At 49.5% G+C, this 71,380-nt stretch overlaps 1 protein-coding gene across 1 annotated transcript; it reads left to right on the forward strand.

Moving 5' to 3' along the window:
- Nucleotides 1-3,138: 3,138 nt before the first annotated feature.
- On the forward strand, nt 3,139-49,718 carry MMP20 (matrix metallopeptidase 20). Its single transcript, XM_044260609.1, has 10 exons — nt 3,139-3,264; nt 8,704-8,951; nt 10,701-10,849; nt 12,497-12,622; nt 13,314-13,475; nt 15,907-16,048; nt 27,986-28,122; nt 29,075-29,231; nt 48,567-48,670; nt 49,618-49,718. The coding sequence occupies exons 1-10, from the start codon at nt 3,139-3,141 to the stop codon at nt 49,716-49,718; spliced, it is 1,452 nt and encodes a 483-aa protein (XP_044116544.1).
- Nucleotides 49,719-71,380: the final 21,662 nt, after the last annotated feature.

The raw sequence follows: 71,380 nt of genomic DNA on the forward strand, positions 1-71,380 counted from the left end.
CCCGCCCCTCCCCACCGCCCCTTCCTCTCTCCCCTCCGCTCTCCCTTATCTACTGCTGAAGTAAGATTTTTCTCTCACCCTAACAAAAATGTCTAAGCTTTAAAAAATTGTAATATAATTATAAAATATTACATGAATGACAAGTTAAATCAATTTTTAGGAATCTGGGGTTCAAAGGGGGCTGTATTTACTGGAGGCATCTGAAGAAAGGATGGAGGCTGGGAGGGGGCTGAGGCCAGCTGGGGGCCGATTGCTGGAAGCTGGCCCCCCCGTGGGCAGTCTTCCAGGCTGGGACTGAACTCCTTGGAAATCCAGAAATTTAATCCCTTGGGAAAGCTAGATTATTAGAGATTGAAATATAAAAACCAGAAAAACAATTGGATTGTTTGCAGTGAGAAAGAGCATCACCAGTCAGGTGCTGGGTCTGCTTGCTCATGTTCTGTGGGGCAAACAAGACTCCACAGGAGCCCTAGGGGGCCCAGCAGTCTGCTGGCCAGCCCCCCGAGGTCCCCTGCCAAGGGCACAGGCTTTGAGCTTCAGCAGGTCTGGGTGAAAATCCTGGAGACAACACTTCAGCTGAGAAGTGAGATACCTTGGGCGCCTGGGTGGCTCAGTCGGTAAAGCCGCTGCCTTCGACTCAGGTCATGATCCCAGGGTCCTGGGATCGAGTCCACGTTGGGCTCCCTGCTCAGTGGGGAGCCTGCTTCTTTCTCCTCCCACTGCTCCTCCTCCTGCTCCTTCTCTCTCATTCAAATAAATAAAATTGGGGGAAAAAAAGGTTTCTTTTAAATTAGCCAAAACTGGATTTCACAGCTCAAAACTCCAACAGCTAACACATCTACAAAGTGGTCGGGTCAATGTTTGATTCTAGGTCTGTGTAAATACAAAGTCTGTGCCTCTCCTTGAAGTAAGACAAGTAGGCAGTCATTCTCAGCCCATCACGGGCACCTCAGCACCGTCTCAGAAACAAAAACAAGGGACTGAATCTGCAGGGACCTGGCAAGAAGCAGCTCTGCGTGGAGCACTTAATCCTGTCATTTAAAACCTTTCTCCCTGTGTCTTATTAGCAAGTGGAAACTTCTGGATAGTCTGTAGGAGCCTCTGCTTGGAGGCTCCCCACCTCCTGTCCCGTGTGGATTATTTTTCCGCAAATACGACTCACTCTGCTGTCTTCTGTGATAGAGTCTCTCATTTCACGTCCTTCCAGTCCCGGACTGGCTTTGATAGGATCTCTGTGGGTTGGACCCATCTGGATTTAAATTTAGATTTAATATAAGAAAGACAGAGAGAAAGCAGACTTTGCTCCCTTGTAAAGAAGAGAATAGGGAAAAGGAAACACCTAGTGGGAAATTATCAGCCTGGGTTTGTCATTCTGTTTTGAAAGGTCGAGGATGTTGCCTCACACGGGCCTTGTGGCCTACTAATGTGTAAGTGACGTAGGAGTTGTCCGTTGTGGTCTCTGCAGTTTCCGCACACTGCGACTGAGGAGAGAGACAGGGAGAGACGGGGAGAGAGAGGTCACTACAGGAATAACCTCGAATCGAGTCTCAGTGAGAAGGCAAGTCATTTACGCATTTTCATGGCTTAACAAGTATTAGTAATAAATTGTTTGCAACAAACTTCACAAATGACGTTCAGACACGCAGTGTGTCACCACTCAAAACCGCGGCTCTGGATGAGGGCGGTACTGATGCTTTCTGCGTCTGGAATCTTCCCAGCACTGTTTGCACCTTGTTTTGCTCGTCCCAGCCCTCACGATGCCATTTGCTCAGCCGGCGCAGTGTTTGCTGGCTTCGCCGCACAGCAGAGTTCCCCGGAAGGCTCGCGAACAGACGCTGCGCCGCCTTCCGTAAGTCCCGGTGGGGCTGAGAATGAGCTTTCCCGACACGTCCTCAGGGGACAGTGCTGCTGCGGGTCCAGCAGCCACACTCTGGGAACCCCTGATTGAGTCAACCCTTCAACCACTCGAAGGGCATTTCCTCAGACCTGCGGGCGACTGAAGTCAGGAGCTCAGTCCAGCACTGTCCTGTAGGAGCGGGAGTCCGCTGAGCCCCGTGCTCGGGGCTCTCTTCTGACTTGATGGACTCCTTTAGGACAGTCCAACCGAGCAGGTACCTTCCCCCATTTTACAGATGAAGATACCACAGCCGAAAGAGACCAAGTAACCTGCCCCAAGTCCTGGGGACAGGTGTCAGAACGGGGATTTGAATCTATGTCCGCTGGATGCCAAGTGGTCATCAGACACCGCGCAGCACGCCCGGCTTGTCCCACAGCACTGAGGAGCTCACACGCCCGACTGCTGTCTGTCTTTGCAGATTAAAACACACGCACCTACACACAAAACCCATGTTCAGAGAGGTTACGTGACCTGCCCAAAGTCACAGAGTGAGGAAGTTCCTAAAACTGGATCTCCCTTTGGTGCCAAAGTGCTTTTCCCACTGTAAAAACCATTTCTCCGCGCTCTCTCTAGATCAAGACCTGTCCTAATCAGAGCCGGGGGAGACGGGGAGCCCAGGAAGCCAGAGTGCTCCCTTCCAGTTGACTGCGATGCATCTCGTGCGTTAGCTTGTTCTAGGCTCTTCTGATAGTTGGGAGGCTACGTCCCACCCTGAGTCCACACAGGCTAAGGCCATGTTTCCCCAATGGTTCAGGATCCTGTTCGATGCTGAGGAACGCCAGAGAGGATGCACCAGATTCCCGCGGCCCATTGAATTTTGGGGGAAGGGACCGGATTGCCAGGGAGGAATTAAAGCATATTCTAATCACGGACCTCTTCTGTCCTCAGAGTGGAAGAAAGCCCCCACGCTGAGACTCACCAATGTTCCCATCAGATTGGGTTAAAATTAATCAAGTTCACCCCAATCTGTGTAAGAAGCTGACCAACTTCATGAAGGCTCAGTGTTTTTCTGCTCTTGGTAAATCGCAAGGAATGAAGCTTCCCCCGACTCCTGTATACCCTGGTGTTACCCCGTCATCAGGGAGAGAAGCGAGCTGTATAATTACCTTTTGAGACATGAATCATCCTTGCTCCAGGGGCCCAGACCTACAGGAGGCTATAAAAGCAGCTGGAGGGCCAAGGGCAGACGCACACGGTCGGCCTCGCCCGGGCTGATCGCAACCCCGAGCTGCCCCGAGGAGATGAAGGTGCTCCCCGCTCCGGGCCTGGCTCTGCTGCTCCTCACGGCCCTTGAGCTGTCTGCTACCGCCCCCTCCCTGTCTGCAGCCACCCCCGGGACCTCACGGAACAACTACCACCTTGCACAGGTTTGTGAGTCTTTACACAATTCCTCCGCCCGGGCCGGAAAACCTACAAGGGTATAACGAGAAAACAAGGAAAAATCCATTACTGTTTTGAGACCCCTCTGAGTGGCCCGGAGCTGAGGAGAGACTGCCCCCCGGACAGCTAGGACCCGTGTCAGGTTCACGTGGGGGGGCACGAGGCAACGGAATAAACGAGCCTCCAGGTAGCAAGTTTCCTACTGAAACTGAAGCAACTTGCAAAACCCATGCAAGACAGAAACACCAAGTATGAGACGGCAAATGTCGGTGGAAATCAGGGCAGGAAAATAGCCCCCGAGGTGTGAGTTCCACCCTTGCAGGGCAGGTTGTCAGTGACACGTTAAGTGCCTGGCAGCCACCGGAGAGAGGTCCTGGGTTCATGCATTAGAGGACGGCCCCGGCTTTCAGCGCCAGCTCGATCCAGTCCAACGTGAACCGTTTGTCCTGGGCGCCTACCCGCTCTGCCCGAGAGCCATTCCTGTCTAGACATGTTCCCAAGGACCTGACTTATGGCCACTTTCTGTATGTTCCTCTCTGAAGGTCTCTCTGAGCTGGTTGGAAAGGATGTGATACAAATAATTCATGTTAGAATTTTTGCAACAATTATGTGACTCCACGTGATTCAATGTTTATTTGCTTCCAAGTGTTTGTGGCGTTTAAGGGAAGGTGACAATGTCATCTAAAGAAACCTCCACAGGGATGCCCAGCCAGCTCGGTCAGCGGAGCGTGTGACTCTTGATCTCAGGGTTGGGGGCTCAAGCCCTGTGCTGGGTGTAGGGTTACACTGAAATCTGGGGGAAAGCGTCTGACCATGAAACTCCCAGTGTTCGGGGATGTGTGCGGGGGAGACGTGTTTGGGCCAGGACCTAACGGCTGTCTGTCGACTGTGCCGCAGGCTTTCCTGCCCGCCACACTCCGCCGATGCACACGCACACGCCGACTGCTTGCACACCCGTCCACGCTTATTAGTCGGCAGCCCCCCCACCAGTCATTAAACATTTCCTATCAGCCCTGCTTATAAACGAGATAGTGGATGCCAAGAACAGAGCTCTTACCTGACCTTCTGACTACAGCCCACTGCCGGGCAAACTAAATTCGCAGTAACGGATCTCAGAATTCGGGGTCTATTTCGTGTGGCTTTAAACTGTGACTTTCGTGGGTACCCTGTAGCTCTGGGTCCCTTCTCCTGAAACGTAACTTTCCCTCACTTGGCATCATGCCGCTCTGACTCGGAGGCTAGAGTCGCTGGGACCTCCGGAAGGAGGGTGATGCGGAGGCCGTGACCCACATGAGGGCGTCGGAGACTGTGATTCCTGTCCTGGTCCAGAAAAACCAGTCACCGGGTCAAACCGGCCTCGCATTCTCGTTCACATACCACCTGCGTCTACACCGCGGAGGCGGAGGATGGCGGAACTGAAAATACTCACGAGCAGCCCCCTTCACAGCAAAAAGAACCTGAGCCCTACGCAGTCTATGCGGGAAAGAGACAGGAAGTCCCGGGAAAGATAGGCTTGCTAGCAGCGTTTGGACAGCCTGAAGTGGCGTTGGGATGCTCGGGGTCCCTGACGACTTCTGCTCCAAACTAAGTCCGCTCTCCCGGGCTCCCTTACGACCTGCTCAGAAAGACCCTGCTCCGAGGACCAGGGGAGCTCAGCAAACTGCATCTTCTCCCACAGCAACCCCAGTCGCCAGCCCCGGGCAGGAAAAAGGCATCCCCTTGAGCAAGCTAGCATGATCCGAGTGAACAGCGAGAGTGGGTCCCAGTGACGAGAAAGAATTCTCGTCCCACCCCGTGATTTATAGGAATTCAGCGGCCGCCACCGTCTGCCGTGCGTGGTTTCTCTTCTGCTCTACTTGGTTCCACTGTGGTTTTCTTTAGTTCCTGTAGGTGCAATTCTAGCTTGTCCCTTCGGGATTTTTTTACTTTTTGAAGGAGGCTTGGATGCCTATGCATTTCCCCCATAGGACCAACTTTGCCATATCCCATGGGTTTTGAACTGAAGTGTTTTTGTTCTCATTGGTTTCCATGAGTTATTTAAATTCTTCTTTGATTTCCTGGTTGATCCAAACTTTCTTTAGCAGTATGCTTTTTAACTTCCAAGCGTTTGAGTTCCTTCCAAATTTGGTCTTTCGATTGAGTTCTAGTTTCAAGGCATTGTGGTCTGATACCGTGCAGGGACTAATCTGTCTTTTGATATTGGCTGAGGCCTGATTTGGTATTTGTGACCCAGTGTGTGGTTTATTTTGGGAAAAGTTCCATGTGCACTCGAGAAGAATGACTATTCTGTTGTTTTAGGGTGGAATGTTCTGTGAGTACCTACAAAGTCCATCTGGTCCAATGTGTCCTTCAGAGCTCTTGTTTTTGTGTTGTTGTTGATCTTCTATTTAGTTGATCTGTCCAGTGCTGAGAGAGGAGTGTTAAAATCTCCTAATGTTAATGTATTCTTGTCTGATTCTTTATTTTGGTTAGCAGCTGGCTTATGTAGGTGGCTGCTCCCGTGTTGGGGCATAGATATTTATAATTGTTAGGTCTTCTTGGGGGACAGACCCTTTAAGAATAAAACAGTGTCCCTCTGGACCTGTTATTGCAGTCCTCGTTTTAAATTCCAGTTTGCCCAACTTGAGAATTGTTATCCAGCTTTCTTCTGAGGCACATTAGCATGAAAACTGGTTCTCCAGCCCTTCACTGTCAGTCTGGAGGTGTCGTAGGTTCACCAAAGGCAAGTGAAACAAAAGCGAAAATGAACTTTTAGGACTTCATCAAGATCAAAAGCTTCTGCACAGCAAAGGAAACAGTCAAGAAAACAAAGAGACAATCCGTTGAATTGGAGAAGATATTCGCAAATGACAGTACAGACAAAGGGCTGCTATCCAAGATCTATAAAGAACTCCTCAAACTCAAGACACACAAAACAGATAATCATGTCAAAAAATGGACAGAAGACATGAACAGACACTTCTCTAAAAAAGACATACAAATGGCTAACAGACACATGAAAATATGTTCAAAATCACTAGCCATCAGGGAGATTCAAATCAAAACCATAATGAAATACCACCTCAACCAGTCAGAATGGCTAAAATTAATAAGACAAGAAACAACCAGTATTGGCGAGGATGCAGAGAAAGGGGAACCCTCCTACACTGTTGGTGGGAATGCAAGCTGGTGCGGCCACTGTGGGAAACCGTGTGGAGATTCCTTAGGATGTTAAGCTAGAGCTTCCCTATGACTCTGCAATTGCACTACAGGGTATTTACCCCAGAGATACAGATGTAGTGAAAAGAAGGGCCATCTGTATGCCAATGTTCATAGCAGCAATGGCTGCAATCGCCAAACTGTGGAAAGAGCCTAAATGTCCTTCAACAGACGAATGGATAAAGAAGATGTGGTTCATATGTACAATGGAGTATGATGCCTCCATCAGAAAGGATGAATACCCACTGTTTGCATCAAGATGGATGGAACTGGAGAGGATTATGCTGAGTGAACTAAGCCAAGCAAAGAAAGATAATTATCATACGGTTCCACTCGTATGTGGATCATAAGCAATTGCAAGGAGGACCATAGGGGAAGGGAAGGAAATTCAAAGGGGGAGAAATCGGAGAGGAGCCATGAGAAATGATAGACCCCGAGAAACAATGTGGGGGTTTCAGCAGAGGAGAGACAGGAGGGTGGAGAGGGTCACGGGGTGATGGGTATTGAGGGCATGTACTGTGATGAGCCCTGGGTGTCATACGTAACTACCGAATCACTGAATGCTGCACCAAGGAGTAATTAGGAACTCTACAGTGGCTAACTGAACATAATAAAAATAAATAAGTAAAATAAAATAAATGAAAAATAAAAACTTAAAAAATAAAAAAAGATTCTTGCAAGGAACCACCACCAGGGAAGTGAGTTTCCCTGGCCAGCAGGGTGGAGGGTGAGGATAAGCTGACACCCCCCCACCCACCCCCCGGCCGGGAGCACCTTGTCCAAACAAGCCAGCGCACCTCACTCCTTTCATTGTTTCCTGAACAACTGCAGTCCATGTTCACAGCAGAAAACTTTGGGATCTAGGAAAGGGCGAAAAATAAGTCGTCACCCATAGTATGACAGCCCAGAGGTAAACAGGTCTGGTACGGACCTATTTCTTTTTCTTTCCATTACTGATGTTACTCGTGTTCATACACATTACATGCATATCTTTATTATCAGTAGATCCATTGACATCAATTTCAATGTTAATTTGCATATTAACCTTATATTAGCATACATTTGTAACAAACAAGTTTAATATGCACACATTATAGTGTTTCATTTATTTTTGGAATTATGCTTATAATCCGTATAAAGACTTTACCTCTATATTGTCATTCTACTGAGTGTGTCTTCCCATGTCATTAAATATTTTTCAAAAATGGGCTCTCAGAGGCCTAGTGTTGCTTCAAATGAATATTATTACATATTCAACAAATCTGCTATCGTTAGACAGGGAGCTGTCAGTGCTTTATGATTTCTGTATATAAATATGCACATAGAGCAGAAATCCTACACATAATTTATATAGAAAATAACTAAATATACAGTTCCTGTGATAGATGAACATTTACGCGCACTAAGTAAATGCCTCATGTATAATATATAAATATAAAATTTTACGTAAAATAAAACATACATACAGTTCTTCAGCTGTTCATGTTTCCCTGAAATACGGTGGACGGTGGAAGTCCCCTGGCCAGCAGCAGCTCTGGCTCTCACCCCACCCAGGAAGTCCTAGAAAAGTGTCTTGAATGATAAATTTAGAGGTTTGAAGCCTTAATGTGCATGTGAAAAGCTTATAATCTATGGGTAATTTTATTTGCCTTGGGGGGGACAAAGGGCAAGTCATGGAATCTGCCCTGGGAAGACAGGCTCAAGCCCACAGTCCGCTCAGTGAGCGATGGAAAGCCAGCAGGGAGCGGCACGGGCCGTCTGCCTTTGGATCAGATGAGAGGCGGCAACAGTAGGGATCCAAGCGTTGAAATCCTATCCATTCTGCATAATGTACAAGGAAAACATGGTACCGGTGACTGTCTTCTTGGGAAATACACTAGTCTTGGTTTTGCAAATTGGGTCGAGATTTCAATGACAAATGCTCTGTGGGGAAAGTGTTCACATTAATTTCCTTCCGTTATTTTTTCCCCTTAGAATAACTAGTCCTTTTAGGAAAGCTATAAAATGCAAGTGAGTAAAAAAAAGAAACCACACAATCCGCACCACCCAGACATAACCATTGTCAATAACGCGGAATGTCTCTGTCGAAGCTTTCTCGAGCCAAGTCTTTTCTTCCAATCATGGGGATATGCGGTCCCAGCTATTTTTAGGTTGTCGGGAATATTGTTCCTTTTTCTACCCCGAGCGCGGGTCTCTCGTGGTTGTGTCAGCCCGTCTCTCCGTTCCAGGCCTATCTTGACAAGTATTACACCAGGGAGGCAGGGCCCCAGGTCGGCGAGATGGGGGCGGCAGGAGGCAGAGCCCTGGTCAAGAAGATCAAGGAGCTGCAGGCCTTCTTCGGCCTCCGAGTCACCGGGAAGCTGGACCGGCCCACGATGGACGTCATCAAGAGGCCTCGCTGCGGAGTTCCCGACGTGGCAAACTATCGCCTCTTCCCAGGTGAACCCAAATGGAAAAAAAATTCTTTGACATACAGGTAATGAGATGGAGTCTTTCCAAAGTCAGAGAGAAACACCCTCTCTCCTTTTCTTTTCCTTTAGAAATACCCTCTTCAATCCGTATAGAAATCCTGGCTTACCACCACTGTAAGGAAGACTTTTTAGGGCTAAGCTTTAGATGGGGACTTTGGAAGACTCAGGGTTTTTCCAATGGTTGGCCGTTTGGGGCACAAGTAATTTTATCAATTAGAGACAACACACTTGTCTTTAAAGAAAAATAACCTAGTTTAGATTAGTAACCTGACAGTACTGACCAGTTTTCTTTAAAACAAGTTCCTCAATCAGAAGGAAACAAGAAAACTCACCTATTAACAAAGCAATTGTTTTATTAATTCCAAAAATAATTTTTTGACGACTTATTAAATGCCTACTCTAGACATTCGAGTTTGGAAATACAAAGATGAGTCAATCCCGTTCTCTGACCCTCACGGCCCCCTTCGGGAGACACACAAGCAAACAGATCCTTGCAGCTCCCTGTGACAGATGTGAGCCCACTGGTCCAAGCAGAGAACTGTTGTCTCACCCAGAGGGGCCGCAGGGGCCCACTGCTGAGCCAGCTGGCCTCCTTCCTGGGGCCCCATCCACCTGCGGGTTGGCTTGGAGGCAGGCTGCACACCGGGGCCTTGCACCTACTGGACAGATGTGGCCTCACAAACGGGCACCTGCATATTTGCTCCGGGCCTGGCTAACGGCGAGGATTCTCCCAGGGCAAGACGAGACCAGGCGTGCCGAGGGCTGGCCCAGTGGGCAGGTGCTGCCCAGTGCAGCTGAGAGCCAGGTCCGGTATGGGGCCAGAGTCTGTTCTTCAGATGAGCACATCTGGCAGAGACGGGGGCCAGGGTGAGGCGGGGCTGTTCCAGCAGTCCCCACAGGGCGGTGCTGGAGCTCACTCCTCCGGCGCCCAGAAGCCCGTCTCCACTATCTGGGGTTTTGCACCCAGTTGTCATCCGCCCCAGACCCCTGCAGGCTGGTGGCTGAACGCAGCCATTATTAAAAATTAAGCTCTGCATACCTGCAATTAAACAAATTATATTTATACACCAGTTATTACATATTACATTCTGGATGTTATGGAATTAAAAATAAACAGCCATCCAACAGTGCTTCCACCACTGTCCCACACGTACCTGGGATCTGTGTTCATGAGGCCGTTGGCACTATGCTACGGTGGGGGGCCCTGTGCTGCTGCTCAGGTCTTCCCAGCTGTCCCGGCCGGGGGGCAGTGGGTGGCTTGAAATTTTCCCCCGTGAGAGCGTTGACAGTATGGAAATTACAAAGCCCTCACTTGAGAAGTTTTGGTCACAGACCCTGTCCTTACAGGGCAGCAGCTCAGCGGGGGGGGGGGGCGGGGGGAGGGTCCCGAGTCCCCGTGGTCGGTCCAGCGAGTGTCCACAGCCCCGGAGCAGAGCACCGGGGGCTCCTCTCAGGCCTGCTCAGGCGGCGACCGGCCTGAGTCCCTAAGGCGTCGGGCTCCGAACAGGGTCATCACTCTGCGGCGCCCAGGGAGGTGAAAATCCGGGCTAATCCCATAACAAGGAGAATCAAACCGTTTCAGTGGCTGGTGATTCCCAGGAGCAAATACGAAAGCAAAACATGACCGTTGGGGAGAAAAACGCCCACATGGTAGACCCCCACTCCCCCTGCCGTGCGTTCCCACCGCCTCAGGGCCGGGACTCCTTCAGGCCCAGCACTCACTGAGAGGAAACCGTGTCCTTCTGTTTCCACAGAATATCCAAATACACGCCTTCCATGCCCTCGGCAGAGGTGGACAAAGCCGTGGAGATGGCCTTGCAGGCCTGGAGCAGCGCCGTGCCTCTGAGTTTCGTCAGGGTGAACGCGGGCGAGGCCGACATCATGATATCGTTTGAAACTGGAGGTACGGGGGCCATTCTCGGACTTTCGTCCTGACCCGCAGGAGACAAGCCCTGACGTGTTTCCTTCCACACAGAGTGATGGGTGGAAGCCAAGGTCATGGCAAAGTCATGGGTATGTCTGGCCTGGACACAGGACCTGGGGAGTTCTCAGCATGTCCCACTGTGCTGCATGGGGCCGGAGAGGGGGTTCTGCTCTCACGGTGCTGTCCCTTCAGAGACAAAGTCGTCCCATTCAGCTTCCCTGTTGGCTAGGAGGCCAGCGGACCTCATCCCCATGGCACTGCTCCCAGCCACACACCCCTTCTGTATCCACCAGGAGTCCCCACCAGAGGAAGTCCATGCCTGGCCACAGTGGCCCTGGCCACGCTTCCCCCTTGGCAACGGTCAGGAGAGCAGCACTGCTGTCTTGTCCACACCCTCTGGGGTCCCCAGGCCGCCCCCACCTCCCCTACCTCTGCACCCCATCCTCGCCCGGGTAAGGCGTGGAGGCCTAACTGGGCACAGGGCGTGGGGGCAGGCTCCGAGCCCCTTTCAGAGCCGCCTGTCCAGGGAGCTCGGCTCAGCTCTTCTCAGCTTCCAGGTAGCCGAGGTGAGCGAGCGCTCCCGCCTCCTCCCTCCACAGACGCCGTGGCCGAGGGTCCCTGTTCCCTCGGGTCTTGACCTTCAGGGAGCCTCAGGTCCTGGGACGTACATGTTGGGGGTGGGGCTGAGGGAGGGAAGGTGGTGCAGGTCCTGGGTGTGAGGGCTTCAGGGTGGCCCTGCATGTGACCTGGCCCGTGTCGGGTTCTCTACCCCCCAAGGCTTCTACAACGTGCCTCATTATGTTCTCTCTCCTCCTTTATCAAATTTCTAGTAAGCTGTTAGTTAAATATTAGCGAAACAGAAACATGGGAATCTCCACAGGTTAGGATTTTAGGGACACCTTTACTGCTTGCATGAGCTGATATAGGAAAGCATATCGAAATGCCCGAGGAAACTTCTGGAAACGTCTCCCACGTCATCTTCCCGGTAGAAACAGAGGGAACACGTTTGCCCCGTCCGTTGCTTGTCACTGTCTTAGCTGCACCAGACTCGCACACTCAGCCCGCCCACACGTGCACATCCCGGCCCATCGGGGCTGCTTCCCACTCCTGTAAGACGTCCGTAGGACATAGACATCGCAATGAAAACAGTCACGAAAGAGCATTTTTTCTATTTTTAATGCTAATGATCTTTGAAAGGCCAAATATCCCTCCTAATTTTTCTTTTTTTTTTTTTTAAAGGATTTTTATTTTTCTTTATTTGACGGAGATCACAGGCAGAGGCAGGCAGAGAGAGAGAGGGGAGGAAGCAGGCTCCCCGCTGAGCAGAGAGCCCAATGTGGGCCTCGATCCCAGGATCCTGGGATCATGACCTGAGCTGAAGGCAGAGGTTTAACCCACTGAGCTGCCCAGGCGCACCCCCCTCCTAATTTTTCAATGGACAATTACTGGTTGACATGTGAACCTCTTATAAAAAATGAGTATTGGAAAGTAAATCTTGAATGATAAGTGTCAATGCTATTTAGAAAAGAAAAGAGAAAAAAGGTGTCCCTTCCCTGTAATGTGAAGCACGCCCCCAAAATTGCCAGGAGGACTCACTGCTGTTGGCGTCTCTCCCCACCCGTTTAGATCACGGGGATTCCTATCCGTTCGATGGCCCTCGGGGGACTCTCGCTCACGCGTTTGCACCTGGGGAAGGCCTGGGAGGCGATACCCATTTCGACAATGCTGAGAAGTGGACTATGGGAATGAATGGTATATATGCACAATTCACCATAACCTGGAAAATACTGTACCTTCTTCTGGGCCTCCACCATGAAACCCTGAGGTTCAACGTCCCAAGCCACCCTTTAACTAGGGAGGCTGGCTAGGAAAACAAGTAAGCCAAAAATCCAAAAGGGAAGTTAAGGGAAAAGACCCCCCTCCCATGTGCCATGCACTTGTCTGAGCTCTGGTTCCTGCCCGCCATCTTGAGGAGGAGGGAGCCCTCCCGGGCACGGCGCTCTTTTTACTTTCCGTGACATTTACTCTCTTACTTATACTTGGAAGTGGGCTCTATTCCGAGATGACTGGGAAGATTCCGTGCTCTCCAAAGAAGTGTGACGGGAATGGGTTTTTAAGTCCCAGGATCTCATGCCCGTCTGATCCATGTCTCACGGCCCCTGGTAGCTGTAATTAAGCCCTTCTGGATCCCAGGCTGCTGACGAGGAACGAAATGGCTTGGTTGACGTTTCCAGCCTTCCCACTCCGAAGCCCCTTCTAGCCGAGGTCGGGGGAGCACCGGGGAATCCTCAGCACCAGAATAACCCACCAGCCTTTGAAGAATCTGGTTAGGAAAAAAAAACAAGTTCAATGTGATTGGGGCATCCGTTCTCCTGTGAAGACGGAAGACACTGAAAACAAAACCCCGAGTGGAGGTTGTCTTTCTCTGTCTCCTCTCCTGTAGGTTTCAACTTATTCACCGTGGCTGCCCACGAATTTGGCCACGCCCTGGGCCTGGCCCACTCCACAGACCCGTCAGCACTAATGTACCCGACGTATAAGTACCAGCATCCCTACGGGTTCCACCTGCCCAAGGACGACGTGAAAGGGATCCAGGCCTTGTACGGTATGTGCATGCCCTCCCTTGGCTGCTCACCGCGAGAGCCACAGGCACTCGGTCTCCCACTTAGAGAAAGCATCCGTTCCCAGGAGTCACCTGCACAGGTAGAGGTCAAGCTCGGGACCATAGCTGCACCTGTGCCCTTTTAGGAAGAGCTTATTTCCAGATGGGAATACAGCACATTGGTTCTTCAAGCCCCATAGAAAATGCCATCATCTGTCTGGGTTTTGGGGGCTTTTATTTTGTTTTGTTTTGTTTTGTTTTGTTTTGTTGAGCGCGGGTCCGAATTTAGGTAGTGGGGGAGGATGGGTGTGTTTCGTAGTTCCTACATATGGTTCTTACCCGTCTGCAGATCACTGACCTTATCTTCCTAAAAACGGCTAGGGCTATGCTAAGACCCAGACACCGGCCACATAGGCAGCCTGCGCCTTGCCGCACGGCGCCGTGGGAGTCACTGTCTCACCCATGTTTCCCTCCGGGATGCTGGGACAGTTGAGGCTCAGACACAGAAGCGTCCCAGATAGTCTGGATGCTCTCAGGAGTTAACATTCCTCCCGAGGTGATAAAGAAGTATTAGGAGCTCTAGAACCTGCCTTCCTCACCACAAAGACAGACCCACGAAGTCCTGAGAAGGAATCCCAGAGCCCTCTTAGACCTTGACCCTTTTGCTTTCCCGGATCAAAGGCAGACGGCTCTAGGAAGCAGACCTTCCCCTTAGCCTCAGAGGCTGGTTCCTCTGCCTTCACCTGTCGGAGGCTCTCGGCATCCTCTCAGCCCAGGAAGGGACCCGGAGAACCGGGCCGGCCCATCTTCCTGAGCTTGGCCAGCCCGCCTGGGGACGGGCACACACCTCTGCAGACAGCCCCTGAGCCGTGGGACCCGTGCCGTCCAGGGAAGTGTTCAGCCGGCTCTACCCACCTCAGAGACAGGGTTCGTGCCAGCTCTGTCCCTCCTCTGAGGGACAGAGACAAAGGCTGTGAAGGCCTCCATTGTGCAGACTTGGCTTCGGAGAACAGAATGGCCAGGTTCCAAGGTGAAGCAATCCCCGCGGGCCACTGAGAGGGACCGAGCCCCAGTGCCTGCGTGCCCCTTCCAGATCCTTCCACACGGAAGGTCACCACCGTGCTGAAGGCCGTGGTCACGGAGCCAGGGGACAGAAACATTTGTTTTGACGTGGCCATTTCTGTACAGTGACCAGAATGCATGAGCATGGTGTGACGTGGCTGGGAGCAGACATGTCACCACCCAGGGCCACCTCTGGCCCTTTAGCAGGTGGCCTGGCTCACAGGGAGTGTTCAAGACTGACAGCACATTCCTGACCTGGCCGCCTTCCAGTTTCGGATCCTTTCCCAAAGCCTCACCCCGTTGCTGACCCTGTGCCACCCCAGAGCTTACCCATCTCTCTCTCTCACGGGTCCTTCCTTGTGCCTCAGTCCCTCTGGGCACCATGGGGACTTGCTCAAGGGAGTCACCAGCGCCAGCAGCTCAGCCAGCCCTAGCTCCCCTCCTGCAGAAGACATATTGTTTCCAGGAGCACGGAGTGGGACAAAGCCCCCAGTAGCTCTCCCCAAGGCGCAGGCCCCCGCTTTATGGAAGGATCTAGCAGAAGGTGCCCTGAACCAGTACGCCGCTCCGGGGGGCCTTCCTTGCCATAAGGACAACTCAGCCTTTCCTGGGGGCCTGATAAAAGGCTTATCGTGCAGGGTGCCCAGAAGTAGAGGAAAATGATAGGAAGACACACGGGAAAGTTATCTTATTGAGAACAAAGAATTTAACTACCAAGAAATAATAATTTTTTAAAAATAGAAGTGGTAACTTTTAAAGAATAAAAAAGTTAAGGGACACCTGGGTGGCTCAGAGGGTTAAGCATCTGCCATCGGCTCAGGTCATGATCCCAGGGTCCAGGGATCGAGTTCTGCATCGGGCTCCCTGCTCAGCGGGGAGCCTGCTTCTCCCTCTGTTGCTTCCCTTGCTTGTGCTCCCTCTTTCTGTCAAATAGATAAATAAAATCTTTTTTTAAAAAAAGGAATAAAAAAAGTGGCAGCTATTAAAAACCATCTCTGGTTTGGAGAATCCGCAGCTGTCAGAGAAGTTAGGTGTGACGGAATAAAGGACATGATTGCTCTGACAGTCACTACGGGCCACTCGCTCTCCCGAGGGCTTCACAGACAGGAGTTCTCACAAAACCCGCCAAGGCAGCTCCTGTCTTCCCCCCTCCCATTTACTGAGGAAGAGATGGAGGCTCAGAGAGGCTCCCTGATGTGCCCGTTTATCCTACAACTCCGCAGCTAGTGAAGCTGGGATTCAGATGCAGGTCCACCTGCCGTAGACAGCCACGCGCCTTATCACCTGCCACACAGCCCAAGGGGGTCTCTGGAGCAGAAGGGGACGTGCTAGATTCCTGGTACCATTTTGACCAAGTCACTTTGAATCCTAGGACCCCGGAAAACATTCCTGGGAAAGCCCACCATGCCCCACGCACCCCCTCAAAGTCCATCCAACCCTGACCTCTGCGACTCCAGCTCCTCCTTCGATGCCGTGACAATGCTGGGAAAGGAGCTCCTGCTTTTCCGGGACCGGTAAGCCTCAGACACAGCACACGTCTCTCCCACCTGGATCCACGCAGCCCGCTAGGGGTCCTGCTGCCGCCACGTTTGAGGACTGTGCAGAGATGCCGTCCTGTGTAGCACCAGGATGGGAGGCACGGGTCTCCAGGGAGACACAGAACTGCCCAAACCACCATTTGTGGGGCAGCTACCATATTCTTGGCACTGGGCAGAGTGTTTTCCATATATGTGAGGTACTTCTTCAACCCTTTTCACCGTGAAGGAGAATTTACAGATGCAGAAAGAAGCTCAGAGAGAATAAGGTACTCTCCTGAGGTAGCAGTTCCCTTGAGTGGCTGAGTTACAACATCAGCCCAGATTTATCTGATGCCTATTTTGTCCATCACTGTATCCCTAGTGAGAACACACAGTATATGGTCAGTAAATACTCATCAACAGGTTAGATAGATAGATAGATGGACAGACAGGTGGGCTGACGGGTGGGTGGTCAGAGGGGTGGTTGGATGGATGGTCAGAAGGATGGATGGATGGCTGGCTCGCTGGGTGGATGGATGGAGAGATGGATGGATGGATGGAGAGATGGATGGATGGATGATGGGTGGCTGGGTGGGTGGGTAGTTGATCAGAGGGATGGATGGATGGGTGGATGGATGATCAGAGGGATGGATGGATGGGTAGGGAATTCCAAAGTTATCGCTCTGCTGAAACCCCTCTTTCTCAAGGCCCCTTGACTTTTCAGCTGTCAGCAGGCTGTCAGCCAGCCCGGACAGGGGAGGAATACCAATGGGTTTTGGTTCTTCTGTAGCTACAACTCCCGAAGAACATCCTGAGGTTTGAGGATCTAGTTCTGTTGCTTTAGGAATATTTCTTTTGAACTGATTAATAGAAGTTTTCATAGTTCTATGAGTTGTAAAGGCCAGTGAGGTGGAATTGATACTTAAATTTAATGGCATAAGAGGAATGCCTGGGTGGCGCAGGGGGCTAAGAGTCTGACTCTTGGTTTTGGCTCAGGTCATGATCTCAGGGTCCTGGGAAACCCCACATAAGGCTCCGTATTCAGCAGGAAGTCTGCTTGAGATCCTCTCTCTCCCTCTCCCTCTGCCCCTTCCCCCACACATGCTCTCTTTCTAAAAAAATTAATAATTAAATTTTAAAAATCAAAAAATATATTGAATGGCAGAGGAGATGGACTAACTCGTGATGCCAGAGAAGCTGGGATATTTAGGGACGGTGCTGGCAGAACGGCTGTGTTTATAGCTGTGTGAGCTGATCAGCAGGAGAACTGGTTGATCTTTATTTTTTTATAGTTATTTTTATTCTTTTTTTATTAGATTTTATTTATTTGACAGAGGGAGAGAGATTGCAAGTAGGCAGAATAGCAGGCAGAGAGAGAGGGAAGCAGGCTTCCTGCCGAGCAGAGAGCACGATGCGGGACTTGATCCCAGGACCCTGAGACCATGACCTAAGCCGAAGGCAGAGGCTTAACCCACTGAGCCACCCAGGTACTCCCTTGTTGATCTTTATTAGTATGTTTATGGTCATGGTCATCACTCAGGGAAATCAAATAGAAGTAAATTTAAGATTAGTGCAATAGTGTAATAATAGTGTTATAATAATTAGTGTAATAAGCCTGGGTGGCTCAGTGGGTTAAGCTGCTGCCTTCGGCTCAGGTCATGATCTCAGGGTCCTGGGATCGAGTCCCGCATCCGGCTCTCTGCTCAGCGGGGAGCCTGCTTCCTCCTCTCTCTCTGCCTGCCTCTCTGCCTACTTGTGTCTGTCAAATAAATAAATAAAATCTTTTTTAAAAAAGATTAATAAGGAAAGAGGAAATATAATTTTATTAAGCCTCTCAGGTTTGAAATTAATGGGGAAGTTTTCATGAGAGGACAGGAAATGGTGTTTGGTGACAACGTTTTCTCATTGCGGTACGTCAGCGAACAACAATGTTAGTTTCTTGTGGGCTGAGCAGCGGAGGAATGGTGAGAGGCCCTGAGTAGTCATTGGGGAAAACCCAAGCAGTGTGGAGAATTCATAACGGGGTGAAGGAGCATGAAATTCTGTGTTTTGGGCACTGGGGTCACGTTCAAGTGCTGGAATGAGAGTGGAACACGAGGACAGACCGCTCACTTCAGGTCGCACGCATCCTTGTGTGAGGATCAGTGGTCGGGGTCATGTTGTGGGAATAAAAATCCAGCAAAAAGTCTTCCGGTTACAAGACACTTCGTAGAGTGGACCGGGGGCAGTATTTGCAGTTAGAACTCGTGCCAGCTAGCAAGCTTGTCCTAGCGGTGGGAAGAGAGTGGTTTGGGACCTCAGATAGCCGCTGGGAAGCAGACTTCGCAGGGCTGGGCGCCCAGCCAGGCAGGACAGCTCTGCTCACCAGCCCTGGGGTCAGGTTCTCCCAACACCAAGCAATTCTCAGACTCCAGCTGGGGATCCTACGACTCCGCTCACTGCTGACGGCATCCACCCAGAGGTAATCATCAGCTGACCCCGTGGGTTCAGGGCTCCGTCCTACAGGACCGCCCTCCGCTTCAGATGCCAGTTCTAACCAACCAGCTGTAAATCATGTTCCCATGAACTCCTCCTTAGGTCTGACTGCTTTACGAGCACAGCAGACCGAACTCAGGAAACCAGTTTACTCATAAGATTAAAGTTCAGGAGAAAAGGATGTAACTCAGGAACGGCCAGAGGCAGAGGCGCCTGGAACAGTGTCTGGAGAAAGGGCTCGAAGCTTCCATGCCCTCCCCAGGTGCAAACCGCCCCCACATCTGCCCATCCGCTTGTGTTCAGCAACCCAGAAGATCCTCCAGAAGCCCCTTCTTTGGGGTTTTTATGGAGGCTTCGTCACAGAGGCATGATGGATTAAATCACTGGCCTTCGGCATCTGATCCAACCTCCATCCCCTCTTCCCTCCCTGAAGGGGGAGAGGTGGGTGTTGGGACCAACTCTCTAATTACCTGGTTGTGCCCTGGGGTAAACACCACCCCCCTACTAGGTACTTTCCGAAAGTGACCTTGTTAACGTAACAAAGAATACCTTGATTCTCTCATCACCGGAAATTCCCAAGATTTTAGTGGGCTCTGTGCCAGAAACTAGGAGGAAGACCAAATATGTATTTCCTGTTACAAATCCCAATATCACAGATATGTTGACAGTTTTGATAACGAAGCCAGTGGAGTAGAAGTCAGTAAGAAAAGGCCTACCTGTGAAGCTGGTCTTCCAGTAATGAGGTTGTAGGAAAGGGTCAAGCTTTAAGCCGCCTGGTTTTCGGATGTCTTGTCCATCATTTAAATGATCAATAACAGACCCGGCACATGAATAACACAGATTAAAAACACACCTGTGAGCGGAAGTGAGGGATACGGGGTGCGGTGGTTAGTATCATCAGTAATTGTTGTTAGGATCAACCAGCTCGTGGGAAAGAAGGCGACAATCTTTCCAAAGTCATTTTGGAGGAGAGTGCAGATTGCCGTAACCAGCCTGGTCCAGCAGCTAGACCGAGTGTTAATGTTGGACGAGTATTTTTTCCTGTCGCTGGGTAGAAGGGACTTAATAGAAACCTGCTACAACTATTGTATTTGAATGAAGGAAAGCAGAGACTGACCTTGGGTCTTCGGTGACAAAGGGAGGTCACGGGTGAAAGCCAAGTTGGACAGGTTTCCCAGCTGCAGTGAGACAAATGCACTTAGTGGAATGAGGTCATGGTCAAGGTCACGTGTGCAGATTTGTTAGAGACCTCATGCATTTACATTAGATCACCCCTTTTCTCTGGGCCCCCTGGCTCTCAGGGAGCAGGGGGCTGTGCCCATGGCTGATTGCTGGGATCACTTCTTTCCTTGGAGGAAAAGGCAGACCAGCACTCATCCCCGTTCCTCCCTCGGCCGGGGACAGAATTCGCTCTCACCAGAATAGACAGATGTAGGTCAAGAACAGCATGACTGAATACTTTTTACTCCTTTTTCTTCATTGGAAGAGTGGTCATGGAGCCCATATGAGGGCCCAGCCCCACGGTAGTGGTTGGAGATACAAAGGAGAGACACTCACTTTGCCTTTGCACACCTCAGTTACCTAAGGGAGTAAGACGTTCCAACACTCTGCCATCATCCTGTGTGCTCACACAGCCTCTCTGTGCACGAGGGAGGAGAGAGCAAGCTCCCGGGGCTCTCTTCTTAGAAGGATGCTCATCACACGAGACCAGAGATCCACGGCCAGGGTCTCTTCTAACCCTGGCTACACCCCACTGATCCCACCTGCGTGTCCCCCTCCCGTCCCTCCGGGGGGTAGAGCTTCAGCGTAGGAACTGGGTGAGGACACAGGCTTTCAGCACATAATAGAGTCATCACATTTTTCAACACGTATTTCCTTCCAGATTTTTCTCCTGTGTAGACAGACATAGTCTAAGTCCAGGATGGGACAAGGGATGTCCACAAAAATGGGATTTTACGATATGCGCTGATTTATAAACGCTCTTTGCTCAGCAATAGCTCATTTTTTCATGCCGGTGAGTTTTATTTGTCATTCATTATACAAATGCATATATTCTGCCATGAGTAGATACATCGTCACGTATTCAACCAGTCCCATACTTTGGAGCATCTGCTTGAACGTGAACTCAATCTTAACAGTGGTCTGGTGTCTGCTTTTCCGAAACAGACTGAGCAGAGCCCAGAACCCAGGTGTCAGCATCAGGCTCCGGAGGTTTAATTTCAGCCGCGCTTCCTACTGAGCAGGGGCCCGAGTGGACGCTGGGCCGAGCACACAGCGAGGGCTCGGTGAGCACCAGAGCTGTGTTGAGGGCTGAGAACCGAACAGTCCCAACGGCAGGTTATGGTTTAGAAACTGCTTGAAGTGTTTCTTACCATTATTTGTTTTTAAGGATTTTTATGGAGACTTACTGATTATTGTTGTCCTTTCTATTATTACCAAAACATGAAGCAGAACAGAATCGGTAGGCACTGACCGGCCGCGACGGGCAAGGCACAGAGCGGGGGGACACGATGCAAGGGGTGGGGCTGTCACCTGTCCCACGGCCCAGGCCAGCCCCGGAGCGCACCCTCCCTGAGAAGACACCAGTGCCGCTGCGCAGCACAGAGCTTAGAAGAGACCCAGAGGAGACTGGGAAGTCAAAGATGTGACGCCCCATGAACAACTATATCTGTTTTCTTTAAAAAAGGAAAAAAATGTAAAAAAAAAAAAAAAACCCTATTATCCAAGTCTGAGCAACGGCCAGCGTCATGGAGGGTGAAAACAGGAACGGAGCCACAGGGACAGGAGACGCAGACAGGAGAGGTGGGAAGGGAGGGAGGGACACGGCGACGTGAGTGTTCAGGCTGCACCTTCTCGTGTGGCCTGGCTGTAGTAACGGGCAGGAGGCAGGGAGTCAGGGGAGCCCCCCTTTGAGTCCCAGGTCCGCCATGTACTCCCCACAGGCCCACGAGCCCCACTTCCTCTTCTCTGCACTGAGGGGCTCCGATGTCCCCGGGCTTTCCTGGGAGCACGTGGTTATCACACCCTCACGAGGACTCCGTGGGGCAGGATTTCCTGCTCCCTCTGCACAAGGACACACTCCAGAGCTCTCATCTCCTACGGCGGACACTGAAAATTCCCAAAGTGCTTGTGGAGTCTGGCTGGAGAACAAAGCTTTCTTTCAAGCCACAGCGACAGAGCAACCCGCAGACGGCTGGGGGAGCTTGGGGTCCGGCCAGGAGTTCCCGGTAGCAGCCTGTGGGGGAGACATTCCCAGGTGTGGGCGTCATCTCCGCAGGGTGTTTCCACAGCAGGATGGGGTGCGGCACCTCTCCGGGTCCCCGTGAGACCACAGCTGCTGTCTGCTACCCGGAACAGCACATGGATGCGTTCCAGGCTTGTGTTTGAGGACAAACGGGCATCGCTACGCCAGGTTGAAAATGGCAGGTATCTACTGATGACAGGGACCTGGATCTGTGGGTTGAAGGCACAGACGTTCATTCTTTCCAGCAGACGGAGGATAGCACGGCCGCCCCACACTCCTCAGGCCCTTAGGGAAGATGGGAAGCACATAGCCCCTCTCAGATGCTCGTGGGTTTTACCCAATTGAATTTTACCCACAAAATCAAGAACATCACCATCAGCAGTAGACCTCCAAGGTGTAACCGTGTTTTGCACATGGAATAAGCATACACAGCCTTATGGGTCTAGAGCCGATCCCATCACTCACACAGAAGAGCTCGTCCGCCCTGGGACGCCCAAGACAAGAGGTGCATTTCGACTTGAAAGAACTCAGGCCTCTGGTAGCATTTGAGTTTGTGGGGAAAGCAAGGGACGGCAGGTCCTGTGCTCCAGACCCTCTCCTGCTGGTCAGGTGAACAGCCGCAAGGAGAAGAACGTTCTTAGAGCGTGGAGGCGTCTCGAACCTGTTGGCTAGGCTGGCCCCATTCTGTTTTCTTCTCTGAATATCTGTCAGCCGCTCCCGGCCCCGTCTTGGAGCTGCTCTGTACCTCCGATCAGCAGGCGGAGGAAAGCATCCGTCAGACTCCGTGGGTGGGAAAGGAGGACGAGGCCGGAGAGGGCCCTGGGGAGTCGCCGGCAGGACATGGAAAATTTAGTGCCGGAGACAGTGAGAGGAAGAGTCACAGCAGCAGACAAGAATGTCGAGGAGGTTTGCCGGACACAGACGGGAAATCTCAGGCTTAGACACGTGCATTCAAGCTGAGGACAATTCTAGCAGGTTCTGTGGAAGCCGCCGGTACTCAGGGGGATGCTCATGGCAGGAGGCTTCGCGGGCTATGGAACCCGGGGAAAGATTTGGAAATGGGCTCTCATAGTAATAACTGACATTTCGCAATCACCCACGGCATGCTGTGTGCTGTGCTCAGCGTTCTCCAGTGCTTCTTCCCCCGCTGCAGTTTTAACCCCCTTGACATCAGAGACAGAGTCCCCCAGTGGAGCCCCACACAAGTCAAGGAAGAGAGGATTTTCTTCCAAAGTGATCAGTAGTGCAGGGCACCGGCGTGGCTCAGTCGGTGGGCGAGCGTCTCCTCATTTCGGCTCAGGTCGTGATCTCAGCGTTCTGGGATCGAGCCCCGAGTCAGGCTCCAGGCTCCATGTGGAGAACCTTGAGGTTCTCCGTCTCCCTCTGCCCCTCCCCCTGCTCATGCTCTCTCTCTCTCTCTCTCTCTCTCTCTCAAAGAAATAGATGAATCTTCAATGTGACCCATAGGGAAAGGGACGCCAGGACCCTCAGACCGAGGCCTGAAGCAAAGGGACAGCCTGGCCAGGATGATTTCGTGTGTCCTTCCAGAGGAGTCATGAGGAGGGGGTCCAGGGCCTGGGGAGTGAAACAGCCAGAGAGCAGAAGGAGGGAGCAGGTGGAAATGGTGACGCAGACCACTGACCTGGCAGTCGTGTTAGTAACAGCAAGGTCCACAAAGACCAACCTGGCGCGGGCAGCCGTGTCTGGGAGGAGTTTCCAAGCCTGGAGACTACCCAGACCTGTTGGGAGCCGGGAGTAGGAGCTGGTGGAGAAGCAGAAATGCGGGCGGTGTGCGGCAGGAGGGACAGGATATCAGCCCCTCCTTCTCCCGGACAGGACTTTTCGGAACCTGGCGTTCTGCGGGGTCCACGGGTTTGAGCAGAGCCCGCACAACTGAGGTGGGTGTCATGCTCCTTCAGTCTTCTGGGGTCTTGTCTCTTCTGGTTGTGAGACTGCGTCGTGAAGTCAGCAAGCGGCACGGTGCTTACTTATCCTGAGTCCGGGTTATGTATAAGAACTCAGACCAAGAGGCAGGAGGCGTGTCACCATCCCTGATCTGCTGTCACCTCCTCTGGACTCCCTGACTGGGGCTGGGGCCCTTTCCAGGTCATGGCGTGCCGGCATGGGCACCCACAGGCTCCTCCCATGGGATAAACAATGTGGTACATGAGGCTCTGATGACTTTTAAGCGCCGTCTACACATGGGTCTTTGATTCTATAAGCCGTGTTCTTCCAGGGCTCAGTGAGGTGAATGGTACATGCTTGATTTCTCAGCCTCCAAAGCCTTCTGATGTCGCAGACCTGGTGAGTGGAGCCCCAGGACGAGGCCATTTCAGCCAAGGATGTGAGTGTGCTTCAGAGTTTCTAGTGATGAGAACTTCATGTCAGCGGAGCAAATTCAGAAAGAAACTTTGTTCCGCTGATAAACTCTAAGATGCATCCATCACCAATCAATACATCTGTAGAGGGAGAACGTGTGTTTCTACAGTGTCTACCAGTTCTTGTTGAGAAGACTGAGCGCTTACAAGACACCCTCAGGTACGTTGTCACAATTCACCCTTTGAAGGATTGGCACCCGTGTTAATTAGAATTCTCGCTTTTATGTGACGGAAGGAAACTGAGTCTGAAAAATTGAGTGACTCACACAAGGCCACACACCCAATGATAAAACCAGGTTTCAAGCTCTCAATGGGAGAGAAGCAGCAATTCCACTGCAAACATCAAAAGCAGAAGGAGATCCTTCCTCCCCCTGAAATGAGTCAAGGAGAGTCAAGGGTTGAAGACAACGAAGGAGGAAGGTCCCCACTCAGCTCCTGCTGAATCCCCCGACGGTCCAGCAACAAGGAGGTGACAGGCTCCTTACCCAGGTCAGGGTGAAGCTGGTCGGGTCCCACACAGGAAGAACAGAAGTTCGGCAACTGAGGGTCACGTCCCCAGGTGTGCCAGGTGCCCCGTAAGCCAGAGGACAGAAAGAAGGATCATCAGGACCCTGCCCCCGGTGAAGGCTACCAGCAAGCCCATCTCCCAAGGTGAATTAGCTGCTATTCTTTGAGTAAAGGGAATGAGAATCGCAGAGGCTGTGAATATCAGTGACTCGTGACTTCCTCTCACTCCCTGGCACCCATTCACTCAGCCAACAGTATTTATTGAGCTCTGACTGTGTACCAGGCACAGCGTTGGCTCCTGCAAGCCCGAGATAAACCACACCGCTAAACATACCATCCGTGGGCGTCTACTGTCAATGCGCACCATTGTTCCGTCCTCCTTATCAAGATCAGTGACTGACCGCTGACAAGTGCCGCCTGTTTCCGTGACCAGTTCGCCCACACCCTGCAGCTGCTCCTTCCCGACGAGCTCACAGATCAGTTCTGCTTTCATTTATGTTTCAAATCCACATGAAGAGAGTCTTGCCCTCCTCAGGGTTTGAGTCCATCGTAACCCATTTGTTTGTCATCTCCGCTCCGAGTCTGGAAACCCTCCGGCTGTGCTTCCTGTGTGCCACTACCCACTGTTGGTGCCGAAAGGTTCAGGATCACAGTTTCTTCTGGAATTTGTGCAACTTTTCCTAAGTGATGGATAGTAACTATCTCTACCTTACGTGCGCAGCTTGTGCATCTTAATATGCTGTACCGCTGTCTAAGCCCGGGCTCCTTGCCTTTGGCTCTGCGGGCACTTTGAGGCCGAGCAGTCCTTGCCAGGTGCAGGGTGCGCTACGGGCCTCCCCTGGCTGGCTTCCCGCTGGAGCCAGCAGCCCTGACCTCCCCCAGTGGTGACACACACAACTGTCAGCAAACGCGGCCCAGGCGCTCAAAATCGCCCTTGATTGAGCGTGACCAGTTCACTTCCCCTGAGTCCCCACGATTCCTGCCGTGTCAGTCAGGGCTGATCTGGAAAGAACTTTTACATTCTACCACGTGAGAGAAGTCCCCAAAGCACCCTGTGGGTCTGCAGGAGCTCCACATTCCACAACCTCTCCTGAGTCACTCGGGGCAGCCAAGCCCAAACGTCCCAGGAAAGATAGGGTTTCCATGTGCCTAGCGCCGCTGCCCATTTTTAAAGGAAAAATGAGAGCAACTGTTTCCCCGCATTAGGAGCCTGAGGAGGAAGCACCCGGGAGTCCACACACTCCTCAGAGACGTGATGCAGAGAGAGCCTCCCCTGCCCGCCACCACCTCCTTGTCCCCACCACGGCAGAACCCCGAAATGCACCTCAGTGCCTGGGGTCAGCAGCCAGCATGGAGACGTGACCAGAGTCAGCATTTCAGAACCAAGTACCGAGTTCAGTGAAAAGGCCTCATTTTACAGATTTCTCCTCAGGTTCCCAATCACTGCGTCATTATCAAGAATCAGATGACAAGCTATGGACACGATGCATTTATCTGTTGTTGTGACCCAAATCTGCGGGACTCCCCAAACCCGTGCTCACATGGTGGTGGCAGAGAGGAAGGAGAAGGGGAAGGCGGTCGCTCGCACCTTCAGGAAAGCCTAGATCTGACTGGACGGGGGTCCAGTTACGAACACAGGAAAGCAGAGATCGCAAGGCTGGGAAGGAGCCAGGAGGTCAGATGGGTGGAGAGGAATATCTGGACAGCTGCTCTGTCTGCCCCGAGCAACAGGGGACCCCTGGGCCCGCGAGTCCCCCTGAGCCCCGGTGTATCACCCGTGTTAATACCCGTGTTAGAACAGGCTGTGACCTGTAGGGTGTGGGGCGAGCCAGCGCACCTGCCACGGGGCCTGCCACCCCGTGGTGGGTTGTGTTAGCGGGTGGGTGAGGCCTAGGCAAATCATAATGTTTAGAACGGACAATGTCTAGCTCTAGGGCCCTTTATGGTTTAGGATCACTTTCCTGTGCCTTCTCTCCTTGGATCCTCAGAACAACTTCAGGAGACACGGCAAGTACTGTTTGCATCTGTGAGATGGCAAGACTAAGCTCGGAGATGCCGGTCAGAGTTAGAACTCAAGATGACATCTCCGGAAGCACAACGTGCTTGTCCTTCTGCATCTGATGCCACGTGGGAAACGAAGCCATGTATCTCTCAGTGAAGCTCTTTCAAATTCACTGTCCGCTTACACTGCCCCACCCGGGACCCCTTCACCAGAGCCCCGAATGCGGCAGACTTTCCCTCCTGTGGGGTATGCTCTGTGTCCGCCTCCTAAACTTGACTGTGTCGGACGAGTCCTAACTGTCTGATTATGATCCAAACAGCCTAATCACGTACCTGTCTGTGCTCCTGGGTGCTCCGCTCCCTGAGGCAGGACCTGGGTCTCCTTCAATGTCCCTTCTTTGATGTCTACCACCATCCCGGCTGACAGGCGCACTGTAAATATTTGTTAAATTAACTGAACTGGAAAATTCAGCGGTGGATCAGGAGTTCCTACACGAACTACCCAGAAAATTAAATGTGGAAATTTACTACAGTTTCCCTGCCCACAAATAATTTTATATATAGATTCTACTTTCTACAGAGTCAAGTAAACTCATATTTTAAAAAATGAGTTTCACCTCCACAATTCAAAAGGGACCCCATTTATAGTGAGAGTTTCAGCCCAATACCCTCGTGGTATCGCCGCAGATTGATGGGAAATAGTTTTGGATGCATGGATGGATGAGTTGCCAAAACTGGAGTTAACTGGTGGGGACCAGATTTTCTGTTAGCTAGCCTTTGATTTCAGGAAGAGAAGCACTTTCAAGAGCTAAGTATTCAGTAGATAACTTTCAATATAACTGATGATTGTGAGTGTTCTTGCTGGCTTTATTGGGAATAACTCGCACTCCCAACCACAAAGGTTTGGTTTAATTCAAAACATTTGGTAATATTTGGTAATATTCAAAACATTCACAAGGATTATATTTTATCATTATGAGATTTTAGTTTTTAAAAGAGTAGAAAGGAAAAGGACATTTATATCAAGGGATACCTGGAATGGGAAGGGGCACGGGTGAAATGTGTGAAACACCGGGTTTTCTCCGTGCTGCATCCTTCCATGCCAGGCACGTCCTTAAGTAAATGAAGGAAAGGGGATTCCAAGGAGGCTCAAAGAATGAAAAGGGAAAATAACTATTTAATAAGGTCAAAAACCTATGCTCTCCTTATGAAAACAAGTTAGGGGCATGAGGCATTGAGGAAAGGCCCTTGAACTGTGGTTTGTAGACAACGGGTCCACGTCCGGTTCAAGATCTAAATCAGCCGTTGGTCTTGTGTGTTGCCCAACAGGATCTTCTGGCGTCGGCAAGTTCACGTGAGGGCGGGGATCCGGCCCAGCACCATTACCAGCTCCTTCCCTCAGCTTATGTCCAACGTGGACGCAGCTTACGAAGTGGCCGACAGGGGCACCGCTTACTTCTTCAAAGGTACCTTATAGATCCGTGAGGGACAGGAAGGGCCGGGGATGTGGGGAGCCTCTAGTGCTGGTAGCATTTGGTCAGGGATGATGGAGATGCGCTGGTCACTCTTCCTCGGCTTAGCCGTGAAACGCCGCTCTGTTGTTCTATAGCAGTGGCAGGAGGGACAATGACTGTCACAATGTTCTCAGAGCCAATGCTCTACCTTAGAGAGACACCGTGCAAAGGGACAGTGCCCAGGGGGCTACAGACTTTGTCCCCACCCCTCAGGGTGACATGGTGTAGCCCACCGAGAGCCTCTAGTCAGCAAATCCAACATGGCACCCCAGTTAGGAGAACGATGCCCCTGCGGCCATGTCCTGCTCACAGCGGGACCCTAACCCGTGACTCTGGGAGGTAGGCCCGGTGTCGTCAGTCTCTGGCCCCAGCCCCTTACCATGAGAGCGACTCTGGGGAATTACCTAACTGCTCGAAGCCTTCGTTTCTTCCTGGACTGAGAAGGGATTATAGTAATAGCAAGCTCAGAGACATGAGAGTGGCCGGCCAGTGGGGTTACCCAGTAGGTGGCCCCTGTCAAGTTTAGCTTCTTTTTCTGGAAGCTGGGGGAGGAAGCTACAAGGCCGGTGCTGGCTGACGACCCACAGCACTTGTCTCTCTCAGGCCCCTTCTCTCCCGTGTGTCTGTACGAGTCTGAGATGAGGTTACACACATGAAAAGTATCTTGAAAACTTAATGTGTGAGATTTAAGACACAATCGTATCAAAACTACTGTTCTGCTAGGACATCACTAAGAGATGCCTCCAGAGTAGTTTGAACTCAATCCAAGCTTGTATATTGTCATATAACCATGGCAACCATCCCATAAACTATTCCCATGTGGGACCCTGTGTAGAAATCCTCAGGAGTGAAGTACATTGCCAAGTGGTACTGAGTGTTTGTGAACTTTACTTTCTGTCTTCAGGCCCCCACTACTGGATAACAAGAGGCTTCCAGATGCAGGGTCCTCCTCGAACTATTTATGATTTTGGCTTCCCGAGGTATGTGCAGCGGATAGATGCCGCCGTCTACCTCAAGGACGTGCAGAAGACCCTTTTCTTTGTGGGAGATGAATACTACAGGTATGGCTTTTCTCCTTTTGATTGTCCAGATGTATTCAATGGGAAGAAAAAGTCCTTTTGCAGAAAAGAATGCGAAGTGCCTTGACAATAGGCCCATTGACTCCTCTGGGCCCCAAGGCTGCCGTGGACACAGTCTCTAAGATAGGAAACCAGCCAAGTAAGCGAAGCATTCATTCACAAGTCCCACTGTTAGTTCTCTAGCACAAGAACAGCCTTACCCTTCACGCATCTACTAACGGGACCGCCAGTGGCGTACATGAGTAGACAGAGCATCCCCAAATACGTTGCCAGCCACAGTGAATGCCGCAGCAGGGGGTGGAAGTGACTCCCTGTTATGTCGGTACCAGTGCATCCAGAACACTCTGTGGTTCTGTGCAACATGGAGGTGGTTATGACTGTGGGGCTCTTTGAAGGAAAAGTCTTTTCCTGCTGCAAGGAAAAGCCCCTATTGCTGAGTCCTTTTATCCGACCTGGAACATGTGCTCTCTCCTCACCCAGAGTTGTCCTGCCCGTCTTGCAGATCTCAGGAAGCGGCTATCTGTCAACCAGCCGCTGTGCACAGGGCCACCCTCATGCCCCACACTGCATTTCTAGCATTAACTGACTCCTGTGAAGGGTGAGCAGCCCCCGCGTCTGCACCCCGCGTCCACGGGCTTGCTCACCTGAACCTCAGCAGGGAGAAGTAAAAGCAACACATTCTAAGCAGTTGACCATGCCAAATAGTTTAATTTTTTCCAGATTTTATGTATGTATTTATTTGTTTGAAAGAGATCACAGAGGGAGAGGGAGAAGGAGGCTCCCCACTGAGCAGGGAGCCCAATGCGGGGCTCGATCCCAGGACCCTGAGATCATGACCTGAGCCGAAGGCAGAGACTTAACCCTCTGAGCCACCCAGGCGCCCCAATTTTTAACTTCTTGAGGAATCTTCCTACTATTTTCCACAGTAGATGCACCATTTTCCATTCCCACCAACAGTGTAAGAGGGTTCCCCTTTCTCCACATCCTCTCCAACACGTGTTGTTAGTTTTAGCCATTCTGAGAGCTGTGAGTTGGTATCTCATCATGGTTTTGATTTGCATTTCCCAGATGATGAGTGATAATGAGCATCTTTTCATGTGTCTATTAGACATCTGGATGTCTTTTCTGGAAAAATGTCTATTCACGTTTTCTTCCCATTTTTTCATTGGAGTATTCGTTTTTCAGGTATTGAGTTTAATAAGTTCTTTATATATTTTGGATAGTAATCCTTAGTCAGTATTTGCAAATACCTTCTCCCATTCCATAGGTTACCTTTTAGTTTTATTGATTGTTTCCTTCTCTGTGCAGAAGCTTTTAATTTTGATGAGGTCCCAATAGTTTATTTTTGCTTTAATTTCCTTTTTCTCAGAAGACATGTCTAGTAAGAAGTTGCCACCTCTGATGTCAAAAAGGTTACTGTCTACATTCTCCACTAGGATGTTGATGGATTCCTGTCTCACATTTAGGTTTTTCATCCATTGTGAATTTATTCTTGTGTGTGGTGTAAGGAAATGGTCCAGTTTCATTCTTTTGCACGTGGCAGTCCCGTGTTCCCAGCACCATCTGTTGAAGAGACTGTCTTTTTCCCTTTGGAAATTCTTTCCTGCTTTGTCAAAGACTAGTTGATACAGAGTTGTGGGTTCGTTTCTGGGTTCTCTGTTCTATTCTACTCGTCTGTGTCTATTTTTGTGCCAATACCATACTGTCTTCATTACTAGGGCTCTGTAACACAACTTGGAGTCCTGAACTATGACGCTTCCAGCTTTCCTTTTTTCCTCCTTCTTCTTCAAGGTCACTTTAGCTATTTGAGGTCTTTTTTGCTTCCATACACACTTCAGGATTGTTCATTCTAGCTCTGTTAAAAAAAAAAAGCTGTCGGTATTTGGATAGGGATTGCATTAATGTAGATTGCTTTCAGTTGTGTAGACATTTTAACAATATTTGCTCTTCTAATCCATGAGCATGGAGTGTCTTTTCATTTCCTTGTGTCAACTTCAAGTTCTTTCATCGGTGTTTCATGGTTTTCAGAGCACAGGGCTTTCAACTTCTTGGTTAGATAGATTCCAACGTGTCTTACTGGTTTTGGTGCTATTGAAAATGAGATGGGTTCCTTAGTTTCTCTTTCTGCTGCTTCATTATTGGTGTATAGAAATGCAACAGATTTATGTACACCGATTTTGCATTCTGCGACTTTATTGAATTCATTTATTAGTTCTAGCACTTGGTGGAGTCTTCTGGGTTTTCTATATATAGTATCATGTTATCTACAAATAGTGACAGTTTGACTTCTTCCTCACAAATCTGGATGAATTTTATTTGTTGTTGTTGTTTTCGTCTAATTGCCAAGGCTAGGACTTCCAGTGCTATGTTACACACAGTGGTGAGGGGCACCTGGGTGTCTCAGTGAGTTAAACATCCAACTCTTGATTTTTGGCTTAGGTATTGATCTCAGAATCATGAGGTTGATCCCCACACTGGGCTCCCTGCTCAACAGGGGGTCTTCTCCAGATCGTCTCCCCCTCTCCATTTTCCCTCTCCTCTAAAATCAATAAATAATATCTTTAATAATAATAAAAAATAAGAGCAGTAAGAGTGAACATCCCTGTCTTGTTTCTGACTATAGGAAAAAGCTCTCTGTTTTTCCCTCTTGAGGATGCTATTAGCTGTGGGTTTTTCATATGTGGGCTTTAGGATTTTGACGTATGGTTCCTTCTATCCCTAATTTGTTGAGGATTTCCTCATAAATGGATCTTGTACTTTGTAAAATGCTTCTTCTGCGCATTTTAAGAGGATCATATAGTTCTTATCCTTTCTTTTATTTTTAAAAAGATTTTATTTATTTATTTGACAGACAGAGATCACAAGTAGGCATAGAAGCAGGCAGAGAGAGGGGGAAGCAGGCTCCCTGCTGACCAGAGAGCCCGATGCGGGGCTCAATCCCAGGACCCTGGGATCATGACCTGAGCCAAAGGTAGAGGCTTAATTCACTGAGCCCCCAGGGGCCCCCATTCTTTCTCTTATTAATAGAGTTTGCCGCACTAACTGGTTTGAGACTACCAAGCCATCTTTGCAGCCCAAGAACAAACCCCATGTGATGAATGGTTATTTTAATGTGCTGTTGGACTTGACTTGCTGGTATTTTATTGAGAATTTTGGCATCCCTGTTCACCGGGGATATTGATCATCATTTTCTTTCCTGGTGGGATCTTTACCTGATTTGGTATTGACAACACTGGCCTCATAGAATGAATTTGGAAGTTTTCCTTCCTTTTCTGCTTTTTAGAACAGTTTGAGAAGCATAGGTATTAACTCTTCTTTGAATGTTTAATAGAATGCCGCTGTGAAGCCTTCTAGTCCTGGACTTCTGACTACTGGGGGATTTTTGATGACCGATTCTGTTTCTTAGCTGGCTATCCATCTGGTCAAGTTTCCTTTCTTCCTGTTTCGGTTATGGTAATTTATGTGTTTCTCGGAGTTTATCCATTTCTTCCAGGCTATCCAGTGTGTTAGCGTGGCTTTTTTTTTTTTTCATAATACTCTCTTAGAATTGTTTGTAATTCTGTGGCACTGGATGTGATCTCTCCTTTCTCACTTGTGATTCTATTTATTTGTGTTCTTTCTCTTTTCTTTTTGGTAAGTCTGTCTAGAGATTTATTAATTTTATTCATTTTTCCAAAGAATGAGCTCCTGGTTTCATGCATCTGTTCTATTGTTTTTTTAGTGTCTCTATCATTTACTTCTGCTCTGATCTTTATTATCTCCCTCCTCCTGCTGGATTTAGACTTCTTGTTCTTCCTCCAGCTCCTTTAGGAGTAAGATTGGGTTGTTTATTTGAGATTTTCTTGCTTCAGGAGGTAGGCCTGTATTGTTACACTTTAATACTGTTTCATCTTATGCTATCTCTTAACTCTCTAATTCTCCCCTCATGGTCCAGTAGTTGTTTTTCTTTTTCTCAGCTTCTTTATTCTCCATCATTTGGTCTTCCATATCACTAATTCTCTCTTCTGCCTCATTTATCCTAGCAATAAGAGCCCCCATTTTTTATTGCACCTCATTAATAGCTTTTTTAATTTCAACTGGGTTAGATTTTAGTTATTTTTCCTGCAGGAAGGGATTCTGTAGTATCTTCTATGCTTTTTTCAAGCCCAGCTACTTTCTTTATAATCATCATTCTGAACTCTAGTTCCAACATCTTACTAATGTCCATATTGATTACATCCCTGGCAGTCAGTACTGCCTCTTGCTCTTTTTTTTTTTTTTTTGAGGTGAGTTTTCTGTTTTGTCATTTTGTCTGGAGAATAGATGAGTGAGAGAAAAAAATGCTGAAATGGTAGCAATGACCCCAGAAAATTATACACTGAACAAATCAGAAGAGACCCCCAACCAGGTGGGGGAAAGAAAGGGGAAAAAAAAGAATATGATCAGTCTGGTGAATAGAGTAGAGGTACACACTGGATTTGGGGTATATTTTGGTCTGTTAGAAGAAACTGTGTCCCAATATTTTAAAGAAAGAAAAACGTGTGTGTGTGTGTGTGTGTGTGTATAATATACAAAAAGTGTTAAATACAATGATGGGATAGAATATGACTATAAAAATGAAAATTAAAAAGATTTTTTAAGGTATTGATAAGATGCTGGTTAAAATAGGAAAGAGGAAAATTTTTAAAAGAAAGAAAATTTTAAAATTTTAACTTTGCAAGACTAAAGAGTAACGGGGAAAGCCATGAATTCTGTGTGTTGCTTTCCCCTCCTCTGGATTTCCCTGGTTCTCGTTGACCAGTGAGCTTGGTCTTGGCTGGATGTTCTTGCTGATCTTCTGGGTCAGGGGCCTGTAGCCGAGATTCTCACATGTCTTTGCTGGAGGAGCAATTGCTCCAGGCTAAGTGATCTGCGCAGGTTCAAGCTCGGGAGCTTTTGTTCCCTGATCGCTTTCCGTACCGCTGTGGAGGACGGGAATGAAGATGGCGGCCGCCCAGTCTCCCGCCACGTAGGAGCCGAGAGCTTGGGGCCCCGCTCCTCAGTGCGGCCTCACAAAAAAGCCGTCAATCCTTCCCGTCTCCCTGGTGTTCGGCCACGCTCGGAGCTAACCTGGCCTGTGACCGAGCATTTCTGTCTCTGGTGCACGGCCCTGTCTGGAGTCTCCAAACCCATCAGATTCCTGCCGCGCTGCTCCTCCCAGAGAAGGAAGGTGAGTCTCCCCGGATCTGCCACTTGTGGGGTCCCTGCTCAAAGAGCAGTTGTCTGACTGTGCCTCAGATCATGGTTTAAGGTAACCCCGAGCTGAGAGCTCCCACCTCAGCTCCGTCTCTGCAGCGGCTTCCCTGCTCTGATACCTGGCAGCTCTGCCACACTCAAGACACCCCCGGTCTTTTTGTGACCCCGCGGGTCCTGAGACCACACTGGCCCCCGAGGGCTCACCCCTGCTTGGCCTCTGCAGCGCCGTCCCTCCCTCCGTGGAGCAGACTCTAAAAGTTCCAGTTTTGTGCTCCGCTGCTCCACCGCTTGCCCGGAGCCGGCCCCTCCCCCCACAGTCTATCTTCCCGTCACTTCAGGTTCACGTCTGCGCACGTCCCACCTTCCAGAAAGTGGTCGATCTTCTGTTCCAAACATTGCTGCTCTTCTCCTCTTCCATCTCCTGTTGAGTCTGTCGGGGTTGGGAATGGGGTGATACCTATCTAGCCGAACTCCTGGGACCTGATGTCATTTCAGTCTGCTACTCCTCCGCCATCTTTCTCCCTCCCCGCACATTCATTGTTCAGTTCTGTGTTCTTTAATCTCCATGTATCTCCGGTCTTCCCATTTTTTTTCTTGTGGTTGACTTCAAGTTTCATAGTCTTGTGGTCTGATAATATGCAGGAATGATCTCGGTCTTTCATACTTGTTGAGGCTGGGTTTGTGACCCAGGATGTGATCTGTTCTGGAGAATGTTCCATGTGCACTCCAGAAGAATGTATATTCTGTGGTTTTAGGATGGAATGTTCTGAATATGTCTGTGATGTCCACCTGGTCCAGTGTGTCATTCGAAGCCATTGTTTCCTTATTTTCTGCTGGTTGTTTCTGAGCTTTTCTCTGATCCTTTCTTATCTTTGTCACTTTCATGTTTTGCTGATTTCCTTAGTGATCTATTGGGGTTTCATCCTCTTTATTCTTCATGTTTATTGGTGACTTGTGATTTGTGGTTACCATTAGGTTTGCATATAATCCCTTTGGCATAAAGCAGTCTGTATTAGGTGGATGGCCATCCAAGTTGGAACCCATTCTTTTTTCCTCGCCTCTCCAGACTTTAGGTATGTTACTGTATTTTATATCCCTTCTTTGTGAGGTCCTTGGCTGACAGTTTAAAAAATGTTTGTTTTTACTGCTTTTGTATTTTCTGCCTTGATGTTGTCACTTTTGGTCCCTCCTTTCTGCTCAAAGAGGCCCCTCTGATCTTTCTTGCTGGCTGGTTTAGTGGTCACAAACTCCTGCAGCTGTTGTCTGAGAAACTCCTCAACACTCCTTCTGTTCTGAATCGTAGCTTTACTGGCATATCACCTGTTTTCAGTCACCATTTCTATGGCATGAAAAAAATTTATAAATAAGTACATGTGACCTTCCTCCACCTGACTGATAGCTTCTCCTGTCTGAGACTGAGAAGACCAAATAACAGATCTGTCTTGTGAAGAGGAAAATGTATTTTCTAGGAATGAAGGACACATGTAGACCCTGCTGACCCCGGCCCACTGAGAGCTCTGGGAGCCTGGCTCAGAGCACCACGGGGTGTCCTGACTTATTCCTTCCAGGCCAATGATTAAGCCACTATGGCAGTTATTTTTCCTCCAGAACTTCCTTTCTGGATTCCTGATGGTAATCATACCTGATGGTAATTCATTTATTAAGCCCTAAGGTCTGCTGGGCAGATCCCTCAAGTCTTTCTTTAAGATAAGGTGCCTGACACCTGACACCTGACACGCAGGACGATAGGTACAGAGAAACCCAACTCCCATTATGGATTTTCAGAGAATGAGACTGAGATGCCCACAGAAGCATGTGTGTGGGTGTGAGGGTGTGTGTGTGTGTGGGTGCGGCATCTGGTTAGGATGAGTCAGTTCATGCCTCGAAGACTGCTCACTGCCCGAATCCCGCTGCAGGAATTATCCACTTTCCCATTGCTTCAGCTCTCCATTCCTCGTTCCTCGCTGGGTCTTTGGACTCATGTACCAGCCACCACAAAGCACATGCCTCGAGCCAGGCAGCAGTGAGGTTAGCAGCTAACAGAGGAGGCTTGACGAGAGGTTTTTAATTCTCTGTAAACGCAAGCTTGGAGAGGGACAGGGTCTCCAATTGTAACGAGGCCTGACTCCCGCCTGAGGGAATCACAATGCACCTTTCCAACTACATGTCTGTGAGTGTCTATTCAGGAAAAGTCTTAATAATCTGGATAAAACAGATTGATTAAAAAGTTGGCCTAAGGGATTAACTCCAATATCAAAGACTCATTTTGTGTTGGGGGAAGGAAACCCAGAAGGCTCTTTGAAAACTAACCTTCCAAGGCTCTTGAGAGCATTAAGTGAGTAACTCAGGCAGACGCAAGCACAGAGCCCAGGCACATAGTAGGTGCTCAAGTACAGCAACTGTTCAGACGTTACAGGAGCCCACGTGGTAACCAGAAGATACCTGCTTCAGAAGTTGAGATAATTAACAAATGGCCGTTTAAAGCTCAGGAGTTCTCTGACCACAATCCAGTCATAGAGCAGGTCAGAGGGAACTTCCTTTGGAGAGACTGAAGGCCCAACATTGCATTGAAACTCCTGCTTTTAGCAAAGCATAGACCATCCTTCCACCACGAGGGTCCTGTGTCGTACCTGCTACAGCACACAGCTTATGCACTAAAGAATAAAGCAAACAGCCTTGACCCACAGCTTCCGAGGTCAGAAGAGCTGCTGTGAGCCACTCCACAAACAAACCTTTTCCCCCAGACTCCGCACCTGCGTTGAGCAAAGCCTCCCCTGCAGGACACCTCACTGTCACCGGAAGCCTCATCTTGGTGAGAAGTCCTGTTCAGCGGCTGTCCAGAGACCTGGAAGGAACTGTGGCTGAAACACGTAAAGGACTGTTTTTCTCATCTACGTAACACGTCTGAAGTTTAACACACCTGGGGGGACACGGCGAGTCCACAGTCACCAGAGACCCGAGTTCCTTCTAACACCTTGCTCTGCTGTTCACATGGAGGTGCCCGTCTTGGGGTTGCCTAAGACTCCAGCGGCCCAGAAGTCTGGTCACTATGTCCTGTTCTAAACAGGAAGAAGGAGGAATTGGAGGAAAAGCCAAAGGGGACAGAAGTTCTGTCCATAAAGCAGGAGGCCATATTCAAAAACACACAAGGCCAGAGCCACAGACTGAGTTCAAGACCAAGAACGGGGTGGACCGCATTCTAGGATTTATTTCCGTTAGTCGCTCCTCACGACCTTCTTTGGTCCCGACACTAGGTCCGTCTGTGACACAAACGATGTGTCAAGGGAAGAGAAGTCTCCAGATAGGCTTGTTGTCAGGGAGAGCCTCCGAGAACTCCTGGGCGGAGCCGGTTTAGGGAATGATGGGCCACGAGAACACTACTGAAGAACTTCGCCCACTGAGGACGGAGAGCTGGCTTGGGGCCAAGTCGGCTCAGGCTCTGGGAGTGAGGGCTCACATGTCCGTGCAGTCGGAACTCACAGCGGCACAGCCACAGGGCACTACAAGGTGGAACCCAAAAGGGGGCGCTACCATGCCAGCGCCATCCCACGGCACTGATGTGCTGCTTAAACTTCAAGGAGAGCTCCTTGCCCACTCATCCCTTTGCTTTTACAGCTTCTTTCCCTCTTCTAGACAGGCCCAAATGACTCAGCCAGTTTTTCCTTCCTTACACGACTTCCATTACCTTTGGCTCATTACCTTCCATTACCTTTGGCTCATGTCTCCCAAGAGATATTCTTTCTTGCTTACCAGGAGCAGACCAGTGGCTACACCAGAGAGCTCCTGGGGTCTGGGGCTGCAGTCCACTCCATCGTCCTTGGAGGCAGTCAATGTTCTCTGAATTTTGTGAAAAGTGATGTGCAAATCTATGGGCCCCAGCCCCTTTCTATCCCTAAGTCAGTCTCTCTGTGCAGACAGACTGAGACATGATTGATACAAAGTAGGACCATTCTCTCCTTCCTGGATGCCCCAGGTATACTGAAAATTGAGTGGTTATTTGGGATTTTATAGTTAGTCACCATAGAGGAAAATAGGTGATAAGTAATAAAAGTGAGAAAGATGGGTAGAGTTCAAAATCTTCTTTTTTAATCATAAATTTTTTGAACTGCATTACCAAACTACCACTTTCAATCTATATATATTGGGCATGATTATACATCAGACTCTGTACTAGGACCTTAACACTCAGAGCACAGAGTTTGCCACCTGAGAGCGTGGACCCGAGTAACAGAGTGCTCACCTCAGCCCTCCCAGCCATCATGGGGCAACCTGGATTGCCTTTCTGTTTGGGTTTAATCATCTTCAAGAGGGAGGTGGAAACAGCATCTGCTTCATCCATGGGAATGGATAAGGAAACTGTGAGATGCCACCACACAATGAACGTTCACATTGAGGGCTATCCATGTTCAGGAAGGCCTACAGTTGAGAGCACATACACAGGGAAATAATGAAGAGCGGTCCAAGTGTGACAGGTGCCCTGAGAGAAGGCTGGATGGAGATCAGTGGGGCAAAACAAAGAGGAAATGGCCCATGCTAGTAAAGGCGTCCGGAAAGTACCCTCAGAGGAAGTGAGCACTGCCCTTCATCTTGAGAAGGGAGTTGGAGTTTCCCAGGGAGGAGGCAGGAGGGCAGCGTGGCTTCCAGGCAGAGACAGCAGTTGAAGCAAAGGCACTGGGGCATGAAATCACCTGTGTATATGGCAGAAACCTCAAGCAGTTCAGCATAATAGCCTTGTGGACTAGAATGAGAGATGTGGCCCAAGGAGAAGCAGGGTGTCAGTGATGCAGGGCCTATGCCTTTCCAGGGAGACCGGTGTGAATTTATAGAAACAGAGGGATATCTTTAAGTGTCCTAAATAAACGAGTAACCCAGGAAGTTTTGTATTATAAAAATACCCTTCCGGCAGCAGTGTGACTGGAGCAGAGGGGGACAAGATGGGAGTTGGTGAAACCAGGGAGGCCAGAAAGTCACAGGCAACACCTGCAAAGTGCTCCAGGGAAGAGCTCCCAACCAAGAATCCTACGTTCAGCTTCACGGTCTCCAAGATGGAGACCAAAGAAGACATTCCCAGACAGACAGAAACTGAGAGAATCTGTTGCTGGCACACCTACCTTACAAGCAATGCTGGAGAAAGAGCTAGCTTCAGGAGGAGGGGAAGTGACCCTGGACAGTAATATGAATCCACGTTCAAAAAAAAGAGAGAGAGCAAAAATTGTAACTGAAAGATAGTTTAAAGGTATATTTCCTCCCTTTCCTTCTTTTAACTGATTTTTAAAATAACTGCTTAAAACGGCATATATATATGTATGTATGTATACATATTCATTTATTTATTATTTATATATATATAACTGTATTGTTATATATATATAACTGTATATGTATATAACTGTATTCAGAAACATAACCTATTTGTCAATAACAGCACAAAGCACCAGCTGTGGGGAAAACTGTACGAAGCTGGGGAAATGATATCAAATACTAACTCAAATTCACAGGAGAAACAAAAGAAAACAGACATGTTAACTAAGGAGGCTAATATATCAAAAACTATAAATATATACTTTGCTTTCTATCAGCTTCTTAAGAAGACATTAAATTGTATAAAATAGTAATTAGAGCAATGTCCACTGGGGGTTTGTGACATAAACTAATGTAAGATGTACAAAAACAAGACCATCAAAGGAAGGGACAAGGAACAGACTTTCTGGAGTGTTGTTTGTGAGTCTGCCTGGAATTAAGCTAGTAAAAATCTGAAGCAGTGTATGGTAAGTTAAATTATTTATGATAAGCTCCCTAGCAACCACTAAGGCAATAACTTTTTAAAATGTAGTAGCAAAATCATGAAAGAAACTAAAAGAGTACATTGGAAAATTTTCACTAATGCAAAAGAAAGCATTAAGGAGGGAAAAGGGAACCAAAAAGACATGACACATGTGGAAAACAAAAACTAAAGTGAATCCAGTTATATCCAGTTATATCAATATAAATGTATATAAATCAATAATATTAAATGTGAATGGATTAAACAATATAATCAAATGACAGATATTATTAGATGGGATTAAAAAAAACAAGACCCAACTCTATGCTATCGGTAGAAGACACATTTCATATGCAAAGATACAGATAGATTGAAAGTAAAAGGATGGGAAAAAATCTCTGTCATGCGAACAGAAACCATAAGAAAGCCAGAGTGGCTGTGCTAATTAATATCAGGCAAGACAGACTTTAAAATAAAAACGGTTATTAGGGATTCAGAGGAACATTCTACAGTGATGAAAACTTCAGTCTACCAAGAAGGTAAAACAACCCAACAACAGACTCCCAAAACACATGAAGCCGCCCCCCAAAAAACCCTGACAAAAATGAAGGGAGAAGACAACAACTGAATAATACTACTTAGGGACGTCAGTACCTCACCTTCAGTAATGAATAGAACAAGTAGACAAGGGGATCTATAGGGAACGGGAGCCATCAGAAGCACGGTAAGCCAACGAGGCCTAACAGGTGTCTGTACACATCACACAAAAGCAGAACACACGCTCTTCTCCAGGGCTTACAGAGCACTGCCCAGAAGAGGTGACATGCTAGGCCAATTTAAAACAACCGAAAGCATACAAAATGCCCTTTCTGATCACAGTGAAACAAGCCACAAATCAATATCAGGGAAAACTGGAAAATTTACAAACATGTGGAAATGAACATACTCTGAAACAATCAATGTGCCAAAGAGGAAATCACTAGAGACATTAGAAAATACTTAAAGATGAATGAAAACAGAAACCGGGTATTTGAGACCATATGCAGGCAATGAAAGCAGTACTCATGGGAAATTTCTGTCTCTAAATGCTCATTAAAAAAAGGATCTCAAGTCAATAACCTAAATTTCCACCTTAGACACTGGGTAAAAAAAAAAAAATAAAAAAAAACAATGAAACCCAAAGCAAGTGGAAAGAAGGAAATAATAAAGATTATGGTGGAAATAAGTGAAATAGAGAATATTACAAGCAATTTGAGGAAATCAACAAAACTAAGTTTGGTTCTTTGAAAAGATCCACAAAATTGACAGATTTCTCACTGGGCTGGCATAGTTAAAAAGAGAAGACTCAGATTACTGAAATCAGAAATGAAAAAGGGAACATGAATACCAATCTTACAGAACTTAAACGGATGATAAAGGACCCCTATGAACAACTATATGCCAGTAAATTTGATAACTGAGCTGAAATGACAAATTATGGGAAAGATGCAAAATGAAGAAGCTGAGTCAAGAAGAAATAGCCTGAATTAACCTGTAACAATTGAAGAGATTTAATTCATAATCAAAAAATTATCCACAAGGAAAAGCCCAGGACTACATGTTTCAGTAGTGAATTCTACCAAAACATTTAAAGAGGAATCAATGCCAATTTTTCATGAACTCCTCTAAAAAATAGAAGAGGAGGGGTTGTTCCCCAGCTCACTGTACAAGGGCAGGATTACCCTGATACCAAAACCGGACGAAGGCATCACAAGGAAATAAAACTTCAGATCAGTATATTTTGTGAATATGGATACAAAAATCCTCCAAAAATAGCAAGCCAAATCCAGCAGCCTATAAAAAGAATTACACAGCATGACCAAGTGGGATTTTTTCCCCCCTGCATACAAGGTTGGTTTAACTTCTGAAAATCAATTAATGCAATACACCATATCACTAGAGTAAAAAACAAAAGCCATATGATCACCTCAAGAAAGGCAGAGAAAGCATTTGACAAAATCCAACCCTGTTGCAAAATAAAAACTACTCTGCAAAACTGGAAACAGGACAGTTTCTCAGGCTGATGAAAAGTGTCTGTGAGAGCCCACAGCTGACCAGGCTCCGTGGAGGAAGCCTGGATGCCTTCTCCCTAAAACCAGGAATGAGACAAAAGTTTTCACTCTCACCACTTCTTTTCAACATTGTACTAGAGGGTCCAGCTGGGACAATTGAGCAAGAATAAATAAGATAAAAGGCATTCAGAGTGGAAAGGAAGAAAAACTATTTCTATGTCTTGTGATCTTTTATATAGAAAATCCTTGGAAATCCTCCCAAAACACCTGTTAGAACTAAGTTCAGCAGATATGCAGGGTAGAGTTCAGCATGCAAAAATCAATGGTAGCTCCATACATTTTTTTTCATACATTTCAATGAATAATCCAGAAATGAAGAAAACAATTCCACTTACAATAGTATCAAAAGAAATGATAATTTTAATAATAATTATATATTATAAATAATAATAGAAATTAATAATATTTCAAAATAAATTTAACATAAGTAGAAAACTGGGGTGCCTGGGTGGCTCCGTGGGTTAAAGCCTCTGCCTTCAGCTCAGGTCATGATCTCAGGGTTCTGGGATCGAGCCCCGCAGAGAGCCCGCTTCCCTTCCTCTATCTCTGCCTGCCTCGCTGCCTACTTGTGATCTCTGTCTGTCAAATAAATAAACAAAATATTTTAAAAAGAAATTTAAAAAAAGAAGTAGAAAACTTATAGCACAAAAATTAAACAATCTAAAGGGAAAGATCTCTTGTCCATGGATTACAAATATTAATTTTTTTAAAATTTATTTGAGATAGAGAGCATGAGCATGGGGAACAGCAGAGGGAGAGGGAGAAGCAGACTCCCGCCAAGCAGGGAGCTCAATGCCGGGCTCAGTCCCAGGACCCTGGGATCATGACCTGAGCCAAAGGCAGACACTTAGCTGACCGAGCCACCCAGGTAACACAAGACACAATATTTTTTAAATGACAACACTCCTCAAATTGATCTGCAGGACTTAACACAATCCCTACCGGAATTATCACTGGTTTCTTTGTAGAAATTGACACACTGATCTCAAATTCATATGCAAACTCATAGGACCCAGAATAACCACAGTATCTTGAAAAAGAAGACCAATTTGGAGGAGTCAGAATTCCCAATTTCAAAACTCACTACAAAGCGAGAATAATCAAGACAGCGTGACACGAACATGAGGATAGACGTACAGACCACTAGAATAAAACTGGCAGCACAGAAATAGACCCACAGATCTATGCTCAGCTGGTTGCTGACAAGGACGCTAAGGCCACTCAATGGGAAAAGAACAAAAGAAGGGGAAGAGAAGACATAAGGAACATACAGGAGATATGTACACATGGAGTATGACAGGCTGGTGAAACACAAGAACGGAAGTGTCCAGAAGAGCCTTCTGTGTGCAGGGCTTGAACTCAGAATTCAGGCTGGTAATGCAGACGTGCACTTCCTCAAAGAATCTAGGGTTGACTGAGGCCGTGGGTATTTTTCAGCGTGGTTACATAGTCTTGATTCCAAATCCTCGCAGGCAGAGTCCCTCCCCCACAGCTGGGATGGTTCGTGGCTGCTTCTCCCTCTCCTCCCCATCCTTGACCACTCTGCTTCTCTAGTGGCGATCACAGAGTCCCCATCCTCCCCGAAAGCCTTCTCATTCCTAGCTGGACGTGGAAAATGACTTTCAAAGGGGACTCTGGGTTTCCATGTACCTAGAAAGGCCTCCTTGAAGAGACGTCCTGAAAACCTGTATTTTAGACACCTTATCCATAAATTCCCCTTTTGACCACCCTTGCTCACATTTTCCGTAAGCATCCTTCTGCTGATACAACTCCCCACTCGGAACTTCAGAGCATGGAGGGCGGGGTCAGTTTTGCCACAGATGTATGCTGGAAATTGTCAGAAATTCCTAACAAATCTAAATTCAAACTGTAAGATTACACAACATGCAGACACTTTACCAAAACTGTCCCCAAACACTCAGATGACCAAGGCAGAGAGGAGGATAATATAGCTGAAAAAATATGCCACATCTATGGGTCCGTGACATTGCCAGGGTCATGGCCAGGGGTGATTTCTTTGGTATCTATTCCCATTAATTGGCGATGGGGAAACAGCCCACAAAGGAAACAGTTACAGGTCAATCATGTTTACTTGGTATTTGGGCTTCACAAACAAGGCCTCGGCCATGAGAAAACGTGTGCAGTGACTTCCACAGGTCGCTAGTACACAGTAGGTGCACAAGGAAAATGCATGTCTTTCCTTCACCTTGCAGTCCAGCTCATCTATGTTCATGGCTTATCACGGGGTCGGATAATCACGTGCTGGGAATCTGCTCACATTCTCTCATCCTCCCTTCTGCCCAGTCGGCGGTCTTGGAGAGCAGGCATTCCCGTCTCCGTGAAACAGAAACGTTGCATCTCAGAGAGCTACGTCGTTAGCTCGGGTCCCCCAGTGACCTCAGCGGTCCTCCCACGGCTGTGTTTCACACCGGGTGTGCACCCGGAGCCCTCGCCATCCACCGCGCCGTCTTCTTCCTTCTCTTCACCTCATTTTTCCCGCCCATCAGATACCCACACTCGTGATTCTCACTGTCTTCAAACTTCCTTTTCTGTGATTCTCCGCAAAATCTGCAACAGAACCGTAGACCTTCTCAAGCCTAGTTCCTTCCTGGCTGCGTTCTCTGGACTCCGTCCATGCTGTCCAGCCCTCCTCTCCCCACCTTGTCTCAGCCTCGCCTTTACTACAGAATGGTCTGCAGAGGCGGTGCTGGAAGATTAGGTAAAGATTCAACTTCTCGATAACTGAAGAGCTCAGATCACATCACAAGCTTTACTCACACTCATGCCGGCCAGTCTGTCAATGGTTCTTGGGCCCCTGGGTGGGTCTGTGTGCCGGGCGTATGTACCGGGCGTGTGTACACATGTGTGTAAATTGTCTCTCACCCTCTTGCCACCATTTTCCACATAAGGCAACAGGAGTCGGGAGCACTTTTCCCTGATCCCAGAGCCGTCTGGTGGTGTACTCTTTCCTCTGCAACAGAAATCCTCACATATCTGTCCACAAACCAGGCTAGGTCATCGCCAAGTTCCCACCAACCCACAGCAAAATAAGAACAGAGCAATATTGTATATGGAGAGGGTGTGGTGTGGGTTCGTATAAAGACACGGTATTGGCAAGAACCATCTTTTAGGCTGAGATTATGTTCTTTCTACCTCTTTGATGTTAAAGTTTCTTTCCTTTGTGAAATGGTAATGAAAATAGGTCGTAATTTTTTTTTTGATGACTTGATAGTAATGTCCTTACTTGGTACCATGAAAAGTAGGGCACTCTATGGTAACTTTGTAGGTACCATCTACTTAACGTCTACCAGAAGGGTCCAGATGAGATATTTATTTGTTATCAGCCAAGCCCACAATGATGATTTGTGTTTCAGGCCGGTGTTTTGAAACAACTGTGTTAAGAGTAACACTCTTTAGAAAGCAGTTACTGGATAAGCAAAAGGCAGAGGGGCGAGCCCACAGGGCACGGGTCTGTTAAACACGTAAGTGGTAGGAGCAGGGGAAAGAAACAGCGATTTCACAGTATCCCCAAGCATTTTGCCTGGGTTTTTTGTAAATTTGATTGTGAACTTAAATTCCCAGCTCGATGTTGCTTCTCTAAAAATTCTCCTGAAAAAAAAGTTTTTAAAGATTTTATTTATTTTATTTTAGAGAGAGCGCATGAGTGGGGGGAGGGGCAGAGGGAGAGACTCCCCAGCAGGGCTCCCACCAGCACGGAGCCCGACTCAGGGCTTGATCTCAAGACCCTGAGGTCATGACTGCAGCCAAAATCAGAAGTCCAAGGCTTGACTGACTGGGCCACCTAGGCGCCCCTTGAAGCATTTTGTATATATAATGTTTTTACCTCTGTCATCCTCTGAAGAAGTACATATAACATTTTGGGTGTTGCCCCCTACCTTAGTGACCTATGCAGCCAGATAAAAGAGAAAGACCTTTCTTCCATATCTTCTTATTGGATTAAGAGTCACTCTTCTCTCTTTAAAACATACCCCTATATCTAAACTGTGGCTCTGTTCTCCAGAAAAAGAGATTTGCTCTGTCCTTTGATCCTTTCCAGTCTGCCCCATCTAATTCAAGGAGAAGACAGCAGACCCCCACTTGGAATAGTCTCCCTACAGGGCATCTCTAATCAGTCACTCACTCGGAACTGAGAACACATTTTGCCATCAAACAATATAAATGGTGGTTACATTCTCAGAATCCCTCCCAGATGTTTGCTTACCATGCACAAAGGCAAAGCACCGCCTGGTTTAAAAAGCTCAACTTACAGTCCTCCCTTCAGAGCGGACAGAGAATGGACTCCTGGAAGCTGGACCCCCACGCTCCCTGAGCCCGCGGTCCAACCCCGCCCTCCGCGCAGTCCTCCACGCCTGCAGGCCCACTGTCGCTCTGCCCTCTCCTCTGCGTCCCTCCCCAAAAACCAAAGCTTCAGAGTTATCGTCCTCACTCTCTCCCGCCAAAGCACCCGTTTCCTCTCCACAGTGTCTCTGGGAGGTGAGAGGAAAAAAAGCAGTCTAGCCATCAAGGGTTCATGTGTAAACAGTCCTTAATAAGGACTCCAGATTTCAGATGCTGGGAGGAGGTGAGCGGGAGAGACTCGGGCCACGGAGCACCCACTGTGCCTGGGCTGTTCCTTTTTTTTTCTGACCCATTTTCCCCCGACTCCAGTCCTGAGACCTCGTTGTCCCCGGATGACCAAGGCCCATTCACAGGCCTCACTGGCATTTCTGATGACCGTAAAACACAGGAAATGATTTCCATCTCTGTCTCTGTCACAGTGACTCTCAGAGCTTGGTTTTCCCCTCGCCGCACTAGGAGGTTCTAATGACCCTCCCGAAAAGGGCATCTGGGAAAGTCAGCATCCACTCCTCTCCGCCACACTCCCCCAAACAGCTCAACCCGCTAGTCACGCGGGCCTGAATAATTCTTGGCCAACATGCAGTCCTGCTCAGGGTCAAGAGGGATCTGCCCCCAGCCGGTGCCGTCACGGCCATGTGAGAGGAGGTGGGTGTCTGCGGCTGCAGGACAGGGCTCAGGGCTCCAGGCACCAGCAGAAACTGTCTGACCTTTCGGTGGGAAACGAGTGGAGCGTCCACCCTGGGAATGTCCCCGCTGGGGGCTCTGTGCCGAGGAAGAAGGAACCGTCTCACCCTGGAGACAAGGGCTGCCTGACTGCCTGTGCGGTCAGCCCATACCAGGCAGGCTGATTCACACAAGTCCCCGTCTTCTATTCGAGGGGCGGCGTGGTCACAAAGACGGGCATGAGACATTCTTCCGAGCAGTCATTGCGCCATGGCTGCTGATCCGGCAAGAGACGCCTAATCTAGTATTTGGTCCGTTGTGTAATGTCTCCAGGAAACAAAAGCAATTTAATGCCATCCACCTGGTTTTCAGGCAGAGGCTCAGTTATCCGAGATGTTCTTGCTCCTGAATGTCACCTGGTGACTGTCTGCCCGTGTGTTTGTTCACTCGCTGTGCGTCGTTGGTCCGGTCGCTTCTCCACAGACACGGAGCAAAGGGGCCCATGAATAAAAGCCCCCGGGAAGGGCTTTCAACTGATTCTTGGACAAGAATCCAAGCCCAGAAATTCTTACACAGAGCGGGGTGGGGGGTCGTCGCGACAGTAAATAATGCAGTAACAGTACATGCCGAGTTCCTTTGGGAAGGCAACATACCTATTTTTTAATAATGATTTTCTTTCCTTAATTCTTTTTTTTTAGATTTTATTTATTTATTTGACAGAGAGAGATCACAAGTAGGCAGAGAGGCAGGCAGAGAGATGAGGGGAAGCAGGCTCCCTGCTGAGCAGAGAGCCCGATGCGGGGCTCGATCCTAGGACCCCAGGATCATGACCTGAGCTGAAGGCAGAGGCTTAACCCACTGAGCCACCCAGGCGCCCAACATTTTTTTTTTTTATTATAGGAACATGTTGCTACAATATATGGAATAATTCTAAGACTAGTTCTAAGAATATATCTATTTACAGACTAGAGCAAACGAGCCGTCCTAGAATCTAAGGAACTTGGGACAGAAGTGATGCAGTGTGTGTCTGTGCGTGTGTGCATGTGTGCGGATGTGTGTGGCGAACAGAGGCTCAGAGAGGCACAGACACGCATCTAGAGCGAGTCCTCGGTCGGGCCTGGCTCACAACGACCGACGAGGGCCGTGTCCCCTCCCATCAGTAAAGACCACTTACTGACATGTTTTGTGGAATGACACTTCCTCCAGCTACGATGAGCGAAAACGGAAGATGGAGAAGGACTACCCAAAGAACACGGAGGAGGAATTCTCGGGGGTCAATGGCCAAATTGACGCCGCTGTGGAACTGAACGGTGAGCATCTCCGCCGAGAGCGTTCTCCGGGGAAACAGGTAGTGGGAGACGTAGGCTCTGCTCTGACATGAGGAAAAACAGGCTTCCGCATGGGAGTCCTTGGTCCTGAGTCCCTTACCAGTCTAGCTGACCAGACCAACATAGAGAAAGAGTACAGAATGTCCACCACCAAGACTCTTTGTCTGCAGATAGAAAGTTCTAGATGGATGGCTTCTGTCCGTAAGTCGGGTACACCTCCAAGCCCACCCAGTCAAAACTGCCTCTTTCCTCTTGAAAATGCACATCCTGTCGACCCTCCTAGGGCCTTTCCCCACCTCCTTACGCCATTCTGCAATTTAGAATGGAGCAGGGGAGCCGATTGGAACCGCGCAGGGTTGAGGAAACGTGGCTGAATCTCCCAGACCAATCGGCACCTTCCGAGATTGGAGCACAGGGCTGGTCTCTGGTCAGAAACCCAGAGAGAGGTCCCGATGCGTCGCCTGCTCTTGCAGTGTGGCTAACAACCCCAGGAAATGCCGCGCCACCCAGAAACCGGGCGGTCTGGGACTCGGTACTGAGCACGGACCTTGCAGCGACTGCAAGAGACGAGCGGAGAAAGGGAAGCTGAGAACCCGCATCCGCACTTGGAGTTTGCTCGACGGGACATCAGCAGAGTTTTAGGGACTGGCTAGAGGCTTGGGCAGGGAGAGGAGAGGAGGGGTTCCGTGGAGGGAAGCAGAGGCACCAACACGGCTGAGAACCACCTGCTGGGTAAGCGCCCCTGGGAGAACAGTGAGCAGGGCCGGGCAGCCCAGAAGCGCGGGTCCGAGGGCTCCCGGAGAGCCGGCGCAGGATGGCAGCTGCCCCCGGTGCGTCCCTAGCCCCCCTCTGGGGCTGCCTCCAAACCCTCCCTTTGTGGCTCTGCCAGTCATTTTCAGTAATGACATTTTCAACCTTGTCTCTTTTAGGCTACATTTACTTCTTTTCAGGACCCAAAGCATACAAGTATGATACAGAGAAGGAGGACGTGGTCAGTGTGCTGAAATCCAGCTCCTGGATCGGCTGCTAAACAGGAAGGTCTCGAGTTTTCTGGGGGAGTGAGCATGACCGCCAGCAGTAGGTCCTGAGACCACAAGGACCGAGGCAGAATGTAGGATCGGGGTCTTCCTGCAGCCTTTGATCCTGAGGGCACTTAGACTTCATCGGAAATCATTACGTTTCTCAAGTTTTTCATGGCTGCAGATTCATAACTCTAATCTCAATGGACAATTTCTCTAGGGTCAGCGTCACGTAAAATCAGAACTGAAACCATGCTGTCTTCCGCTAGACACCCACTGCCTTTTCTCTCCTTACCTAATATACGGAAGCAAATTGATAAATTTGGGTTTTGTTTCCAAGAAGAAGCGTATTTGTGGATTCCCTGACACATATTATAACTCTTTTTAACCGGAAACGTCATTGCCGTATAAATGATAATTACTCCTTACCAGCAGCAGCGTTTGTGGCCCCTGCATGCGTTGTGATAAGTAGACATTTGTCCACCTTTACCTTGAACCCGGCACAAACAAAATACCGTGTGAGCCTTATTTCTCGTCGTTGGAGGATGAGCTCCGTGCGCTCACTGGCCTTTGAAGTAGGTCGTCGAGGGCAAACCTATTCAAATGAGTTTTCACGCTAGGCAAGAGATGGACACTTGGCGAGAAGAAATCTTTTAACAAAAGCCAATAAAAATGTTGTCTAAGAACAGTTCCTCATTTCTCTTTTCAGTTAATATTTACTAGCTTCCGTCACACTTTGTTCGGCAACCCCCTTTGTACCTTGCGGAAGCTCAGAACCGAGAGCAGCCCCAGGAGAAGCGGCAGTCGCTCGCTCCTCCGCCGGCTTCCCGGCAGTACAACACCCCGTGAGCCGCCTTCACCCCATCCACGGCGTCTGTCTCTTGGCAGGGGTTTTCCATCTAGGGGATGCTCTCTCTTTAGTCTTTCTTACTTCAAGCTAAACCTTTTCTCTTTCTTACCTACTCATCAGTTCAGGGAAAACACAGCTGTGTGTCCTCCTTGTGACCTCTTTTAACCTCCCCCTCTAGAATGCAAGGATTCTGAAGACTGAGTCTAAAGTTAGGGGATGAATACATTTAGCGTTCTCCACCGGCCGTCTGGAACAGCCCAGCGCTCGACACATTCGCTGTGACTGTCCCCATCACTGACTGAACTGGTGTCTCAGGGCAACGAAGGGACGGGGCAGTTCCCGGAGGTGACTCCCAGCTCCCACTTGGTTGCTGTTACTGAAAGTGGCCATGGATAGCCGAGCAGATGTTGAATCTCTGACAGTTGAAGACAAAGTCTAGCACGTCTGCTTTGCAAGGTCAATGGCCTTATTGAGGAAGCAAAGTTGCATTTGCAAAAACAGCCAACGGAGGAGAAGAGTGCGGTGGCAAGGAGTCGCGGCCGCCTGGCCGCTCCCCAAAGGCTCAACACAGAATGAGCCACAGCGAGCGATTCCACTCCTGGGCGCACGCCCGTGAGGCCGGCAGACCCGCTCCGGTGTGGATAAGTTTGAAAGCAGTACACTAAGAAACCAGATACAAAAGGCCACCAGCTCTAGGATTCCGTTTCTACGAGACGTTGGAAAGAAGAAAATCACAGGGAAAGCAGACGCGTGCTTGCCGGGAGTTGGGGGAGGGGCGACGGAGGGTGTCCTAGGCTCAGCGTCGGGGGTTTCTTTGTGGGGTGATGAAAATGTTCTAGAAGTGTGATGGTGAAGGTTGCACAACTCTGTGAACACACAGAAAGCCATTGAATTGTACATTTTAAGTGGATACATTGGATGTGAACTGCCTTTCAATAAACCTATTGTCTTCATAATGACCATAGGCCAGGAGCTCCAGGTTACATGGTGATCTCTGCAGGGCGCCCTGGCCAGCTGGGGCAGGGACCCACGGCAGGGAAGTGTTAGCCCAAAGACATCTGGGGCAGAGCCCCACAAGCCACAGCTCCTGCCGCTGCCCGGGGCTCGCCCAGAGACACGCACCAGGCAGACCCTTCACTGAATAAACGAGTGTTGCAGGGCACAAAAAAGCATGGGCTCTGAGGTCTGACTGTCTTCAACCCAGATCTGTTATTTTTAGCCTTAATCTCAGTGTTGGTCTCTTCCTTCCTAAGACTAGAATGGAATATTCTTATGTCCTAGAGATATGTAGAGGCTTAAATACATTAAGTCAAAATACAGAAAGCCCTCAGATAGTGACAGGTGCTCTAGAGGGGCTCTGTAATTGTTGTGTGGAAGCCATTAGAAATAAATGTGCTTTGAGACATTTTGGAGAATTTGTATATATCCCTCGAGATAACTGAAGACATTATATGGCATCACGAGGTTTGGTAGCCCGTGACCTGAAATTTTCCTTTCCAAACTCCAAATGAAATCAGTCATCAAATAATGTACTGACCGTTGCTATATCCCTTCCCTCCAAGAATAATTCTTAAAATTTTCTTTTAAAAAAAAAGATTTTATTTATTTATTTGACAGGCAGAGATCACAAGTAGGCAGAGAGACAGGACCCTGAGACCATGATCTGAGCTAAAGGCAGAGGCCAAAACCACTGAGCCACCCTTGCACCCCCTTTTTCTTTTTCTTTTTTTATTTTAAAGAGAAAGAGAGCATGAGGAGAGGGAGGGTCAGAGGGAGAAGCAGGCTCCCCACCGAGCAGGGAGCCTGATGCAGGACTCGATCCTGGGACTCCAGGATCATGAACTGAGCCGAAGGCAGACGCTTAACCAACTGAGCCACCCAGGCGCACCAGTATTATTTCTTCGTTGAGTAAGAGAACTTCCGGCTCCCAGACACCGTTGTCTGTGTTCTGGAAAGGCAGGCTCCCTACGGACTGTGTTTGTGTCAGAACTCACTAGGAACATTTCTGTGCTCGCCTGAAACGAGTCTGTGTCCAGATAATTTAAGACATCTCTTCATCACCTGGCTTCAGAGTGACTGAGGGCAAACGTGTTGTTAAGTCACAGTCGGACACGGTGTAGTCCAACTGCTCTTCTTGGGGTTGCGAGTAAGCAGAACGGAGTTTTATTTCTGGTGACCTTGGTCATTGTCCTGTTAACCTCGGGGGTGACTGTTTCTGGGCAGCCCCACACGGAAGCTCTGGGAAAGCACCCGGGGGGCTGCTAAGGACGAGGGCACCCCCCAGGTGGGGGCTTCCCCGCCAGCTCTGCCCGAGTGTTGTGTGGCTGCCCCGAGCTCGCTCCCAGTTAGCCCAGTTAGCCTGCTGTGAGAGGGCAGACCCGGCTCCGGCCGGTCCTCGCTTCTCTTCCGCGTGGTCATCCGGAAACGCCTCCGACCGCCCTCCCGTGGGGCACGTGGCAAACGGAGTATGCAGGTTTTCTGCTCGATACATTTTTCAGTTATCTGAGCACCTTCAAGTGCTTTCGTTTCTGCATTATCTGATGTCATCGTCTTGTTCTTGCTTTCAGCCATTTCCTCCAATAGACGATGATGGGGGGCGGGGGCTGGTGAACATTCGCAGCTAAAATCGCCCGCGGGAGTGAGTGCCGCTTGAGAAGCGCACGGTGCCAGTCAGCAGGTTGGAATTTTAGATTCTCACACGGAGCAGAGGACAGTCCCAAAGATTTTCTGCCTGTCACGCCTATAAACCAGTAGATCACGTCCCTCTGCTGAGCCTGTCCTTGATGCCAACCCCAACCCCAAGGGGCTTGTGGGCGTGACCGGACGAAAGCCCGTCCTGCTGTCCCCGTAATGCCGCGGTCCTTGCTCCCACCACCTACACACTCGTCACTGAACTAAGAACAGACCCGGGAAGACTGCTAGTGAGTAGCTATCCCAGGAAACCAGTGACTGACCCGGCCCCGAACGAGGCTTCGTGTAGCGCGCGCGTCCTCCATCTCTCCGCCGCACGTCCCCTCCTGTAATTCAGGGCATCGCTTCAAAGGGTTGGGGAGGAAAGCAAACGTCTGCTGCGCAGCACAGTGTGTTGTCCCGGGAAGAGCGGGAGGAGGCACGAGCGGGGAGAAGGACCAGAGCAGCTCGGTGAGAAAACATTTGCGGAGCCAGTTGAGAAATGTAACCTCTAAATCCATTTTAGATCCTCTGCGGTGGGAAGGGGGAAGAAAGCACGTCTGTGGAAGTAGCCATTTGTTTGTCCTTAACATCCCCGGCCTGTAGAGCAGCGACGCACAGCGTGAGCTTCTGGGGTAGCGGGAGATGTGTGCGCAGCCTCCGAGGCCCGGGCAGCAGGAGTCCCATGCGAGCCCGTCCCGTGACCTGCTGACGGGTGGCGGCCTCGTTTCCGCCCCGTGGATGTCCCCCGTGCGAACGGCCAGTTTCTGGAAGTCGGTGGTGTGACCAGCAGCTGCTTTGGAAAGATTCCATCTCTTCCCTAAAATAGCTTTATCTCCGTGAATGATCCCTTCAGCCTTCCTGAGGGATCCGGCCACCCACCTTCTCCACCCTCCATGGTCACTCTCCGGCCGTTCAGAAACTGTGCGAAGCATGGACTCTGCTGACCACACCTCGGCGCCGCTGTGTTCCTGTGGGAGCTTTCGCCCCCGAGGAACTCCCTCTTCTGATGGAGACAGTCAGTATTCCAGAGTGTTCTAGGTGTAATGAAAGATACTGAGCTTCCTCTGAGAAAAGCAAGCAAAGCAGGGAAGAGGGTATAGTGTGGGCGGCGGGGCGCGTTTTTCTAACCCTGTCCAGGGAGACGGCTCCCTGAGCCGGGGATCTTCATGCTGCGCCCTGGAGGCCCTCGGTTGAGGCCGAAGGAGCAGGAGGTGGGAGGAAGGGGCTGGGTGAGTCTGAGGCCCCGCAGGAAGGCCCCCATTTCCTTCCGCAGACGGGGCAGAGCAGCACCAAGCCCCCGGGGAAGGTGAGTGTCCTTCCGCACACTCCCCCCACTGCCTGTGGGCTCCAGTGGGCCGCCACTTCCACTGAGCGCCTAGGATGAGCTCACGGGTGTTCTGTTTGGTCCTCGCGGCACCACGCTGTGCTGGCACCGGGTCTCTGTTCCCGGGCTAAGGAAACTTAGGGGCCGGGTCGCAGCCCATGACAGATGCTCTGAGCCAGGAAGCTGTCCCTGGAAACACTGCAGGGCCCACAGACACACCAGAACATACCCTCCCAGAACACCCAGACAGGGAGAGCTGCTCTCTGTCCCGCGGGCTGGTGGGAACTGTGGCGTCTGCGGGCTGGTGCTGGTGTGAGAAGCGGGGATTCAGGAGGGGGGAAAGGGTGGCTCAGGCGGGACAGGCAGGTGTGGGCCCAGAGGGGGTGGAGGGCTCTGGCTTGGAGACAGTTGCACCCGTGGCCACCAGCCGTCTGGGGTTCTGGGATGCTCCCCAGAATACCATGGACCCCGGGACTTTGGAGGAAACAGTGGTTCCACTGGTGCACTTTCCCGGTGGCGTGACTGCTCTGTCTTCCTGAATGCACCCTTTGTTCTCGGGCTCTGTTTGCTATGGGCTGGCCAGTCGTCTCTCGACACAGGTGCTCCCCTAACGGTGTGGGCAGTAGCTCTTGGCAGAGGGGGCCGGCAAGCAGAACGGAAGCCCGGAAGGGTGCCAGGGCCTCTGGCTGTCTGACCAGCTCTCTGCAGCCCCCAGATCATGAAGGTTCCCCTCTCACAACTCCAGGGGCCAGAGCCCGGGAGACAATTTGCCTCTTTGAGACCCACATGGGCCTGACCTTCCTCTCAGGCTAGACACCCTGAGCCAGCGGAGAGGCTGCAATTCAGCCCAAGTGTCTCCAAATTTACAACCCTGGGTTCTTATCTTTCTCAAACACCCGGACAGGAGAATGAGAGCCCCCGGTCTGCCCTGCCGCCCCCCACAGCCCAGCAGACCACAGTACCGCTCAGCCCTCTGAGGACCCCCACGCCCGGGCAGGCCACATTCTCTTCTGCCTCCTCCTCATCCCCATTATGTCTTCTCTGGCTGCTTCTGGAGCCTGGCCGTGGGCCTCTGTGGCTGGCCACCCTCCGGGCGCTCCATCCCCCTGTCCTTGGCAGGGCCACCGCGGGCCACCACCCCCGTTCCCCACACCCAGGGCGTCACCACCATGTGGGCCGTCCGAGGAGGAGGTTCATGGCAGCCTGAGGGGGGAGAGGAGACAGGTTCACCGTCAGAGCCTCTGGTTCCGCCGGCTCACTGGCATTCTTTCTTGCTGCCTCTCTTCTCGGCCCTCACCTCCTTCTCGCCTGTATCCCCCCTTTTCCCACCTCCCAAGTTCAGAGGCCCATGAACACGTTTTGGGGACCACCAAGAAAAACAGGAAACTCCCATGACTTTCATCACACAGGGCAGTTTCACTTCTTTGACCTCTGTTCCCACTTCCTGGACTTTGATGTTCATGAACAAAACACCATAAATGAAATTGTGCAAACAAAGCCGTCCACCCCAGGCTCCCATCTCCGCCGTCGCTCAGGTCTCTGAAACCGTCTTCAACAACCTGAGTCTCTAGTCCAGGTCTCGCTCGCTCCCTGTGAAAGCACCTGTCTTCTCCTCTGCCCGGAGTCCACAAGAGGAAGGAGACCCATCTGCTTTGCCCCCTACCTGGTCAGCTGTCAGAGCTGGGGACTCTTTTCTCCTCTCTCATGGGTAAAAATTCTCAAAGGCACCGGTTCCTAGAGAGGAATCACGTCTCCAGCATGGTTTGGGGATTGAAGCTCCGTGAGAAGGCCAGCCATTCTTCTCCCTTGTCCCCTTGGGAAGATAAGGCACCTCTGGATTTTGGAGCCAACACAAAGACATGGCAAACACGGAGAGTTAATCACCGAGGGCCACGGAGAGTTTCTCCTAGTAAGTCCCCGAGAATGACAACACGTGACTCCACAGGGAGCCTCCCTCTCTCTCTGCCTTTCCCCCCACTCATGCCTAGATAAATCCTTTAAAAATAATAATAATTTTTCTTTCAATTTACATGTCTTTTTTTAATAGTTACTGTTTTTGGAATATAAATAATTTTTAAGTTGATTTGGACTTAACTACATCAATAGGACTATTGGACATCCCTTTTGGTCTAAAGGTAGTTCAAAAAATTACTAAGACCCAGGAAACCAGAAACAAGAAAGTTTTACATCTTCCATATTAGCCCATTTTAGAGAGGCTCAGAGCACTGAATTAAGCCGTCCAAGATGATAAAGCTGAGATTTGGATCCATGAGTGTCTGATATCCAGAGTCAGCATTCCTCTTACAGCCCAGCTCGGCCGACACGGAGGAACCAAGGACCACACTCGGTGTCTGCGTCGAGGGGCTTCTGAGCTCACGGTGTCCACCCCATTCTCCCTAACTCTCCCGGGACCTCCATGCTGTCTCCCAGTGGATGTTCTCCGGCTCATCGCACACACCAGACCCAGGTCCCCAGGGACCAAGACTATCCCCGGATAGTCAGAAATGCACAGAGGCATGACATCCGCTCAGGTGGGTCTGGGACCGGACACAGGATGTGGGAAATTCAGAGCAAAGGGGCCACACACCCCGTTGTGGGGTTTCATGGTAACCATGCGAATCTTGCCAACTTGGGAGATTCTGTGACGAGAACAACCAGCCTAAGATGCGGTGTTGGAATTACTTCCACGGGAATTTAGTAGACATCGAGAGCTCTTCTCTTTACCACAAGAGAACGCAACTTCTTCAGAATGAACAAGGAGGCAGAGGAGACCCCTGACAGCAGAAACCGTGAGTGGATCACTGAACTGCACACACGGAACAGGAGGGGCCATGTGTCCAACTTAATCGTGATTTACATCAGAGAAGAAAGAAGGACAAAAATAATGAAATGCAAAGTATCGAAAAACACCAGCTGCTGAGCATCAGGAAGCCCCGGGACTTCCGCGGGCACCGCTGGGCTCCCCCGGCCGCCTCCTCTGTTGGCGCTTCAAGCCATGAGTGCATGTGAAGCCGCGGACCAGAGAGACTTGGAAAATTCTACCAGAGCCAGAACACAACTCCTAACTCGGACTCCTCTCTCGGCAAAGACAATCAACCACCGTTTGGGTTATTTCAGCTCAGTCATGCTGTTAAAAAAAAAAAAAAAAAAGAAGACTAACTACAAGTCTCTCTTAAAAATCACACGGGGGGTAGTTTAAAAACTGTCCCGTCTCACAGAAATCACTTATCTTCCATTCATTTCTTAGGACAGTCTTGGCTTCCTCCCAGATATGTGCGTAACGTGCGTTCATTCATGAGCTTCCCAAACCCCCCGAGATGCAGAACCGAGAAGACAGACTGATCCCAGTGAAGAGCCGTGGTTTGGTGTCCGAGCGGGTCAGAAACTTGGCTCCTGCGCTCATTCTCGAGTCCCTCCAAACCTTTGTGCCTCACTTTTGTCCTCTATGAAATGGAGACGAGGCTGGTCACGGGGACAGCGGTCTCGGGAGCGCTGGCCGCGCGTCTCGGGCTGTGATCTACCCATGCCGCACCCCTCACCTGCAGGGGGGACAGCCCGAGACCCCGGTGCACACCCGGGACCACGGTGGTACCCAGTCCTACAGACCGGGTTTCCCTCCTACCCGCACACACCTGTGATAAAGTTTAATTTGTAAATTAGGCTCAGTAGGAGGTTAACAGCTGTAACTAATAATAAGAACATAGAACAACGGTGTCCACGTGCCGAATCGGGTACCTGTGGGCCTGCGGCCCGGGTGCAAAGGGGAGAATCAGCTGCCCCAGGCACTGGGTGTGCCCAGAGCCGAGCCGCGGTGAAGGGAGGTCTGCTGGGCGCCCTAAGTGCTCCGCACAGCAGCCCCGTTCCTCACGGACCACTTGTGTTCACAGCTTGCAGGTGAGGAAGCTGAGCGCAGGGCACTGAGGTCGCGTGCCGGTCCCACCCCGGTCTGTCCACAGCCACAACTCGGGAATAAAGTCGTTCACAGGTTGCTGCTCTCCTCAGTTCCTCGCGGGCTTGTCGAGAGTCAGGAGAGCAAACAGGAAGGCGGCAGAACAGGGCCCGAGACGTGCAACAAAGTCAGCTTTTATGGTTAACCAGGTAAGAAGCGAGAATTTCCCATCATCGGTGTCCCACTGTGCGCCCCTCCCCAGAAGAAACCACCGTCACACACGTTTTATAGTTAAATGTGTATTTATTTCTGCGACTGGAAAGTACGTAGATACGAACCATATTGTTTAGCTGCTTGCTTTGAGCTCGCCTGTAAGTCTTCGCGTATCTGGAGACGTTTCAGTGACAGTGTATAAAGATCATTTCATTTAGGATAAAGGGGACAGTTTAATTCAGTGGGAAGATGAATTTGTGGAGTGATGGTCTCGGGACCACCCCTCACCTGTTCTCTGTGGTTCTGCTCACCGTGCAGCGGGCCGGGTGGCCGGCGCCCCCACAGTACCCCTTGCCGGCAACCGAAGAGCTGTGGCAAGTCCACCTCCGGCCACTAAGAGAAAAGAAGGACGATCTTTAGAGTCTTGATGCAGTGGGTGTCTCAGAAGAATGACGAAGCTGCCAGGTTTAATGACAGATCCAGAGGGATAATTTTATTACGGTTCACGCCTGCAGGATCTAAGAAGCCCCCCACCGTGGCAGGGCAGACCCCTGGGATTCTGGAACCAGACGCCCGTTCACGGCAGGAGTCCCGTGTGGGTTGGCCTGCCCGGTCCAGAGAACACAGCTTCCGTGAGCGTAGCCAGAACCTCGGGGTCCCCGGTGCCTCTCCCCCAGCTCACACAGATCGTCTCGCGGGGTTCTCCGTGAGCACGGTTGGGGAGGAGAGAAAACTGCTTCTTGCCTCCTCCGGGTTCTCCAGCTGGGGCCTGTCCATCAGACTCACAATAGATTACGGAGAAGAGCAGAAGGGTATTAATGGGGGCGCCGGCTGAGACGTCTGGACTGCTCAGACTGGGGTTTATATAGCACCTTAATGAAATAGATAAATTATGTTTCAGAGAAGAAACAAGACCTAGGAAAAGAAATCTGAGTTTCTAGGGGGAGCACCGTGTGAGAAGGTAAATGTATCAGGGGGCAAGGCAGGAGACGATCGAGCCAGTGAAGTTCAGTGTGTAATTCCTCTGGTGCCCCTCCAGGTTGGTCAGGGTCTAGAGGGGTCCTGGGTGCTTAAGTCCATCCTTCCCGGTAGAGAGGGGCGGGGCAGGAGGTTACAGGGGTGCGGCCTGCCTTTAGGCGACCTCAGGAAGAGGGCAGAGAACTCTTCCCGTCTCTGTGTCTTCTCAGCTCCCTGTGGCTCAAAGTGATCCTTGTGCCAAGTGATGCTCTTGGGGAGCCGTCCTACTCTCTCCCCTGCCGGGGCCTGGATCACCGACAGTCGCTCACAAGGGGTCACAAGGGGTCGGCTCTGAAAGACGGAGCACTTGGAGGAAGCAGAGGGCTGAGCACTCGGGGGCTGGTGTCGCTGAGGGTAAGCGGGAAGGGAGAACCGGCAGCGCTCTGGGCTATCACAGTCGCCCGACTGGTTCTTCAGGGTCTGGAAGGAAAGATGTGACGATCAGAGGTGGGGAGGCCCGGGAAAGTGCCCCTGAAGGGACGTGCGCAGGTGAGCGCGTGGTATGGGGCCTCGGAGCCTCACCTGAGCACCCACAGGAGAACGTGCAGTGTGTGGATGGGGCGACGCAGCTGGGCAGCTGGGGCGGGGGGCGGGGATCAGCCTGCCTCTGCCCATGAACACGAGCGCCAGGGCCCGGTCGTGGCCGTGGGGCGATTCAGGAGCCCGGCTCCCGTCGGTCTCGCTACTGTGCAGCAGGTCTGACTGGTCCGCACTGATCGCGGAATCGGAGCCCCCAGGACAGGACCGTTCCTCACAGGGACTACCGAGGCAGCGGGACACACTGATTACTTCAGATGTCGACAGTATGACGCTGCCTCCATGGCTCTCCGTGCCTCGGCCAGCGCCCCCAGGCCCCCTAACTCTTCCTCCTGTCCGCCCCTCAGTGTCTCTGCAAACACTTTACCGTCGCGCCGACCACACTGCTCCGATTCGGTGTGTCCCGTTCCTGAGGGCACATTCCCCAGGTCACTCTCCTGAGTCCCCTCGCCTTATCTCCGGGCCAGACCGCGCGTCGTAGGCTTTATGAATCTTTGGTAAATGAATGTGTGAGTAAACAACTCACCTGGACTCCCCAGAGACGGGTGCTAAGGGCTCTAAGCAGGGCAGCGGCCATGGGTTGGGAGAGTCTCCCTGTGACAGCCCTGGTTCGAGTCACCACAGCTTTTGGTGGCCACGACGGGGTCAGGAAGGAAGGAGAATCAGCCCAGAGGGGAATTCAGTGGGTGAAACCATTTTATTATCTATTTGGTATTAATAACCATGGTGATCACACGACACAGCCTAGGATTAGAAATCCGTCACGGGACGTCCAGGCCAGGGCCCAGCCCAGCGCTGGTGGGGATGGACACATGCCGCGTGCCACACACTGAGGGACCGCGTGGGCATGAGGGGCTGAAAGGCAGCCCAGGGTCCTGACCGACAGGCAGGCCTGGCTCCAACCCCAGCTCCGCCGCCCACCACCACGGACCTTTGAAACTCAGACAGTAACCGCTTCCTGAACGATGTGGTTGAAAGCCTCAGGAAACCAACCCAAACACGCAGCACTGAAAACCGAGCAGCCAACCAGTACACGGGGAGCTCCAGCAACCTGCTGGGAAATTTCGGGCCTGAGCAGCCCTTCAGCCCTGGCCCAATGTAAGGAGCCCCGCGGTGTGACTGGAAACCCGTGGCCTCCTGCTCAGCTTTGGTCCGGACTAGGGTTCTCCACGTGGTCGTGAGACCGCCGTCAGCTGCGGCAAGCTCGTGGGTCCTTACGGCTCGTGCCCCAAAACACATGCCCCTCTCCACGGCTGTGAACCTCAAGGCCAGAATAGGCTCTTCACACCTGCAGCTGGGGTCACCTGCCCACTCCCGGACTGATGTCCCCAGGGCCCGGGGAGGGACTCGGGAAGGAGGAGCGGCCGGCCCACGGAGGGAGGACCGCCAAGCAGTCCACGAAGGAACAACCTCGCACTGAAATTTTCCGTCAGCTCTGCTGCGACGATTCCCAGCAAAGCCGCTCGTAAGCACGTAGTAAGAGGCGCTGGACGAGCCGTAGCCGTTACTCGTAACAGAGCTGTGAAGGGAACAGAGTTCAAAGTAATGACAAGAATTATACATTCAGTTTGAACCGTATCCTTATCCTTATTCAAGTGCAAAAGAAAAACAAGAAACAAAACAAAAAGCTCTTCTTTTTAAATGTTGGATTTCTGTGTGTCATACTGCCCTAATTCAGGAAACCGAAAATCACACTGGTCTCCCTGGGTACCAAGGAAAAGCAGGGCCCTACAATCTCTGAATGTTCTGTCAGGCCGCGCGGCCGTAGGAACATAGTCAGAGACCTCGAGACCATTAGCTGACCGGCTCATGACGTTAGCTGCCTCTCTTGCTCATTTGCTGTTTAAAGGGGAGAGCATGTGTCTGATAGCCATTTGTATGTCTTGATTGGAGAAGTGTCTGTTCATATCTTCTGCCCATTTTTTGATGTGTTTGCCTGTTTCGTGTGTGTTGAGTTTGAGGAGTTCATTATAGATCTTGGATATCAACCTTTTGTCTGTACTGTCATTTGCAAATATCTTCTCCCATCCTGTGGGTTGCCTCTTTGTTTTGTTGACTGTTTCCTTTGCTGTGCAGAAGCTTTTGATTTTGATGAAGTCCCAGAAGTTTATTTTCGCTTTTGTTTCCTTTGCCTTTGGAGACGTATCTTGAAAGAAGTTGCTGTGGCTGATATCGAAGAGATTACTGCCTATGTTCTCCTGTAGGATTCTGATGGATTCCTGTCTCACGTTGAGGTCTTTTATCCATTTTGAGTTTATCTTTGTGTACGGTGTAAGAGAATGGTCGAGTTTCATTCTTCTACATATAGCTGTCCAGTTTTCCCAGCACCATTTATTGAAGAGACTGTCTTTTTTCCACTGTATATTTTTTCCTGTTTTGTCAAAGATTAATTGACCATAGAGCTGAGGGTCCATATCTGGGCTCTCTACTCTGTTCCACTGGTCTATGTGTCTGTTTTTATGCCAGTACCATACTTTCTTGGTGATCACAGCTTTGTAATAAAGCTTGAAATCAGGTAACGTGATGCCGCCAGCTTTATTTTTGTTTTTCAACATTTCCTTAGCAATTCGGGGTCTCTTCTGATTCCATACAAATTTTAGGATTATTTGCTCCATCTCTTTGAAGAATGCCGGTGGAATTTTGATCGGAATGGCATTAAAAGTATAGATTGCTCTAGGCAGTATAGACATTTTAACAATGTTTATTCTTCCGATCCAAGAGCATGGAATGGTCTTCCATCTTTTTGTGTCTTCTTCAATTTCTTTCATGAGTGTTCTGTAGTTCCTCAAGTACAGATCCTTTACCTCTTTGGTTAGGTTTATTCCCAGGTATCTTATGGTTCTTGGTGCTATAGTAAATGGAATCGATTCTCTAATTTCCCTTTCTGTATTTTCATTGTTAGTGTATAAGAAAGCCACTGATTTCTGCACATTGACTTTGTATCCTGCCACGTTGCTAAATTGCTGTATGAGTTCTAGTAGTTTGGGGGTGGAGTCTTTTGGGTTTTCCATATAAAGAATCATGTCATCTGCGAAGAGAGAGAGTTTGACTTCTTCATTACCAATTTGGATACCTTTTATTTCTCTTTGCTGTCTGATTGCTGTTGCTAGGACTTCTAATACTATGCTGAACAAGAGTGGTGAGATGGGCATCCTTGTCTTGTTCCTGATCTCAATGGGAAGGCTGCAAGCTTTTTCCCATTGAGGATGATATTTGCTGTGGGTCTTTCATAGATAGATTTGATGAGGTTCAGGAATGTTCCCTCTATCCCTATACTTTGAAGCGTTTTAATCAGGAACGGATGCTGGATTTTGTCAAATGCTTTTTCTGCATCAATTGAGAGGACCATGTGGTTCTTCTCTCTTCTCATATTAATTTGTTGTATCACATTGATTGATTTGCGAATGTTGAACCATCCTTGTAGCCCAGGGATGAATCCCACCTGATCATGGTGGATAATCTTTTTGATGTGCTGTTGGATCCTGTTGGCTAGGATCTTGTTGAGATCTTAGCATCCATATTCATCAGTGATATTGGTCTAAAATTCTCCTTTTGGGTAGGGTCCTTGCCTGGTTTGGGGATCAGGGTAATGCTGGCTTCATAGAAAGAGTCTGGAAGTTTTCCTTCTGCTTCAATTTTTTGAAACCGCTTCAGGAGAATAGGTGTTATTTCTTCTTTGAAGGTTTGGTAGAATTCCCCAGGGAATCTGTCAGGTCCTGGGCTCTTGTTTTTTGGGAGGTTTTTGATCACTGCTTCAATCTTGTTATTAGATATCGGTCTATTCAGGTTGTCGATTTCTTCCTGGTTCAATGTTGGTAGTTTATATTTTTCCAGGAATGCATCCATTTCATCTAGGTTGCTAAGCTTATTGGCATATAACTGTTGATAATAACTTCTGATGATTGTTTCTACTTCCTTGGTGTTAGTTGTGATCTCTCACTTTTCATTCATAATTTTATGAATTTGGGCTTTCTCTCTTTTCTTTTGGATTAGTGTGGCCAGTGGCTTATCGATCTTATTGATTCTTTCAAAAAACCAGCTTCTAGTTTCATTGATACGTTCTACTGTATCTCTGGTTTCTACCTCATTGATCTCAGCTCTAATCTTGATGATTTCCCTTCTTATGTGTGGAGTTGGTTTGATTTGTTGTTGATTCTCCAGTTCTTTAAGGTGTAGAGACAGCTGGTGTGTTCTAGATTTTTCAATTTTTTTGAGGGAGGCTTGGATGGCTATGTATTTTCCCCTTAGGACCGCCTTTGCTGTATCCCATAGGTTTTGGACCGAAGTGTCTTCCTTCTCATTGGTTTCCATGAATTGTTTCAGTTCTTCTTTGATCTCCTGGTTGATCCAAGCATTCTTAAGCAAGGTGGTCTTTAGCTTCCAGGTGTTTGAGTTCCTTCGGAACTTTTCCTTGTAATTGAGCTCCAGAATGTTCATCATCATTAGCCCTCAGGGAGATTCAAATTAAAACCACATTGAGAGGGGCGCCTGGGAGGCTCAGTGGGTTAAGCCGCTGCCTTCGGCTCAGGTCATGATCTCAGGGTCCTGCTCAGCAGGGAGCCTGCTTCTCTCTCTCTCTCTCTCTCTCTCTCTCTCTCTGCCTGCCTCTCCATCTACTTGTGATTTCGCTCTGTCAAATAAATAAATAAAATCTAAAAAAAACAAAAAACCACATTGAGATATCACCTTACACCAGTTAGAATGGCCAAAATTAACAAAACAGGAAACAACATGTGTTGGAGAGGATGTGGAGAAAGGGGAACCCTCTTACACTGTTGGTGGGAATGCAAGTTTGTGCAGCCTCTTTGGAGAACAGTGTGGAGATTCCTCAAGAAATTAAAAATAGAGCTTCCCTATGACCCTGCAATTGCACTCCTGGGTATTTACCCCAAAGACACAGATGTCGTGAAAAGAAGGGCCATCTGTACCCCAATGTTTATAGCAGCAATGGCCACGGTCGCCAAACTATGGAAAGAACCAAGATGCCCTTCAACGGATGAATGGATAAGGAAGATGTGGTCCATATACACTATGGAGTATTGTGCCTCCATCAGAAAGGACGAATATCCAACTTTTGTAGCAACATGGACGGGACTGGAAGAGATTATGCTGAGTGAAATAAGTCAAGCAGAGAGAGTCAATTATCATATGGTTTCACTTATTTGTGGAGCATAACAAATAGCATGGAGGACAAGGGGCGTTAGAGAGGAGAAGGGAATTTGGGTAAATGGGAAGGGGAGGTGAACCATGAGAGACTATGGACTCTGAAAAACAATCTGAGGGGTTTGAAGTGGCGGGGGGGGGTGGGAGGTTGGGGTACCAGGTGGTGGGTACTATAGAGGGCAGAGCTTGCATGGAGCACTGGGTGTGGTGAAAAAATAATGAATACTGTTTTTCTGAAAATAAATAAATTGGAAAAAAAATAAAAATAAAAAAATAAAAAAAAATAAAGGGGAGAGCAGAGTTAAAGGCTAAATGCCATTTCGTATACAGGACTGGGCCCTGGGACAGAAAAGGACATGACTGCAAAAACTAGCGAAGTCCAATTAAAGCCTGTGGATTAGCTAGGCGTGATATGCCACTGGTAATTTCATCTGGATAAACGAATCATTGTGAGGTAGGGTGTTAACATTCAAGAAAGCTGGCCACAGGGACACCTGGGTGGCTCAGTTGGTTAAGCAGCTGCCTTCGGCTCAGGTCATGATCCCAGCGTCCTGGGATCGAGTCCCACATTGGGCTCCTTGCTCAGCAGGGATCCTGCTTCTCCCTCTGCCTGCCATTCTGTCTGCCTGTGCTCGCTCTCTCTCCCTCTCTCTCTCTCTGATAAATAAATAAAATCTTAAAAAAAAAAAAAAAGAAAGAAAGAAAGAAAGAAAGCTGGCCACAGTGTATCCGGGAGGTTTCTAGGCAGAAGAGCCCAGAGTGATTGGTTTCAACGACACAGATGACTGGAACCTTAAAGTAATTCTCGGACCGATTGTTGGGCTCTTACTATGTGTCAGAGCACGGTTTTAAACCCGCGATCTGTGTCATTTCATTCTCTGCTCAAAGTCATCCCAAGAAGTAGTACATCAGTCAGGATTTGGTTGAGAGAGACAGGATTTGCCTTTGCAAATTTTAGAAGAAAGGAAATACAGGGAATCACCTGTTAATAAAAGTCACGGAAAGGCCAGACCTCCGAGAAGGACTCCCAGAACAACACCATAAACTGACCAGAGAAACCAGAGAGTCAGCAAGCTCCTCTGTGCGTCTGTGATGCTGGGAGGCCCCCAGATGAACTGCTCCCCATACCCCTGGGAGCCCTGGTCCACGGCATGCCCACGGAGCCACAGCAGCCACGTGTGAACTGTGGTGACATTCACCGAAATAAGGAACACAGAGGAGAAGGAAACTGGTGAGAAAGAAATCACAATTTCCATTTAGGACGTGTAGTTCCAATGGAACATCCAGATGGACATTTCTAGAAGGTAACAGGAAATTGAAATTAAAGGGGACAGATTTAGGCAAATTTAGGCCAGGAAATGAGGTCAGTGCTTTACAAACATGTCCTTTATCCCAGCAGCAACTAAGCGATGGGCTATTATCATCCTCCAGAAAATGAGGTTTAGAGGCATCCGTACATGTGTGCTGCCGCACAACTAATAGGAAGGAGCCAGAATTCAGGGACAGGACAAGATCACATCAGCACTGGACAAGCCAGCACCTGATCACGGAATGGACCGTAAATGAAGAAGAGACCACCCAAGGAGCATTCGTACCCCGGGAAGGAAAGGGGACAGAACCTTGAGGACTGCCAGGAGTTAGGAGACGGACAGCAGAGGGGGTGTGAACAAGAGAATGGGCAGCGCGGCAGGAGAGAAAGCAGGAGTCTGGCGTGTTGCTGGCCTCCGAGTGGTCAGACTCCGTGAGGACTGAGAAGAGTCTCGCAGACGCGGCGACTTAGTCCCTGCTGCACCGCTGTGACTCAGGTATGCTTTCCCGCATAGGATGGTCCCATTCTGTCTCCCCAGACGTGTGAGGCCGGAGTGCATGTCTGTTCACTCCTTTATCCCTAGGACCAAGCACATAAAATGGACAAAGCACTGTTTTTGGTGCAAGAATGAATAAATCAGGTCATATGGGGCACCTGGGTGGCTCAGTTGGTTAAGCCTCTGCCTTCAGCTCAGATCATGATCCGGTGTCCTGGGACCAAGCCCCGGGTTGCGCGCCCTGCTCCGCGGGGAGTCTGCTTCTCCCTCCCTCTGCCTCTCCACACACACCCCTGCCCCGCTCATGCTTTCTTGCTCTTTCTCTCTCAAATGGATAATTTTTTTAAAAAAACGTTTTATAATTTTTTTAAAATTTAAGAAAAGATCTGGGGATATACTTTTTTTAAAAGATTTTATTTTTAAGTCATCCATACACCCAACGTGGGGCTTCGGCTCACAACCCCAAGAGCAAGAGTCTCATTTTTCACCGACTGAGCCCAGCCACGTGCCCCAAAGATAAATATTTCTTGACGGTGCTGAGTCCATTCACCTCAGAGATGGGATCAGGAAAAGGTCTTCTCTCCCGAGTGGAGTCTATGATGAATTTAAAAATATTATAAAGGGAGAGTTACCCAAACACTTTAGGAAGTATTCCTAGCAAGTTTTAGGAAAAGTCCCCTCCCTATTACCCTTGCCCTCACCAGTATTCACCTAGTCTGGGGGACACTCCTCTCTAAGGGAATTGTGGAAAGCTGTGTTCAGTGAGAGCAGGTAACACAGCAACTTTGGACTCGGTTGTCTTCCTGCATTTGATCCTGCCTCCCCACCAACTCCGCGTTTGATGTCAGATCAGCAAAATGATATCCTGAAACACCCATCCCAAATAAGGATGCAAAACAGCCAAACACAGGAAATTTTTGAGAAGACTGAATGACTTCAGGAAGCAGGAAGAAAGAAAAAAAATGACAGAAAACTGATGGCCCAGAAAAGGGGGACAATTGGCCTTGGACCCCACGGTGGGGGTCCCCTTGTGAACAACGGAGAGTAGCCTGATCAGCACAAGACGTTTACCCCTCCCCAACAGTCTTTGCCAGAACCCTGCATCTTAAAAATGCCTAAAGAGTAAGAAATCCTCGGTCAAATAAGTTTGGGAGGTAAAATCATAGATTCAGAACACAGATTTGCATGTTGGAGGCTCTAGGAAATCCTGCAGGAAGCAAAACTGTTAACTTGTTTTAGTATAGTGTCTCCCAAAGTTATTTTGCCACAGTGTGTTTCTGCATAGCGTCTGTTCATGCCCTGCATTGCTATGTTCGTGGGAAAGGCTGCCAGAGAGGCTGGTAGGTCTGGCGTAGACCTTGGAGGCTTGGCAAGTGTGTAACCACATAATTCAGTACAGAACAAAACACAAAGTGTCAGAGACATGTCCCTGGCTACGGTGAGTGACTCTGGGTTCAAACCAGTGGATTCCCTGAGCCAGGACCACAGGAGCAAACGCAGGGAAGACCGTGGGCTTGGTCTCAAGAGAACCGGAGGGTGTGGTCCAGGTGGCCGCAGGGAGCGGTCTGAGGGCGCCGTGTGGCATCCCTCCTCCCGCGGGGCTCAGCCTACACCCCGAGAGGCTTGGCTGTCTTGAAAACCATTGCTGATTCTAGTCCTCTGAGCCACTTACAGGTGGAGACATGAAACAAGATGATAGAACATCCCAGTAACTGTTAGGCCTCCAAGCAACAGCTAATTTATCATCAGCGTCCGTGTAAGCAGAGAAGAGGGGCCGGGGCAGAGCAAACGCTCCCAGCGTGGCTGGCTGAAAGCCAAAACTCTTCCCCCCGGAAATGACATTTGGGGGGTCTGCCACTGCGGTTTCAGGTACAGCCAGAGGCCAATGACTGGCTTCCCTTTTGCTTGAATCCCAGGAAGCCCTGGACGTGAGGGTCATGTTATTTGATGTGGCGGAGGGGCCGGGTTCCTGCGTCGGCAGAAACGATAGTCTGAGCCCAGGAAAATACCTCGGTGGGCAACTTCGGAATGGAAAGGGAGGCTCAGAGAACGCGGGTCATAAGAAGACAATCTGGAGATTACTGAGAGACCACTGGTCGTAAAAATAGAGTAAAGACAACCGTGTTGTGGGGTTGGAAGCCAGCAGAAGTAGCAGAGCAAGAAATGGAAGACTTAGTTGGTAAGGTTTTTGGTAAGAAGAAGGACACTTAGCCCTGAATTGCACATTATCTGCGTCCAGTGCTCGGCTGTAACCCGCCTCCCGTCACCTCCAACTCTTCATTCTGTGCAGACCTCTAGCTTGAGTCCCTCAGAGGAGGTCAGGCACGCACAGTGACGTCCGTCCACCGGGCTGGGCTGGGATGACGCGGTCACTCCCTTTCTTTCCGAGGTGTAACTTGTAAGAAGAGGCGCTGGGGGTCAGATGCCTAGCTCCATAGAAAAGGTCCCAGCGCTTCCCCATCCAAGCAGCGGAGGTGGGCTTGGCGACGCAAGCTCCAGACCCCAGCAGGTCACGGGCATTGGGGAAAGGAAGGGATAGAGAGGAAGAGAAACGTCTCCCACACACTCCGCACAGCAGAGGCCTTTCCCCCTCAGAACGGGCGTGGATGCCATGTGGTGGGGTCGCCTGTCACCGGACATGGTGGGAGGGACACCCGCCCTCTGCTGCATCCATGGAGGGACCCCCTGCCTTCCTTGGCTCTGCAGAAACCCACCTTCTGGATGTGAAATGTTTCCATGCATTTAAAATTCACGGACATCACTTGTGCTAAGACCTGATTTACTTTGTCTTCGTCTTTGTGATTTTACCTCCTGGATATGTCTTCTTGTTCATACAGTGCACCCGAAGATTTTACTGATAAATATCACAAATGCTTTTCTTATTTAAAAGTCAACAACGCCAGGCACCTGGGTGGCTCCGTGGGTTGGGCATCTGCCTTCAGCTCAGGTCATGGTCCCAGGGTCCTGGGATCAAGTCCCGTGTCAGGCTCCCTGCTCGGCGGGGAGTCTGCTTCTCCGTACCCCCCTCCTTGTGCACGCTCTCTCTCTCTCTCTCTCTCTCAAATACATAAATAAGGTCTTTTTAAAAATATATAGAAAAGAAAAAGTCAATAGCAACTATGATAAGACGATATCTTTAATGGCTATTATAACATGCCACAATGTGATATTTAAAATAGTTCCCCTGTCTCAGAAAACACTGGCATTATCAGCATCAGTAAAATTTTTGGAACAAGACCACTTAAACTTCCTATTTTTCTTGTATACCTAATTATCTGATGATCGTGCTGGATTCATAGAGATTGCAGTGCATGAAAACCCCTAGCACATAATGACGATGACCGAGATCCTAGCCAGCATTTATTAGTCTTACCGGCTTGTGCACTTGACCCCTCATCATTCCCCTCACCAACCAAAAGAGAAAGGTGCCCCCCCCCCTGTTTTTCAGCTGAGCTATCTGCAGCACAGAGAGGTTACTCTGACGCAAGGGGACTGATCCGGACTGAAAAAAGCTCCTTCAGTGGGACAGATCTGTCTGGTCGGAACATCAAAGCAAAAAATCACACTGCAGCAGGAGGAAAGCAGAGGCATGAAAAGGAAGGCTGTAAAAAACAGAGCATGTACACAGCTGTCAGAATGGGTAAAATCAAAAGCACAAGAAATAACAGATGCTGGCGAGGCTGCAGAGAAAGGGGAACGCTCCTACACTGTTGGTGGGAATGCAGGCTGGAAAATAGCATGGAGGTTCCTCAAAAAGTTGAAAATAAAGCTACCCTATGACCCAGCAATTGCACTACTGGGTATTTACCCTAAAGAATACAAAAATACACATTTGAAGGGAAACACGCAGCCTGATGTTTGCAGCAACATTGTCTCAATAACCAAGATAGGAAGCAGCCGGAGCGTGCACTGGCTGACAACTGCATACGGAAGACGGTGTCTGTGTCCACAGCGGGATGCGACTCGGCCATCAGAGAGAATGAGATCTTGCCGTTTGCAACAATGTGGATGGAGCCAGAGTGTGATGCTGAGTGAAATAAGTCAGCCGGAGAAAGACAGATCCGTATGATTGCACTCAAATGTGGAATTTAAGAAACACAGCAAATGAGCAGAGGGGAATAAAAGAGAGAAAGAGGCAAACCAAGAAACGGACTGAACTACAGAGAACACACTGACCGTGACCAGAGGGGAGGCAGGCGAGG

Source organism: Neovison vison, chromosome 7 (assembly GCF_020171115.1).
Source record: "Neovison vison isolate M4711 chromosome 7, ASM_NN_V1, whole genome shotgun sequence".
Classification (NCBI taxonomy): Eukaryota; Metazoa; Chordata; class Mammalia; order Carnivora; family Mustelidae; genus Neogale; species Neogale vison.

Excerpts from the sequence above, each read along its gene's own strand:
- MMP20 (XM_044260609.1), top strand. The coding sequence starts at position 3,139 with ATGAAGGTGCTCCCCGCTCCGGGCCTGGCTCTGCTGCTCCTCACGGCC. Across the intron at positions 16,049-27,985 it reads CTCCTGCTTTTCCGGGACCG|GATCTTCTGGCGTCGGCAAG; the intron begins GTAAGCCTCAGA and ends GTTGCCCAACAG. Across the intron at positions 28,123-29,074 it reads CACCGCTTACTTCTTCAAAG|GCCCCCACTACTGGATAACA; the intron begins GTACCTTATAGA and ends TTCTGTCTTCAG.